We start from the raw sequence: 72,089 nt of genomic DNA, 5'->3' as shown, positions 1-72,089 counted from the left end.
ACTCTTTGTGACCCCATGGACTGCAGCACTCCAGGCCTCCCTGTCCATCACCAACTCCCGGGTCTTGCACAAACTCACGTTTGTTGAGTCAGTGATGCCCTCCAACCATCTCATCCTCTGTTGTCCCCTTCTCCTCCAGCCTTCAATCTTTCCCAGCATCAGGGTCTTTTCCAATGAGTCAGTTCTTCACATCAAGTGGCCAAAGTATTGGAGTTTCAGCTTCAACATCAGTCCTTCCAATGAATATTCAGGACTGATTTCCTTTAGGATGGACTGGTTGGATCTCCTTGCAGTCCAAGGGACTCTCAAGAGTCTTCTTCAACACCACAGTTCAGAAGCATCAATTCTTCAGCGCTCAGCTTTCTTTATAGTCCAACTCTCACATCCATACACGACTACTGGAAAAATTATAGCTTCGACTAGACGGACCTTTGTTGGCAAAGTAAAATCTCTGCTTTTTAATATGCTGTCTAGGTTGGTCATAACTTTTCTTCCAAGGAGTAAGAGTCTTTTAATTTCATTGCTGCAGTCACTGTTTGCAGTGATTTTGGAGCCAAAAAAACTAAAGTCTGTCACTGTTTCCACTGTTTCCCCATCTATTTCCCATGAGGTGATGGGACCAGATGTCATGATCTTAATTTTGTTAATGTTGAATTTTAAGCCAACTTTTACACTCTCCTCTTTCACTTTCATCAAGAGGCTCTTTAGTTCTACTTCGCCTTCTGCCATAAGGGTGGTGTCATCTGCATATTTGATGTTATTTATATTTCTCCCAGCAATCCTGATTCCAGCTTGTGCTTCATCCAGTCCAGCATTTCTCATGATATATAGCCTTACTGAGGTAAAATTGACTCTCAAAAGCTGTACATATTTGTTATATGCAGTTTGATGAGATTGGACCCAGGCATACACCTCTAACACTATCACTGCAGTCAAGAAATGTGCAAGCCAAACTTTCAGTGAAAAAGTAATTTTAAACTACAACAAGTCCATTGTCATAGTCAGGTCTTACCAGGCATTTTCAAAAGAATAGCAAATAAATAAAAATCCAAAATTTTGATATCCAGATTAATCCAACATAAATCTTCCAAACCTGATCAGTGGCAGCCTCACTATACCAAGCTCCCTTGTGGCCCTTGTCTCTGCCCACTGCCATTCACTATTACCACATCACCTTAATTTCAATCCACTTTTCCCTGTGTCCATGCCACTTGGTGCTCAAATGTTCCTTCTTTCATAATTAGTTGCTTACATGATCAGTCGTGTCCAACTCTTTGTGACCCCATGGACTGTAGCCCGCCAGGCTCCTCTGTCCATGGGATTTTCCAGGCAAGATTACTGGGGTGGGTATCTATTTTATCCTCCAGGGGATCTTCCCGACCCAGGGATGAGACCCGTGTCTCCGGCACTGGCAGGTGATTTCTTTACCACTAGCATCACCTGGGAAGCTTAGGAGGAGCCATAAGCAAGCCTGGGTTTCTGAGAAAGCCCTGGAGAGTGATGTCAAGGAAATGTCACAGAGACCTTGCTTTCCTTATCTGCCTGAGAGTTTCTTAGAGTAAAATTGATTATGAATAAGATTATTCTGGAAGACTCCTGTTAGCAGAGACTTTCATCCACTTGATGCATATGTATAGATTATGCTCCACAAACCTTTAGAGTTACTCAAAGGTTGGCAGGTCAGACTGATAGCAGAGCATCTCTGGTCCAGCAGATTTTATGACTGTTCTCTCCTTGAAATGATACTGTACTTAGTAATCAAATATTCTTTCTCTGTCCCCAATGCGATCAATTTCCATATTTCAATTATAAAACACTAGAAAAGTTTCCACAAATTTCCAACTGGACTTGTACTTTTAAAATGCTCTCTCCTGGTCCAACAGTGAACCAGCCTTGTAGCCTTCAGGGCACTCTTTTTAATCAGGATTTTACCCTAGTGCTGTAGGATAAATTAAATAGGATGGCCATTAATTAGGATTGCAGTCATGGACATTCACTTAGATGCCATCGCCGGAATCTAAGTCTCCATGACAGAGCCAGAGCCAAAGAAAACAGCTTGACTCTGCTTTAAAAAAAAAAAAAAAGAAAGAAAGAAAAATAATCTTCATCTTCTATAAATTTATGGTAATGTGTTCTTCTTACAGCTTTCTGCGGGCTGGAGAGGAATGGAATATTTTAGGCTTCCTTGCAGTTTGAGTTAAGGAAAGTCCCTCTGGGTACTTAATCTAACCTCTTTCCTCTGTCTCAACACTCCCACGTGTCAAGAGTCAGAATGGCTTATTTCTGAGATAGTTTTTTAACACTGTATATGCTGCCAGTGGGTTTGGTGAACAGGAAATCTTTTATTTATTTTTTTTTTATTGAAGCTTAGTTGATTTACAGTGTTGTATTAGTTTCTGCTGTACAGCAAAGTTAACTTATACATATATTCACTCTTTTTTAGATTCTTTTCGCATACAGATCATTCCAGAGTATTGAGTAGAGTTTCCTGTGCTATATAGTAGGTTCTTATTAGTTATTTATTTAATATATAGTAGTGTGGATATGTCAATCCCAGTCTCCCAATTTATCCCCCCATCCTTTTCCCCCTCAGTAAACATGTTTGTTTTTTACATCCATGACTATTTCTGTTTTATACAATTTTTTTTAGATTTCAAATATAAGTAATGTCATGATATTTGTCATTCTCAAACAGGAGATCTTTTACATTTTGTAAGCTCTACATTCAATCCACCAACACTCCTGACTTGATATCTTCTAGAATTAAATGAGGGGCTGGACCTAGCTCACTTCTTTTTAAAGTGTCTACATGTCTGTTGAAAATCCCATGCCTTGTGGAGCTGGATGTGACTTGGCACTGTCCCTGGAGCCATGCCCTTTGCTAGAGAATAGAATTCCTTACCTTTGTTGTATAGCAGAGGTTAAATGTGTGGTTAGCATTTGGACATATCGTCCAAGGAAGTTTCTTCGAGAATAAAAGAATGGTGTATACAAAATAGTATGGTCTAGTTATCACCCTCTTGAGACATTCCCGCAGATAAAGTTTTACTGCAAAAATATCTCAAATAATGAAATTAAACAATAAAGTTATCTTCCCGAGAACTTTCTGCTGTTTTTGTAAACAACATTAACTAAATGTAACAAAATGTGTATAAGTAATAGTAACTTGAATATAGAGCAATAGCCATATATAAGTAATTATTTTGCACCCAAGTGTAATAAAATTTGGTATTATTTTTGGTTGCCATGGATGGAAAGAGAACCAAATAAGCAAGACCATGAGATAAAGCTGCAAAACCTGTGTCTCAGTTCAGTTCAGTTCAGTTCAGTCGTTCAGTCGTGTCCGACTCTCTGCGACCCCATGAATTGCAGCACGCCAGGCCTCTCTGTCCATCACCAACTCCCGGAGTCTACCCAAACCCATGTTCATCGAGTCGGTGATGCCATCCAACCATCTCATCCTCTGTCGTCCCCTTCTCCTCCCGCCCCCAATCCTACCCAGCATTAGGGTCTTTTCCAATGAGTCAACCCTTCGCATGAGGTGGCCAAAGTATTGGAGCTTCAGCTTCAACATCAGACCTTCCAATGAACACCCAGGATTGATCTCTTTTAGGATGGATTGATTGGATCTCCTTGCAGTCCAAGGGACTCTCAAGAGTCTTCTCCAACACCACAGTTCAAAAGCATCAATTCTGCGGCGCTCAGCTTTCCTCACCGTCCAACTCTCACATCCATACATGACCACTGGAAAAACCATAGCCTTGACTAGACAGACTTTTGTTGGCAAAGTAATGTCTCTGCTTTTAAACATGCTATCTAGGTTGGCCATAACCTTCCTTCCAAGGAGTAAGTGTCTTTTACTTTCATGGCTGCAGTCACCATCAGCAGTGATTCTGGAGCCCAAAAAAGTAAAGTCTGACACTGTTTCCACTGTTTCCCCATCTATTTCCCATGGAGTGATGGGACCAGATGCCACGATCTTAGTTTTCTGAACGTTGAGCTTTAAGCCAACTTTTTCACTCTCCTCTTTCACCTTCATCAAGAGGCTCTTTGGTTCTTCTTCACTTTCTGCCATAAGGGTGGTGTCATCCGCATATCTGAGGTTATTGATATTTCTCCCAGCAATCTTGATTCCAGCTTGTGTTTCTTCCAGCCCAGCATTTCTCATGATGTACTCTGCATACAAGTTAAATAAGCAGGGTGACAATATACAGCCTTGACGTACTCCTTTTCCTATTTGGAACCAGTCTGTTGTTCCATGTCCAGTTCTAACTGTTGCTTCCTGACCTGCATACAGGTTTCTCAAGAGACAGGTCAGATGGTCTGGTATTCCCATCTCTTTCATAATTTTCCACAGTTTATTGTGATCCACACAGTCAAAGGCTTTGGCATAGTCAATAAAGCAGAGATAGATGTTTTTCTGGAACTCTCTTGCTTTTTCGATGATCCAGCGGATATTGGCAATTTGATCTCTGGTTCCTCTGCCTTTTCTAAAACCAGCTTGAACATCTGGAAGTTCGCGGTCACGGCTGCGACGGCTCGGCGCAGAAGCGAGGCGGCTGCGACGGCTCGGCGCAGAAGCGAGGCGGCTGCGACGGCTCGGCGCAGAAGCGAGGCGGCTGCGATGGCTCGGCGCAGAAGCATGGCCAAGAGGAGCTAGGCCGGGAGCCGGGGGCGGCAACCGAGAGGGGCTAGGCCGGGCCGGGGCCCGGGGGCCGGGGGCGGCGGCCAAGAGGGGCTAGGCCGGGCCGGGCCGGGGCCCGGGGGCCGGGAGCCGGGGGCGGCAACCGAGAGGGGCTAGGCCGGGCCGGGGCCCGGGGGCCGGGGGCGGCGGCCAAGAGGGGCTAGGCCGGGCCGGGCCGGGGCCCGGGGGCCCGGGGCGGCGGCCGAGAGGGGCTAGGCCGGGCCGGGGGCGGGGGCCGGGAGCCGGGGGCGGGGGCCGGGAGCCGGGGGCCGCGGCAGAGAGGGCCTAGGCCGGGCCGGGGCCCGGGGGCCGGGGGCGGCGGCCAAGAGGGTCTAGGCCGGGCCGGGGGCCAGGGGCGGCGGCCGACAGGGCCTAGGCCGGGCCAGGGGCCGGGAGCTGGGGGCGGCGGCCGAGAGGGCCTAGGCCGTGCCGGGGGCCGGGGGCGGCGGCCGACAGGGGCTAGGCCGGGTCGGGGGCCGGGGGCAGCGGCTGACAGGGCCCGGGCCGGGCCGGGGGCCGAGGGCCGGGGGCCGAGGGCGGCAGCCGAGAGAGGCTAGGCCAGGCCGGGGGCTGGGGCCGGCGGCGGCGGTGGCGGCGGCAAGAGGAATTACCCAAGGCCCAAGGTAAGAGAAACCCAAGTAAGACAGTAAGTGTTGCGAGAGGGCATCAGAGGGCAGACACACTAAAATTAAAACTACAGAAAACTAGCTAATCTGATCACACGGACCACAGCCTTGTCTATCTCAATGAAACTAAGCCATGCCGTGTGGGGCCACCCAAGACGGATGGGTCATGGTGGAGAGGTCTGACAAATTGTGGTCCACTGGAGAAGGGCATGGCAAACCACTTCAGTATTCTTGCCTTGAGAACCCCATGAACAGTATGAAAAGGCAAAAGGATAGGACACTGAAAGATGAACTCCCCAGGTCAGTAGGTGCCCAATATGCTAATGGAGATCAGTGGAGAAATAACTCCAGAAAGAATGATGGGATGGAGCCAAAGCAAAAACGATACCCAACTGTGGATGTGACTGGTGATAGACGCAAAGTCCGATGCTGTAAAGAGCAATATTGCATAGGAACCTGGAATGTTAGGTCCATGAATCAAGGCAAACTGGAAGTGGTCAAACAGGAGATGTCAAGAGTGAACGTTGACATTCTAGGAATCAGCGAACTAAGATGGACTGGAATGGGTGAATTTAACTCAGATGACCATTATATCTACTACTGTGGGCAAGAATCCCTTAGAAGAAATGGAGTAGCCATCATGGTCAACAAAAGAGTCCGAAATGCAGTACTTGGATGCAATCTCAAAAACGACAGAATGATCTCTGTTCGTTTCCAAGGCAAACCATTCAATATCACGGTAATCCAAGTCTATGCCCCAACCAGTAACGCCGAAGAAGCTGAAGTTGAACGGTTCTATGAAGACCTACAAGACCTTCTAGAACTAACACCCAAAAAACATGTCCTTTTCATTATAGGGGACTGGAATGCAAAAGTAGGAAGTCAAGAAACACCTGGCGTAACAGGCAAGTTTGGCCTTGGAGTACAGAATGAAGCAGGGCAAAGGCTAATAGAGTTTTGCCACGAGAACGCACTGGTAATAGCAAACACCCTCTTCCAACAACACAAGAGAAGACTCTACACGTGGACATCACCAGATGGTCAACACCGAAATCAGATTGATTATATTCTTTGCAGCCAAAGATGGAGAAGCTCTATACAGTCAGCAAAAACAAGACCAGGAGCAGACTGTGGCTCAGATCATGAACTGCTTATTGCCAAATTCAGACTTAAATTGAAGAAAGTAGGGAAAACCACTAGACCATTCAGGGATGACCTAGATCAAATCCCTTATGTGTATACAGTGGAAGTGACAAATAGATTTAAGGGACTAGACCTGATAGACAGAGTGCCTGATGAACTATGGACAGAGGTTCGTGACATTGTACAGGAGACAGGGATCAAGAAAATCCCCATGGAAAAGAAATGCAAAAAAGCAAAATGGCTGTCTGAGGAGGCCTTACAGATAGCTGGGAACAGAAGAGAAGCGAAAAGCAAAGGAGAAAAGGAAAGATATTCTCATCTGAATGCAGAGTTCCAAAGAATAGCAAGGAGAGAAAAGAAAGCCTTCCTCAGCGATCAGTGCAAACAAATAGAGGAAAACAACAGATTGGGAAAGACTAGAGACCTCTTCAAGAAAATTAGAGATACCAAAGGAACATTTCATGCAAAGATAGGCTCGATAAAGGACAGAAATGATATGGACCTAACAGAAGCAGAAGATATTAAGAAGAGGTGGCAAGAATACACAGAAGAACTGTACAAAAAAGATCTTCACGACCCAGATAATCACGATGGTGTGATCACTCACCTAGAGCCAGACATCCTGGAATGTGAAGTCAAGTGGGCCTTAGAAAGCATCACTACGAACAAAGCTAGTGGAAGTGATGGAATTCCAGTTGAGCTATTTCAAATCCTCAAAGGTGATGCTGTGAAAGTGCTGCACTTGATATGCCAGCAAATTTGGAAAACTCAGCAGTGGCCACAGGACTGGAAAAGGTCAGTTTTCATTCCAATCCCAAAGAAAGGCAATGCCAAAGAATGCTCAAACTACCGCACAATTGCACTCATCTCACATGCTAGTAAAGTAATGCTCAAAATTCTCCAAGCCAGGCTTCAGCAATACATAAACCTGTGTCTATGAGTACCTATAACATGGTATGGTGTGAGGCTTGATGTCAAGGTATATTAAGATGTGCGCTTTGACACTTGGGGAAAACTGGGTTGAGAGGGGTTTGGAATGGCTCAACCACAAGTCCCACTGACCTCTTTACTCACAGTAAAGATCCTCTAACCAATCGTTGCCATGGAAACCAATTACAGTGCGTATTTATCCGTAAGTAGTGGGTTCAGTTCACTGACAGCCCACAGAATTATCCAAAGAAGCCAGTCTTGCCCTCTGGGAACCAGGGACCACCTCACCCTATTGTTACTACAAAGCCTTCATCCCACTATTTCTGCTTGTTCACTCTGTTCCTGAGTGCAACCCCTGTGTGATCCTACAAGCTAGGTAGTACTCTCCTTTCCTGGGCTATGAATTTATGTGACTAATACACTATCATCAAGCTCATCTGTCCAGGGTAATGGACACATGACTGGTGATTCCCATAACTCTAGAGTAAGAATCCCTCCTTCCCCAAGAGGGTGAAAAGGAAGCTACCAAAACAGATGCATCTCCATATACTTTTGTAAATTTTACATTCACAGATTGTTCTTACATCCATATTTTTATCTTTGAACTAAAGATCAAAACGTAGAACTTCTTATTAATTTCTGATGCTCTCTTTTGTTCTTAATGTTGGAATTCACTTCATGAAAGGTTTCTTCCTTGGGTAAAATCTTCATCATCCCTTATTAGGAGCTACATTCTCACTCACGTGTCTCCAGCCAAAGGGACCGTCTTAAAACTGTTTCATGGTGGGTTAAAGGGAAAGAGATTGAGGAGAAATGTTCTGTTCCAAAAACAATTGAGCCCATGTACAATGATTGATAAGTGGATAGTTTGTGGGGAGCATTTTATAGAGTTTTTATCTAAGAGATTTCCTAGAAAATAAAGTTGTCTTTCCATTATATCATAAATATCATAAACTTGCATCCCAAATACTGAGAAATATGAGCTAGTCTAGAGTTACAATGAAAGTAGTCAGGCAGACATGATTGAGCGTTTTGAAGTGTGCAAGAAAATCCCCCTTGTACAAACATTTCTTCCTTTGCCAAGATTCCTATTGTTGTGTCCAATTCTTTTTGAGTGATTTATTCAGAAAAATCATTATAAAAGAAATAAATTATCTGGTGTGATATTTTTACATTTGTTTTTCAAGGCTAAGTGCAGCATTCTCAAGGAATGTGATTGAAAATAGAATGTCAGTCAGAAAAAGAGATTTTTTTTTTTTTAGTATTTCTGCTAATCTGGAGATACTTTCTGCTCACCGGTCATGGTGAGGACAAAATCAATGACTTGTGATGTCACAGGGGAAGGTCACTAAAGGCAGATCGATGTCACTTTTTTGCAAGGACACTTTCTACATAATAGCTCCTGGCATTTTTTAAAAATTATTTGAAGTCAGTTTTGTATTAACCTCATTGAGTAATTGTGGAGATCAAAGGTGCACATGTGCGTGCTTAGTAGTGTCTGACTCTTTTCTGACCCTAAGAAACATAGCCCGCCAGGCTCCTTTGTCCATGGGGTTCTCCAGGCAAGAATACTGGAGTGGGTTGCCATTCCCTTCTCCAGGGGCTCTTCCCAAACCAGAGATTGAACCAACGTCTCCTGCATTGACAGGAGGATTCTTTACCTCTGCACCACCTGGAAAGTGGAGATCAAGTGAAATAATGTATATAAGATACCTAGTACACACCATCCCAATAAGTCCTCAACAAATGCTAGCTGTTTTGTGGGTTTTGAATATTTACTTGCATTATTCTTAGTTGTATAAGAAAATTCAGTAGGTTTTATTTTTCTTTCTATAATTTAATCATTCTCATTATTTTTCTATCTCCCTAGGTGAGGGACAAACCTATATACTCTCTACCTATACCTACCTTTGTCTATGTGTAGTTAGTCTAATCCAGTTCCCATTCAATAATTTGAAGAATTTAAATGTATATCCATGTATATTTAGGTATTTAATTTATATTGGATACATGTCCAAGTCGAAGCCTTTAGCCACCTCAAATGCCTTGTGCTCCCTTCCATTATGGTGTCTGGGTCTATAAGGAAGGAGGATAAGAGCTACATTATCTCATGGTCAAGCTCCTTGCTTTCACCCCTTTTATTTCCACTCATTTCAATCTAAAATAGTACAAAAATGAAAGAAGTGACTTTATACTTCCTATATTTTTCATCCTAAATTTTCAAGACTGTTGGGACCTACATTTGCACTCTGTTATCTAAACTTTCATATCTACCACTTAAAGGAAATCATGATTGCTGAGAAACTTATCTCAGCTCAGAAAGGTACCCTTCTTTTATTTGAAAGACAACTCAGGGTCCATAAATAGCATCTCTGGTCCTGATGGAATGTTTCTCTCATTCCCTGTGAGAGTAAATCTCATAATTTAGCCAGACTGGAGGGTAGAATGAAACCATGATAGATAAAAAGAAAACCAGAAGACAACAGATTAATATTTTCATAGTTTATCCCTGTTGCAAATATTAGTGCTCATTAAAAAATTCTGACAGTCACATAAACTCCCAGAGAAAAAAAAAATCCAGTTTCCATATATAACAGTGTGATGATTCAATTTGAAAAGCCTCACATCACTGCCCTTCAAACCAGCAGTCTAGTGTGTTCTCTAAGCAAAAGCAAAATAAAACTTTTAAAAAATCTAGTTGTGTAAAAGAGTCATAAATTTCTCAGGCCAGATGGTATTAAGTCCTAGTCTGCCAAATACCTACACCACTTACAGTATTACAGTAAATGAAATTAGCACTGGTTGGCACTTTGAATTGTCAAGTGCTAATTTGCTAGACGTCCACAATCTCCGTTATGCTTCCTACATGATAGTAGCTGTTTTTATAGGTACCATTTTAAGAATGTATTCATATTTTTTCTCTGAAACCATAGTCATTTTTCACAGGTATCTTGGTCCCTCTTTGGAGATATACACAAAAAAAGAAGTATGTTACAAAAGGAAATCTTTGGGACCAGGATCTTTCTTAATTCTAGTACCCTGTGATTCTAGAACTTTATTATCATGCTAATTTTGACTCAAGACCAGATTTATCTTTGAATATTCTTCCACATCTATTTCTAAAATGTCATCTGCTATGTAAAAGGCTCTAGGACAGTGTTAACAGTCTTAGAAGTGGGTAAGCATGTCAAAAGCATCACCTATAATTTAATAAATGCTATAGATGCTTTCCTAGAAAATTCATACACATATAAAATCTGAAACAAATATTTAGGGTTCACTACATACATGGAATGTTATCGAATTATGAAAATGAAGATAAAGCACCTTGCTCTTCTTGTGTACATTGTCACAATTTAAAAGAATATCCAGAATCCACCTATTAGAAACTATATTAATATCATATTCTTTAGACTGATAACATGCATCTAGTTATATATATGTATCTATAGAATTACACACACCACACACTGGGCCAGTTATCATTGTTAAAATTGGTCAATGACTGCTTTCAGTTCAAGAATATCTTTTCCACTCTCTTAACAGTAGATAATGTATTTCATGTGTTTACACCCTTGACCCTATTATAGGCATTTTACATAGATGATCTCTAAACCTATATAAAAAAAAAAAACCTACATATTGGATATCGTTTTCCCCTCCAGACACATAGGAAACTCAGACTCAAGATTTTGAATCATGTATCCCAACCAAGGTCACCCTGTTAGAATATGACAAGCAGGTTCACAACCCAGGCTTATTCTAACTCCAGTGTCTGTTCATCTCCTCACACAATACTTCTATTTAAAGAGAATAAATCATCGAATGACCCTTTCTATCGCGGCAGTTCTCAGCAGCAGTCTAGAAAGTGGGTGTAGTGTAGGCAGCAGGCAGCTATGTGATTTTAAACCTACCCACCAATTGGGATGCACCATGGACCCTACAGAGCAGGTCTCTGAAATGTCTAAGGAAGAGAAGCAGGGGTCTGATGTCCAGTGCCACTGCATGGGGAGCAGAGTCATCGAGAGAGTTCTCCCGGAGGGGAGGTGGTCTTCCTAATTCCATTTCTGATAACTTGGAGAAGCATATAGTCTCCCCAGCAATTCTGATTTCCCCAGATTTTCTGTTTTCCTCCTTCCCACACCAGCGACCTGTAGGGAGTGTGTGTGTGTGTGTGTGTGTGTGTGTGTGCACGCGCATGCACGTGTGTGTATTTGGGGCCAAAGAGGAAGATGACGACCCAGAGCTCCAACACACACTACCCACCTCCAACAACACCCCCTTCCTGGTGAAGAGGGAAGGCGGTCTGGTTTCTAGGAGGATGGAAACTTTGCTCTTATTATTACGGAATAGGCAGTCCAATGAATCATCTCCTAGAGCTGCTTTCTGCTCTCTGGGGGATGATTCCTGTTTTCTAGGACAGAAGCCTTCCTTCAGGCAGAAAATCTTATTAGCTCTCCCACTCCTCCTGGTCTTCCTGACAACCTGTATATCTTCCTAAATTGAATAACCATAGTTCCTACTTGCAGGTAGGCATTGCTTTATTTTTTTTTTAACTGTTAGATTTAAATCAGGAATTGAAAAGTCAAACATAGTTTAATCATCACCTAGATCTTTTATGTGTCTATCTCAGACCAAAACAAATATTTATGTGGCTTACACAATATCTATTCCTTGCAGTTATATCTCTTCAATAGAGAAGTTATTCTTATTTTTTAACTAAGAATTATATGCCACTTACTAGGTACCAGATAATGTTTTAGATGTTTTACAAATAATCATAATATTCCTCACTTAATCTAACTGATCTGAGAGTTCTCTCCATTGCTGTTATCTCCACTGTACAGAAGAGAGAACTGAGGAACACAGAGGTTTGCTAATGTGCTCAGGAAGGTGCAGCCAGTAATGGCAGAGCTGGAATTCACTCTGAGCAGTCTGGCTCCATTAATCGGTGAACTAATCATGAAATTGAGCCCATGCATCTCAGGGTAACTGAGAAGCTGTGGTGCGCAGAATAACATCCCCGTGGAGATGCCCACGTGCATGTGTGAAAACGGTGCGTTCATAGGAAACAGGGATCAAAGTTGCACATGGAATTGATGCTGCTAGTCAGCCAGTCTCGAAATGGGCAGATTAAGCTGGCTAGTCGGAGTGGGTCCAATGGATCACAAAGATCTTTCAAGGTGAAAAAGGGTAAGAGGACGTTTGAAGTCAAAGCGGGAGATGAGATGACAGAGGCAGAGGTCGAGATGACAGAGGCAGAGGTCGGAATGACGTGGGCTCATTAGATAGGGATGCGGGCAGCCTCGAGGACCTGGGAAAGACGAAGAAAGGGATTCTCTCCTAGAGACTCCAGAAGTTGTACAGCCCAGCTGTTGCATTTTAGAATTCTGACCTCCAGAAATGTAAGATAGCAAATGTGTCTTGTTTAAAGCCTCTCTATTTATGGTAATTTGTTACAGCAGTAAAGGGAAACTAAAACGATTATGTACAAGTGACAGTCAAGTTAAGAACTCAGCCCTCAAAATGCAGGTTCACATTTACTAGGTATGTGAATCTCAAGCAATTAAGTGAATTTTCTGCATGTGTGTTATCCTTCTGCAAACTGGATACAGGCATATTTATTATATATGATCACTGGGTCTGGGTTCCCCAGAAGGTGAAAAATGGTACCACCTAATATGTAACTTCAGGCTTCCCTGGTGGCTCAGTGGTAAAGAATCTGCCTGCCAATGCAGGAGACATGGGTTCAAACCCTGGGTTGGGAAGATCCCCTGGAGAAGGAAATGGCAACCCACTCCAGAACCCTTACTTGGAAATCCCATGGACAGAGGAGCCTGGAGGGCTACCATCCATGGGACTGCAAAAGAGTCAAACATGACTGAGTGACTAAACAACAATAACAAAAATGTAGCTTTAGTGTTTGGATGAAATTTTCCCCCAGGAATTGTGCAGATTAAAATATCTAGCATATGCACAGAATTGTGTGATGGTTAAAATAGTATATGGAAAGCATCATCTGCAGAAAGCTGAAATATACTCTATACTCAAATATTGGTGATGATGAGGATGATGGTGATAATTATCAATAGAAGGTTGGTGGGGGCAGGGTAGGATTGAATCAGAGACTTGGGATGTGCACTTGTGTGTATCTTGTTAGTGCTTTGGAAGCAGACTTGACTTCAAATATGACTCCACCATCCACAATCTCTGCTTTAGGGCAAGTTTCTTCCAGTGTTAAATCATCTAGAAATTCCAAGTTCATAGGGTTGTTAGAAGGTCCAGCTGAGTTGACATAAGGAGGCTGGAATGTAGCAGGCACTCATAAAATGTCCTTTGCAGGATTAGAATGCATCGCTCCATGATTCAGTTAATTGGAGACACTGCACTCAACATTTCAACAAGTATCCATCCCCTTTTAAGTGACTCAAACATTTTGGAATTTTCCACTTTTGCCCAAATCCAGCATGACTCTTACAAATGTGTTCTATGTTCTATGTTCTCAGTAATACCGAACATCTGGTAGCACTCAAACTCAAAATAATATGTAGTGATTCTGCCAAAAACAGAGTTATCTAAGACTAAATCAATAGCTGGGAAATAATAGCACTAATAAAGTACTGGGATTGGAGGTTGCAATGAAAAGTGACAGTCATTATCGGTCCACTGCGTATCTGTCAAAAACTCACCTCATTAATGCAGTCAGCCAATATTGATTCCAAGGAGAGCGATTCTATGCTAAGATGACAACCACAGAACTGATTCTGCTGGGGCAGAAAAACAAACCTGAAAAGCAACTACCAGTCAGCTACCGAAGCATATTACTGAGTGCCCTCCCGATAAGGCCTACACCCTTGGTGTAAAATTAACCTTGGGTTAGTAACTTAAAATAGAAAAGAAAGGAAATGCGATTACAGGAAAATATGAAAACTAATTTACTTTCAAAGGGTTTATTTCTCTAGTATTTTGCTACTGTTTTATATTTTCATATTTTTACAAATGTCAAAATGTAAAGAATTTTGTTAACTATATTTGTAAATGTCTCAAATTCTTAGTTTCATTCAGTGCTAATGAAGTCAATAAATGACTCATCCACTAATTACAACTGGAGTTGTTGAGGTTCTTCTGCTCAGAATATTCAGTTATAAAATGTTCATTTCAAGTGTGACACCTAATAAAATGTTCATTTCAAGTGTGACCTGAAAAAAAATATCTTTGAAGAGGAAGAGAGTGTCTCTGTAGTCATTATAATTTGAAGACATGAATTAAAAATAAATAATGTTAATATATGACCACTTCCCTGTGCAATTGAGTGATTTTTGAGTTATCGACAATAAACCAAGTCAGTATTGTTTTTGGTGGAATGCCTGTTTGTTAAACTGTAGGTGCATCTCTTTATAGTACCAAGCCATTCTTTTAAACTAAGCTCAAAATAATTTATATTTTAATATGTATACATATGAAACCCAGTGTGTGTGCGTGCTTAGTCACTCATTCACATCCAACTCTTTGTGACCCCAGGGACTGTGTTGCCCATCAGGCTCCTCTGTCCATGGGATTCTCCAGGCAAGAATACTGGAGTGGATTGCCTTTCCCTTCTCCAGAGGATCTTCCCAACCCAGGGATGGAACCCACATCTCCTGCATTGCAGTCAGATTCTTTACCATCTGAGCCACAGGGAAGTCCGTGAAACACAGGGCTCTGTGTTAGCCAGAACAGCAGTCTATATTTTCAGAGGCCTTAATTGCATACAAAGTATGTGTGTACATGTGTAGTAGTAGTAGTCACAGTACAAACATGTATGTATGGGGTGAGGTGGGGGTGGAAACAAAGACCCTTTATTACTACCAATGCATACAACAGAACCATCGAAATCAGCTACTAACCTTGAACTTTTTAAATAGAATTGAAACCAAAGAAATCTTATGAGATCTCAGTCCTGAAACTTATTTGCGTATTTACAAAAATAATTTTGAAGGTTAATAGGAATAATTGGGGAATCAAAATAATTGGTAAATTATTCTCAACAGGAACTTAAAATGTTTCTTTTTTCCATAGATTAAATTGCCTTTAAGGGAAAGATTTCTGGCAGACTCCCCTGCTGGCTCAGCAGTAAAGAATTGGCCTGCCAACGTAGGAGACGTGGATTTGATCCCTGGGTTGGAAAGATCCCCTGGAGGAGGAAATGACAACCCACTCCAGTATTTTTGCCTGGAGAATTCCACAGACAGAGGAGCCTGGTGTCCATGGGGTCATAAAGAGTCAGACAGACTCAGCAAATGGGCACACAAACACACACAGGGAAAGATTTCTATTTATTAACAGGAATTTAAAATCTTCTGTCTGTGGAGATCAAGAGATTCTTTTCAAAAGAGTGCATGTGTGTTTGCTAGCTAAGTAATGCCAGGACACAAACAAGGCCACCCACCTCTGAAAACAGGGAGAGGCTAAAGCAGAGGGAAGAATCAGGGAACCTGGAGAAGCTGATGAGATCAAGAATGAGAAGGATGACAGTGAACCCCAGGGGATTCTGGCAACTGTGGGTTTCAGTTGATTTTTAATTCCCTACTGTCTAGTAAAGGGACCTGCATGATGTTTAAATGTCTTCACTGAGGTGTGATTGACATACCAAAGCTGTACCTATTTGCTGGGTACAACTTGATGAGTTTGGAGATAATTATACATCTGTGGTTTTAAGTGGAGCTGAGAATCGCGTAGCAAGTGGATTGGAGCCAGAAGATGCGTGAAGAAAGTTTACCCAACCCCCTGAGTGCCAAGAAGAAGCTGAATCTATGCCAGTGAGAGCACAGCTGTAACCACGAGGGGAGCACAGGTCCTCAGGCCTGTCCACGGAGGCTCGGGGAGGGAAGGGCCAGCCGGGGTCACCCGGAACCAGCTGTGGTTGGTTTCTTGCCAATTATATGTCAACCTGCAGAACAGAAACAGTATTCGCTCAAACTCCAAGACACCTAGGTTATATTTTTATTAATTTTTCACAAATAAAAATATAAGTAAACATTTTGACATTCAAAATACACTATCCCAGCATTCAAAACACTAAAAAAAAAAGAAAAAATGGAGTATGTGATTAAAGCTGGACCACCCAAACATTAAAATGATAAGCTCTAAAAGACTGATGATAAAATAATGCTGATGTCAGGGGATTCATCAGGATGTGTAGATCAGACAGAGTGTCTGATATGAAGCTGAGTGAATCATCAATGTAGTATTTACAGAATGATTGTTAAACAATGTTCTTATTTAACCTGCTTTTGTGAAGTAATTTCTCCTCATATTATAAAAGCATTTATATTTTGGCTGATGTTTCTTTCCAACATTACATTCCTTTATTTGTCTACCTTTTTTTCTTTTTAATTTTTAAAGAATAAAAAAGTCTTTCATGTTTACTATGCAAATGATCCATGTTCGTTGTAAAAAATTTCAGGAAATGACCTAAAAGCAAAAAAGCAGAAAGAGAAAAAACATTTCACATCTCCCTAGTCAGAATATTTAGCTTACCCCTTCTAAAATATGACTTCATGCTTATATAAAGATAAAAGGAAGGATACATTGCAGGACTGTATAATGGTAGCTAACTAAACTGATGGGCTTAGATAAACTGATGAATTAAATTGATACAGGCAGCCAATACTGTCACCACCCATAAAGTAATAAAGGTCATCTTAATTAAAAGGATTTTGATTCAAATTAAATCATTTCATAAAGCTAATTTAAAAAACAAATTAGGATATAATTAAAAGAGTTGCTGAATTCCATCCATAAGCTTCATCATCTTAAAAGAGTATTAAATCTTATAAGACATCTCTAAATTTTAGAAAACACTCAGAAACATATTTATGAAAGTTTTATCATCTGCTTTTATTTTTTAATTATGCATGAATTTTACTATATTTTAACTATGCACTGTATTAAATGCTGTGAATGGAAATTAGCACTCTGATTTCCCTTCCGATCTCTTGCATTTATTGTTAGGTATTACCTTTCCAGCCTGTGGCCCTTATTATATTGTGTGGCGATGATTTCTACAATTATTTAGTTTTAGTTATTTATGTAAATAATTTCAGTAATTCTCACCAGTTTTGTCCCATATCTTCTGTGCTCTCAAACTAATTTTTTTTTTTTTTTTTATCTCTTGGCTCAGATGGTACAGAATCTGTCTGAAATGCAGAAGACCTGGCTTCGATTCCTGGGTTGGTAAGATCCCCTGGGGGAGGAAATGGCAACCCACTCCAGTATTCTTGCCTGGAGAATCTCACGGACAAAAGAGCCTGGTGGGCGACAGTCCATGGGGTCCCAAAGAGTTGGACGTGAGCGAAGCAGCTAAGGCTTTGTTGTTGACCCTGTTTAGAGAGCTTAGTGGGCTTTTTAGACATTCCTTTTGTTTCGCCTTGAACATGCTTATAGTTTTTGACTCGTATGTGTAAATATAGATTTGGGGCTTAGAATTAAAATTCTCAGATACCACTTCTTTTCCTCAGAAAATTTCCCACAGTGTTATTCCTTTTCTCTGGAATTGTATGTTGCTGTAGAAAAGATCAACCATTCATTCACTCACTAAGTATTTTACTGAGTGTCCTCCAGGGGTTAGGCAGTAGCCTAAAAGTAGGAGTTATCAATGAATACAACAGACAAAATCTTTGCTTTCATAGAGATCCCTTTCTAGTGGAGGAAAACAAAAATATAGAAATAGAAAAGTGCCAGTGTGGATCACAGAGGTTTAGCCTTTGGCTCATGTCCTCTGGGTGGCCATGAGTCCTAAGTCCTCTTTCCTCTCCCAGTCTAAGCCCCTCAAAATGGCAAATGGCTACCCTCTGAGAAGTTTAGTGGTATTTCTGCTACTGTTCTGAAGTCCCAGACGGTGATAAACACTACAATCTCTCCCATCCACATTTATCTTGGGGCCTTCAGATGCTCTCAGCTGGCAACAAATGGCAACTGAGACCAAGGGAGATTTGAAGACCCCAAAAGATAATAAAAGGCGTTGAAGTTTTTGAGAAATAGGATCCCATGCATACATCGCTAGTGGGAGTACAAAATGGTACAGCAACTTTGGAAAATAGAAGTTCCTTAAAATGGTGATCATAAAGTTATCATTATGACTTGGCAATTTCATTTCTGGGTACATCCTCAAAACAAACAAACAAAAAAATATATATGCTGGTACAGCAACCTGTAGGCTTCCCAGGTGGTGTCGTGGTAAAGAATCTACCTGCCAATGCAAGAGATGCCAGATTCTGGATCTGATCCCTGGGTGGGAAAGATCCCCTGGAGTAGGAAATGGCAGCAAAATCCAGTATTCTTGCCTGGAGAATGCCATGGACAGAAAACCCTGGCAGGCTACAGTCCATGGGGTCGCAAAGAGTTGGACATGACAGAGGGAATAACATTTTGGAACCAAAAGCAACAGAAATCATAAACCATGGTGATGGGAAAAGGTATCACTAAGGCTCTGGGAACTGATTTGATTTCTTATAAGTGACTCCTATTTTATAGGTGGGTTTTCCAGAACTCTCTGATTCCCACATTTACATTTCTGGGACTTCCTAATAAGCAGTGATTTATGGAGGTTAGCGACCAAGGCTATGCATAGATTCTGCTACACGGAAGTGCTGTTAGTGGTTTTGTGATGTCACTGTTCTTATGGATTGATGGTGAAGAAAGTCACACTGGGCAGACGCCCAACTGCCAGTGGTCTCACCTGTGGATGACAGGAAACCCCACTGCTATCTTTCTGCAGGCTTCTCAGTGAAGCCTCTCAACCATAAGCAAAAGTCTGAACGTACCTGGCCTTGACAAACACACCCTGGAATAAGGCGCTATCCCCCAAGTCAGGTTCACATTCCCTTCCTCTTTACACTAGGATAAACCAGCCCTACGCGCACCACAGAAGCATTTTTGAGGGATGCTGTGATGGTCTAACTACCAAACTGATTATTACAAATACCAGATGGATAGATCATAGGGTTCTCTCACAAGCACCCAGACTGGCCATCATTAAGCCATTTCAGTCCAAAGTCTGTACCTTTGGTTAGCTGACTTCTGAGCAGTTCCTCTCTTTCGGTTCTGCCTACTGCGCACTACTGGCTAGCAACCAACCACAGTGAGCCCTCCAGAAACTCGGCTGAACTTTTGCACCTCATCTGCATCTTGCTCCTCACCTGCCCGTGGGGCCTACACCCATGGCCCCCACTGGCTCCTCTCCCACTTCCAGTCATGCCCGCTCTTTGGGCATGCGGTCCCTTGTTCCACCTTGTCTTCAGATGGCTGGGTAGTTTTTCCATTTTCCCCTTGATTTAGAGGGGAAACAGGGCCCTTGGAAGAACTGAATGTCATGAGTGTTAGTAACACAAGATGCTAATAGGATGTAATTGGACCACATAAATTATCTGCTTGTGGTAAAATTGTCTTTTTTGTTTAGACTGTGAATAAGACTTGTCCTTTTTATTTACATGTTTTGTTAAAGATATCACCCTTCTTCTTTGAGATCACACAAAACCCAAACCAGAAGTTAGAACCCATTGAAGGACATCAGCTTTAGATTTAGAAGTCCTATGACATGGCACAGTGAGATGTCCCTAGAGGTCTGTTATATTTGAATTTATTTAATTAATTATCTTATGAAAATGCCTTATCAATTGTTGTTTATGATAATCTGGTAGCATCAAAAATATTATCATACAATCCCAAGTAAACAATTTTTCTGAGCTGACAGTAAATATCAATTTCAGCTTCATACACAAATTGATAGATAAAACCACAACTACTATAAACAATTATTTATAATTAGAAGACAAAGTGAATTAAGATTATTTTCCTTTTAAAAGAGTATTCTGGATAAATGCTTTATTGGTAAATAAATAGACAACTCATGTTCTTTCATTCCAGAAAGGTGATTTTTTTCAATCTGATTACTAATTTGAATATCATGTATCTACAGAAAGTAGATTGTAACTTGTACACAAAATAATGCCCAGAGATTGATCTAAATATTCTTCAAGTTATGCAAAATCATATCAGTCTTTTAGAGTACTGTCAAGTTTATGCTGATTTACAAGTACTACAGAGGAGTTTATTTAATTTTATAAAAGGCCCTCATATGAGTTATATTCTGTTCTTAAAGAACAATGCATATTTTCTTTCATAATAAATGCAAAACTAACTCTTGGCTTAAAAAAACAAAACCTCATAACAGAATTTAAATTAGACTGTGACTGTGTTCTTTGTATATTCATTCTGAGTATTATTCTTTAACTTAATTCCTAAATATGAAATCATGTGGCCTATTTTAAAAATATTTAGTATTACATTATAGGCTAATGACTTAGTAATAGAGACTGACAGAATTCATAAGAGGAATATCTAGTTACATTGGGTTGATTGCCAAAGAAACAACTCCACAAGTAAAATCACTCTACTGGTAAATGCTATGTAAATTTTCCACAACAAAAGGCTAATTTCACTCATACATCAATGTGTGTGAAGAAAAGACCTTTTCAATAGTCTTCTCAATAAACTTAAAAAAGTTAGCGACATGTATTTTGTGATTTTGATATTGACAGGGGCTCTAAAGTATAAAGTCCATAGTTAAAGCAATTAGCTCACTCAATTAAATAAAAAAGAATGAAACAAAGGTAAATTGTTCTTTGAAGGAATCTGATCGTACGTTACTTTCTATTACATCAAGATGGACAATCCTTTGTATAGACTTTGTCTTCATGTGCAACTACTTCAATACTTTAGCTATTGAAGGTGACATTAAATGGAGTGGTTTCAATATATATCGAAAAAAATCTACCCTTGGGTTTTAAAAGGATGTACTTTATATCACCTAAAATCTCTTAAGAATGCTTAGAGGCATGGTATTCACATAATCTGTGAGGTAAGTGTGATCAACAAAATATTTATTTGTGCTACATTTAAATGATTAAAAGATTCTACATTTCTAATTAATTTATAAGAATCATTGTGTGTGTGTGTGTATTAGTCACTCAGTCATGTCTAGCTCTTTGTGACCCTATGGGCTCTTTGTGACCATCAGGTTCTTCTGTCCATGAAATTTTCCAGGCAGGACTACTGGAGTGTGTTGCCATTTCCTTCTTTAGGGATTCTTCCTGACCCAGGTATCAAACACATGATTCCTGCATTGCAGGAGGGTTCTTTACCACTGAGCTACCTGGGAAGCCCTTAAGGCCTAACAACGTGACAATATGTATCTATAATTATGAATTGCCATGAAAAATGAACAGAGCTCACCGCCCAGTGAGTCAGCACTTCTTTGATAATAACTGTCCTAGTTCTTGGACTTTCCTGAGTCCAGTTTAGGAAGGATGTGAGTTAGATCAGGGAATTCTCACTTTGGAAGATCTCTGGACTTATCCATGGGTACCAGGACTCCCAAGAATAAGGAGAAGCCTGTGTGATGGAGACTAATGTGGTCCTTAACCATTTCAGAGGGGCTTCACCTCTCTTCTGAGTGAGGGGTCCCCAAGGCTTTATCCCAGAAACAGCCAGAGCAAGGGTGAAGAACTTCCAGGCAATGGAAACCATTAATATCCTAAGCCCACCTCAGTTGGTATTAAAGACCTCAGGATGAAGTGAGAATAAAATTGAATTTCAGACTGAAAGAGGGGAGAAAATTTTACTTTCTCACATCAACCATTAGCTTGGTTCACTGTGTAATTTTAATCCTTCCAGTCAGAAACCGTGTAATGGAATTCAAGAAATGTTCATTCAACAGTTAATATAAATAAGCCTACACCCTCCCCCACTCTGTGCACAGGAATCTGAATCATCAGCATTTTCTGAGCTCTTACAGTGAAAAGTCTTGGGCTCAAGAATGATAGAAAAGTAACTTTTCTGAATTTACAGAATCAAGAAAGGCTTTCTGTCAGAACTAGAAAAACCAAGGGTTAAAGACATTAAGATTCTGGAAAACCACGAACAGCCTGAACCCACCTCCGCACAGTGACAAATTAGTAGGACAATGAGCTTTCCTTTTCAATCTTCTTTAATGAAAAGTTTAATTACTGTATTTGCTGCCTTTAACATTTGCCTGCAAAAAATGAAAATGTAATGATGTGCTATTTTTGAAAAACACCTTTGTGGGTGATGCTGAGAACACCTGCTGCAAACTTGAGGGGGAGGTTTCTCAGACAAAACAAGATGAAACAAACAGAAAGTAAAATTGGCTTATCCAAATACCTAGGGACTGAAATGAACGATCACACCATTTTATTTTCTTTTTAAATTTAAGAGAAGATTCTGGATTTTGTTTATAGCATTCTTCTATATTCTATGGGCTTCCCATGTAGCTCATCTGGTAAAGAATCCGCCTCCAATACAGGAGACCCCAGTTCGATTCCTGGGTGTGGAATATCCACTGGAGAAGGGAATGGCTACCCACTCCAGTATTCTGGCCTGGAGAAGTCCATGGACTATACCGTCCATGGAATGTATGTATACATTCTTGTGTATTCTGTAGGTTTGGACAAAATGTAATGTCATGTTTCCAGCATTATAGTATAATACAGAGTAACTTTGTGTGTGTGTGTGTGTGCGCGCACATGCTCCATCATGTCTGACTCTTTGCGACTCCATGGACTGTAGCCCACCAGGCTCCTCTGTCCATGGGATTTTCCAGGCAAGAATACTGCAATGTGTTGCCAATTCCTTCTCCAAGGGATCTTCCAACCCAGGGAACAAACCTGAATCCTATGTCTCCTGCATTGGCAGGCAGTTTCTATTTCACTTCCATAAAAATCCTCTGTGCACCATCTATTCATCCCTTAGCACCCTACCTAACCCCTGGCAACCACTGTATTTTTACTGTCTCAGTAATTTTGCCTTTTCTAGAATTCCATCTAACTGAAATAATCAAGTATGTAGTCTTTTCAGACTGGCTTCTTTCACTTAATGATATGTATTAAATGTTCCTCTCTGTCTATTCATGGCTTGATAGTCTGTTTCTTTTTAGCACTGAAAATTATTTCATTCTCTGGATGTACTACAGTTTTCTTTGTCCATTCACATCTGTGTTGGTTCAAAGTTCTGGAAATTATAAATGAAGCTGCTGTTAACACCTGTGTGTAGGTATTTGTAAAGACGTAATTTATCAAATTCTTTGGATAAATACCAAGGAGTTCAATAGCCAGATTGTATAAGAGTATGTGTAGTTTTGTAAGAAACCACCAACTGTCCTCCAAAGTGGCTGCACCATCTTTGAATTCACGTCAGCCATCAAATCAGAGTCCCTACTGCTCCACATTCTCACCAGCATTTGTTGTGGCCAGTGTTCTGGATTTTGGCCATTCTCATAGGTGTGTAGAGGTGCCTCATGTTTTTAATTTGCATTTCCCTGGTGACATAGAATGTGGAGCATCTTTTCATGTGTTTATTTGCCATCTGTTTATCTTCTCTGGTAAAGTGGCTGCTAACGTCTTTGTCCCATTTTTAATAGAGTTGTTTGTCTTCCTGTCATTGACCTTTAAGAGTCATTTGTGTGTTTTGGAAGTTAGTCCTTATCTGATGTATCTATTGAAAATATTTTCTCTAAATATGTGGTTTGTTTATCATTGTATTCACAATGCCTTTGGCGGTGCAGAATTTTTTTTGTTTTGTTATTGAAATCCAACTTACCAGTTATTTCTTTGTTGGATCATGTATCTGAAAAGTCATCAGCAAACTTGATACTATGTTATTTTCAGAGTTGGCACTTAGTTTTACTTATCAATTCTATTTTTAAATTTAATTTATGGATTTTAGCTGTCATTATCAATTATCTCCTTTTTAAGTGTAACACTTCTCATTTTTTTCTAGTTCTTAAATTAAACTTTTTATTTATTCTTAAATACTTTTATGTAATAAAATGATTTTCTAGATAGTAAATATAGTTGAAATCACATTTCACAGACATTACAAAATGTGTTCTTTTTTTGGTAATTTCCAACTTTTTATAAGATTCTTTTTTCCCTTTAATTCAAAAATGGTTTTAAAATTTAGTTATTGCCATTATTGTTAAATTTTAGCTTTATTTCATTGTGGTTACAGAATGTGGCTTTAAAGATCTCTTCTTTGGAAGTTTCCTTGTGGCTAAGTACATTTTGTTAGGTAAATTAATTTTATGCTCATATTATTTGGCTTGATAATTCAACTTACAGGAATGTGATTTTTTTTCTGAGAAAATAAAATATGTGTTCCCAAAAAGTTTATCACCACTTTACTCACAAAAGAGAAAATTCGCCATCAATCAAACTATCATAGTAGCCATAAAAATAGCAATATGGAGGCAACTATTAACAAATGCATTTGAAAGTCAGGGATCTGGGAATTCTCAAGGATCAAGGAAATGCTGGTGGAAAAGTATAGAGAGCAACATATTCTTTACAGAATGATTTGCATGTGTGCATTCTCAGTTAGGTCCAACTCTTTGTGACTCCATGGATTGTAGCCCAGGAGGCTCCTCTGTCCATGAGATTCTCCAGGCAAGAATACTAGAGTGGGTTGCCATTTCCTTCTCCAGAGGATCTTCTTGACCCAAGGATCAAACCCACGTCTGTGTCTCCTGCATTGCAAAGTGGATTCTTTACCACTGTACCAGCTGGGAAGTCAAGAAAATGATTTACACGTGCACAAAAAAGACTGATTTGAATACATTAAAAAGCTAATGATAATTGTTTTATAAAACACGGGACACCTGGCAGCCCCAGCCTCTGTGACCCTGAACCCCCAGGTGACAGACAAGCATTTGGCGATCACACAGGCAGAGCTTTCCAACTCTGGAAGCCTGCAGAGCGCTCACACAGCTCACCCACTTTCTTCCTTGAGAGGAAGACAGTTAAAAGGTGAGGCCATCACTAGGAGGAGTTTCTTCCCTGGACAAAGGCGGAAGTCCTCTTCTACTTCCTCCCCTGGCCCTGGAGGCACTTCCCATAATCCCACAGGGAAGCCGGCCCTTCCCATCATCCCCCGGGGAGGGGGTTCACGTCCTCTCCCCTTCCCCCACCCCACCCTTGCGCGGATAAGGCCTCCCTTGGGAGAAGGGAGGGGCGTGACGGTGAAGCCTCAGGTGAGTGGAGAAGGCTGGGACCACAGTTCCTCTGAGCTTCGTTCCTGGAGACAGAAGTTATCTTCTTGCTTTTCTTAAATATAAATGAGAGACCCCACCTCTACCTCCCCCACCCCCAACGAAAAGTAGTGAGGGAAACCCACTGGAAGGTTCAGCACTGAGGAGAGTGCCTTGTGCTTGTAGGGTTGGACCGCCCTGGGGGAGGAAATCATCCTGGAGGCCTCCTGAGGGTCTGCTTACCATCTTCCACACCTTTCTGACTCGTCTCCTAGGAGGGTCCAACTGCCTGGCAGTTGCCATGGCAACTGGCTCTTCCCTCCTTGAGGGTGCTGTGCTGTGCTAAGTCGTTCAGTCATGTCCAACTCTTTGCGACCCCATGGACTACAGTCTGCCAGGCTCCTCTGTTCATGGGATTCTCCAGGCAAGAATACTGGAGTGTGTTCCCATTTCCTTCTGCTGGGAATCTTTAAGAAAATTAGAGATACCGAGGGAACATTTCATGCAAAGATGAGCACAATAAAGGACAGAAATAGTATGGACCTAACAGAAGCAGAAGCTATTAAGAAGAGGTGGCAAGAATACACAGAAGAAATATACAAAAAAGATTTTCATGACCCAGATAGCCCCGCTGGTGTGATCACTCACCTAGAGCCAGACATCCTGGAATGTGAAGTCAAGTGGGCCTTAGGAAGCATCACTACGAACAAAGCTAGTGGAGGTGATGGAATTCCAGTTGAGCTATTTCAAATCCTAAAAGATGATGCTGTGAAAGTGTTGCACTCAATATTCTGACAAATTTGGAAAACTCAGCAGTGGCCAAAGGACTGGAAATGGTCCGTTTTCATTCCAATCCCAAAGAAAGGCAATGCCAAAGAATGTTCAAACTACAGCACAGTTGCATTCATCTCACACACTAGCAAAGTAATGCTCAAAATTCTCCATGACAGGCTTCAACAGTACGTGAACTGTGAACTACCAGATGTTCAAGCTGGGTTGCGAAAAGACAGAGGAACCAGAAATCAGATGACACCACCCAGGAAGTGAAGAAGAACTAAAGAGCCGCTTGATGAAAGTGAAAGAGGAGAGTGAAAAAGTTGGCTTAAAACTCAACATCCAGAAAACTAAGATCATGACATCTGGTCCCATCACTTCATGGCAAATAGATGGGGAAACAATGGAAAGAGTGAGAGGCTTTATTTTGGGGGGCTCCAAAATCACTGCATATGGTGATTGCAGCCATGAAATTAAAAGACACTTGCTCCTTGGAAGAAAAGTTATGACCAACCTAGACAGCATATTAAAAAGCAGAGACATTACTTTGCCAACAAAGGCCCGTCTAGTCAAAGCTATGGGTTTTCAGGTAGTCACGTATGGATGTGAGAGTTGGACTATAAAGAAAGCTGAGCACAAAGAATTGATGTTTTTGAACTGTGGTGCTGGACTTCAAGGAGATCCAACCAGTCAATCCTAAAGGAAATCAATCCTGAATATTCATTGGAAGGACTGATGCTGAAGCTGAAACTCCAATACTTTGGCCACCTGATACAAAGAGTGGACTCATTGGAAAAGCTCCTGATGCTGGGAAAGATTGAAGGCAGGAGGAGAATGGGATGACAGAGGGTGAGATGGTTGGATGGCATCTCCGACGTGATGGACATGAGTTTGAGTAAGCTCTGGGAGTTGGTGATGGACAGGGGGGCCTGGGTGCTACAGTCCATGGTGTCGCAAAGTGTCAGACACAACTGAGTGACTGAACAGAACAGACAAAACAGAAAACATGGACATTGTATGTCTTCCCTACTGTTTTGGTTGTGGGTAAATACCTTGAGCCAACAGACATTTCACAAATTCTGTACTGTTAGACCCATACACTGAGCCACAAAAATTCAGATACCAAAATTATTCATTCAGTCATTGTCTATCAGCAGAGTTTTCTCACCCCCAGCATTGGCATGTCTCATTCAACCCCTACATTTTGAAGACTTGAAGGGAATTCCTCATCGACACTGTTTGTAATCAGATCTAATCAGGGAAAGGCTACTCAGAATACTAGTTAATGTCATTTATAAGACAAATATTGTCTTCAATATCAATCTTAGGTGCCTTAAACCCAAATGAAACAAACAGATAGTTGAGGATTGAAGAGAAGATTAGTAGTGGGGAAGCTGCTCTGAATGTCCTTCTGAAAGCGTTTTAGCTCATTGCTATGAACTGTGGTTTCTTAATGTATCTTTGTTGGGAAATGATCAGACACAGACAGCAGATACCAGAATTTTATTCAAAGATTATTGTGGGTTTTTTAGGCACAAAAACAAAAAAGGAGTTAAGATACGATTTCCACATTTTCCAGAACATTAGGTCCACATCCTTAAGGATGAAACTGAGGACATTTCAGGTAGCTTTGATGTTAAAAGAAAATGTCTTACAGGAGATTGTGTTAAAGTTAAAATTAATCTAAATGGAAGAACGTCCTGAAAAATATATTTGCAATGTCTCTAATATATCAGAGACTATCATTCCAAGTTTGAAACATGTTAATAATGTATTTTTCAGGGATTTTTCTATTATACAGATTTATTGGGATTTTTCTCACTATATAAATGTGCCCATTGCCTATAAGTAATAGATATGACCCTATAGCATTGAATTCTGTCAGTCAAAAAATTGTGATTATCAACAGTTTCCCATCGTTAACATCGTAAATGTGAGAGAAGCTCTATCCTATGTAAGATGGATCGTAAGCCAGTGTCTGAGGAAAGGAGCCTCCTATATTATTCAGTGTGAAATTATTCTACTCTTTATATTTTACTCTTTCTACCCAAGTTCACCAAAGTCTTTACATTTGTTCCGTAAATCTGAAAGGAAACAAAATGTTGTGGTTTTCTGTTTCTGCATTATGAATCTTCCGAAACTTATTTAATTGAAGATTGAGCTTCTTGTTAGCAAGTTTTTATTGATGTTTAGACATCTTAGTTTGACTGTTATTGAAAGTTAGTGGCCAAGCCATTTGGGGATGACTCCCTTCATGGAGGCATTTATCTCGTATCTAGTTATTCTCCAGGAGTGATTCTCAGCCTTGGCTCTACATCAAAATCCACCCAGCTTTTAACGGTCCCAAAGCCCAAGGCTGGCTCTGGTTCAGAAGCTTTGGGGAGAGAGATCCAGGCAGTGGTATTTTTGAAAGCTCTCCGAATCCAAACTGCAGCCAAGACAAAGAACCACTGCTCTCCACCAGTTCTTCCAAATCTGTATTGGCTAAACTTCTTACACCTGAAATGCAATCTGCTTTATCCCTTGGCACCAGAACACAAGACTGACATTTTAGAAGATATTTATGTAAATCACAAGCTAATATGCCATCAATTTGTCATGAGACTGCACAGAAATTACTCCAAACCAAACCTGATAGACCTCTTACTCTGCTAATACTTACTAAAATGCAGTGACATTAAAAAAAAAGGTCAAACAAAATGTATTTTTACTATATTTTCTTCTGTAAGCTGGGCTTCCCAGGTGGCACTAGTGGTAAAGAACCCACCTGCCAATGCAGGAGACACAAGAGACTTGGGTTTGATCCCTGGATCAGTAAGATCCCCTGGAGGAGGGCATGGCAACCCACTTCAGTATTCTTGCCTGGAGAATCCCATGGACAGAGGACCCTGGTGGGCTACAGTCCATGGAGTCACAGCAACTTGGCACACATACACTTCTGTAAGGACGGGATGATTTCTATACTACAGTGTAGAAAGTAAAAACACTAACAGTTCCTAATATTTTCAAACATTAAAATACTGTGAACCGAGGCATGGTTCTATAGACAGGACACTAAGTGTGTGAACTTTACAGAACCTTTGGTTTCCAAAGCACCAGAGTAACCAAATAAAATTTGTCTTTAAAGAAATAAATCTATGGAAATATCTATAAAAAAATGTGGTGCACCTTATTCACTTTGGTAATGTACATATCACTTATTTTTGCAAATGCAAAGTAACATATAATTCTATCCCACTTTAAATTTATAATAAGTCAAATTTATAAACACAAAATTATAAATTTGAAGCTTTTGAACTGTGATGCTGGAGAAGACTCTTGAGAGTCCCTTGGACTGCAAGGAGATCAAACCAATCATCCTGAAGGAGATCAACCCTGAATATTTATTGGAAGGACTGGAGCTGAAGCTGAAGGTCCAATACTTTGGACACCTGATGCGAAGAGCCGACTCATTGGAAAAGACCGCGATGCTGGCTAAGATAGAGGACAAGGGGAGAAGGGGATGACAGAGGATGAGATGGTTGGATAGCATCAGTGACTCAATGGACGTGAGTCTGAGAAAGCTTCATGAGACAGTGAAGGACAGGGAAGCCTGGCGTGCTGCAGTTCATGGGGTCACAAAGAGCCAGACACGACTTAGTTACTGAACAATAATAAATTTAGGAATTAGGGCAGACTGATACTGATGTTTTTCTTTTGGTAAACAAATATGGGAGGTAGAAAACTTAGGGGCTGGGCACCCCCTGTGGAGGTCAAGGCCTGTGAAAGTCCAGACTCATCCACTTGCTGACTGTGGAAAATTGGGCAAGTTGTTCAGTATCTCAGGCCTTGTTCTCCAAGAAATGGGAATAATAATAAGCTGCACCTGCCTCATACCCATTCTTCAAGCAGAACAGTGCATGTGAAATGCTTGAAACAGCACATCGCAATTACATAGCTTCCAAGTGATATTATTTAATTTGCTTGCCATCCAATCTGATGTTCTTTTGGGGAAGGATGCTTTTTATAGCTAATATCTACTTATGTCAACTCCCTTTGGTTAAAAGGCCACCAATTAATTTTGCAAATGTAGCTGATGGCATTTGCTAAAAAAAGACAAATTTTGTCACAAGATTTTTAAAAATTTAAAATTAATGAACCTTAAATAGATCATTACTCCAAAGAAGAATCAGCGTATCCTAATGGTTTTGCTTGTATAATTTACTCGGACAGCCTCAGCCAGAGTTCTGAAAGCACCATAATCCTTAGCTTTTGTCAATAGCAAAATTTTCAATGGTAAGACTAGATTAATAAGAACTTGTATTTCCTCATGTTGTAAGGATTAAATAAGATACTTCATGTAAAGCACTGAGAATACCATCTGCATACATACAATTGAAAATTAATGTTTTAGCATTGTGCTGTGTGTACTGTGCTTAGTTGCTCAGTGGTGTCCGACTCTGCAACCTCATGGACTGCAGCTGCCAGGCTACTCTGTCCATGGAATTTCCTAGGCAAGAATCCTGGAGCTGTTTTCTACTCCAGGGGATCTTCTCAACCCAGGGATTGAACCCAGGTCTCCTGCATTGCAGGGAGATTCTTTACCATCTGAGCCACCAGGGAAGCCCCAAAAGGCCATTACCAGAAGCCTTCACATGACACCTCATTGAAGGAATGAGGACTCATCTCTATTTCTAACCTGCCACCAGAAAAGAAAAGTGCTTCAAGATAATTGCACTAGAACAATGATGAACGAACTCTGAAGGCATCAATTGACACACCTGCCCCCAAGTTGCGTGAGACCAGTGGTCACCTTAAACACTTGGGCTCTGTTCCCAGAGAGATGGGCAGATGTACTCAGGATCTGAAATAGAGTTCCCTTACATTCCCAAGACAAGTTAGTACTTCTGAGTAGTAATGCAGTACTGAGTATACTGTATGTGCTTAATAAGTGGCTACCTGTATTCCTACAAATTCTATGAAAATACTGTCTGCTAGCTTAGGACAACAAAAAATAAGTGAAACTACTTAAAAGAATGAAGAATCTTGTTCAACATCATTTAAGACTGAAGCAGAACAAAAGATTAGCTGAAAACCAGATTCTAAACATCTCATAGTTCACATTTTTAAGGCATCTAATTTAAGAGACATTTAGCTTCTAAATGACTTATGTTGAACTACACATAAAATTATATTCATGCAATATACTTTTTCATGAATACTAATCCCTAGACATTGTTTGCACATTTTAAAAAGAACAAAACAGTCAAGGTTTAAAGGGAGTGAGATGGCTTTATTCTTGTTGATCTAGTCTCTGCCAAGCATTAGATAATCTAATGGAAGTGTCTTTGAGAAATAAACTTTGTAGTAAGCTTTCCTTACTGTGTTCTATCAGCAAAACCTTAGAATGATCCACCTGCTAACTGAACCGCCATGCTTCGTGGAGAGCAATAAATAATAAAATTCTTATCCCTATAAATAAACAGCATGGTCACCCCATTACCTTTCATCCACAGACTCACCAAAATGATCAACAGAACTGCCTACATTTGCATTTATCAAGAACATCCCATCCTGTTAAACTAGTCAAAATATAAAAATCAACCTCAAAAAAACCAAGATTCTTTATACACATGATTCATGAATAATCAGTTCGGTTCAGTTGCTCAGTGATGTCCAACTCTTTGCAACCCCATGGACTGCAGTTCGCCAGGATCCCCTGCGCATTACCAACTCCTAGAGGTTGCTGAAACTCATGTCCATTGATTCGGTGATGCCATCCAACTGTCTCATCCTCTGTCATCCCCTTCTCCTCCTGCCTTCAATCTTTCCCAGCATCAGGGACTTTTCCAATGAGTCAGTTCTTCACATCAGGTGGCCAAAGTATTGCAGCTTCAGCTTCAGCATCAGTCATTCCAATGAATATTCAGGACTGATTTCACTTAGGATGGACTGGTTGGATCTCCTTGCAGTCCAAGGGACTCTCAAGAGTCCTCTCCAACACCACAGTTCAAAAGCATCAGTTCTTTGCTACTCAGCTTTCTTTATAGTCCAACTCTCACATCCATACATGACTACTGGAAAAACCATAGCTTTGTCGACAAAATAATGTCTCTACTTCTTAATGTGCTGTCTAAGCTAGTGGAGGTGATGGAATTCCAGTTGAGCTATTCCAAATTCTGAAAGATGATGCTGTGAAAGTGCTGCACTCAATATGCCAGCAAATATGGAAAACTCAGCAGTGACCACAGGACTGGAAAAGGTCAGTTTTCATTCCAATCCCAAAGAAAGGCAATGCCAAAGAATGCTCAAACTACTGCACAATTGCACTCATCTCACATGCTAGTAAAGTAATGCTCCAAATTCTCCATGCCAGGCTTCAGCAATACATGAACTGTGAACTTCCAGATGTTCATGCCAAAGAATGCTCAAACTACTGCACAGTTGCACTCATCTCACATGCTAGTAAAGTAATGCTCAAAATTCTCCAAGCCAGGCTTCAGCAATATGTGAACTGTGAACTTCCAGATGTTCAAGCTGGCTTTAGAAAAGGCAGAGGAACCAGAGATCAAATTGCCAACATCGCTGGATCATCAAAAAAGCAAGAGAGTTCCAGAAAAACATCTATTTCTGCTTTATTGACTATGCCAAAGCCTTTGACTGTGTGGATCACAATAAACTGTGGAAAATCCTGAAAGAGATGGGAATCCCAGACCACCTGACCTGCCTCTTGAGAAACCTGTATGCAGGTCAGGAAGCAACAGTTAGAACTGGACATGAAACAACAGACTGGTTCCAAATAGGAAAAGGAGTACATCAAAGCTGTATATTGTCACCCTGCTTATTTAACTTGTATGCAGAGTACATCATGAGAAATGCTGGGCTGGAAGAAGCACAAGCTGGAATCAAGATTGCCGAGAGAAATATCAATAACCTCAGATATGCAGATGACACCACCCTTATGGCAGAAAGTGAAGAGGAACTAAAAGGCCTCTTGATGAAAGTGAAAGAGGAGAGTGAAAAAGTTGGCTTAAAGCTCAACATTCAGAAAACTACGATCATGGCATCTGGTCCCATCACTTCATGGGAAATAGATGGAGAAACAGTGGAAACAGTGTTATTTTGGGGGGCTCCAAAATCACTGCAGATGGTAATTGCAGCCATGAAATTAAAAGACGCTTATTTTATGACCAACCTAGATAGCATATTAAAAAGCAGAGACATTACTTTGCCCACAAAAGTCCATCTAGTCAAGGCTATGGTTTTTCCAGTAGTCATGTATGGAAGTGAGAGTTGGACTGTGAAGAAAGGTGAGCACTGAAGAATTGATGCTTTTGAACTGTGGTGTGGGAGAAGACTCTTGAGAGTCCCTTGGACTGCAAGGAGATCCAACCAGTCCATCCTAAAGGAAATCAGTCTTGGGTGTTCATTGGAAGGACTGATGTTGAAGCTGAACTCCAATACTTTGGCCACCTGATGCAAAGAGTTGACTCACTGGTAAAGACCCTGATGCTGGGAAGGATTGGGGGCAGGAGGAGAAGGGGACGACAGAGGATGAGATGGCTGGATGGCATCACTGACTTGATGGACATGAGTTTTGGTAAACTCTGGGCGTTGGTGATGGACAGGGAGGCCTGGCGTGCTACTATTCATGGGGTAGCAAAGAGTTGGACACGACTCAGTGACTGAACTGAACTGAACTAAGTTTGTCATGAATAATACACACACATACTTGGAGTATGTGCTGGTTCTATACAAGGAATAAGGTTTCATTCCTAAGAAAGAATTCTATTGATTTTAAAGGGTAAACTATTTGTTCTGTATGTTTGTTGACATATTTGGAGGCACAAAACTTTTTTCCTAAATTTTTAGAAAAGGAGGTTCTGAGATGCTTAAATATATCAATAGAATCATGTCATGTGTATCTGTAAGACACAGAACTTTCTATCAGTGAGTTTTCATTTTTGTAGTAAACTTTTTAAATATTTTCAAAATGTGTGCTTTGGAATCTATGGAGTTATATAAGCATTGCTCTTCTTACTTGACGTATGCCAGCATTTAATCCTAAAGCAAACTTGTGACATGGGTGTTATTAATATCCTGATTTTATTCATAAAAAGAATGAAGCTGGGAGAGTTTAATACCCTGCATAGGAAAGTCTGTATGGGTTTGATCTCAGAATGCCCAGCCAGAGCACAGGCTTATCATTATACCCAATTGTCCTTGAGCAAGATGAATTTGCTAAATTTCCCTGATGAAATTGTTCCAAAAGCACAGTGCTTTTAATAGCTACACTAATATACACTTTTCCATTTGGATACATTATAAAATGAAAAAGTCCATGGCTTTGATTTATTATTGAAATATATTGATAGCCCATTTCTAAAAGCTGTTGGAAAAAAAAGTACCAAAACTGTAATTAGTAAGAGAAAAAGATGCTTTTGGGGATGTGAAGTTAATTATCCACATAAAGCTTTTTTTCCATTTGATAGGTAATTAGGATATACTTAGTACAGGTACAACATCGATTTTCTTTGTTACGTATAATTAATATTCTCATGGTGTATTCTTTCTTAAATCAAAAATTCTTACATTGAATAAGAAAACTTTATTTTAGACCACAAAGTGCTTCAAGAAGCAAGTACATAGAAAGAAAAGGGTACAGGTATTTGTCTGTGAGTCATTAGGTCTGTGGAGAAAAACAAGAATTTGCCTTTTAACAAGACCCAAATGACGTCAGTACTGCTGGTCTGGGAATCAGACCTTGGGAACCATGTAATCCCATGGCAACAGATGAACACAGGAATCTCAGTGACCTCATGGAAAACCAGGCTTACTTCTCATTCATGTAAACTCAGTTCGTCAGGAGGGACTCGTCGTGTTAGAACTCTGCCCTCAGAATTGTGGCTTCTAAGGTCACTGTGGTCAGAGTGTCAGGGTCCAGAGAGGGAGATGGTTTTAAGGACAAGGCTAGGGGGCTTGGACATTTCCACCCATATATTATTGACCAGAATGTAGACATGGCCTAGGCTAACCGCTAGGGACTTTGGGACACGTGGTCCTGCTCTGCACTGGGAAGTAAGTGCATGGGGTGCAATGGACACCACAGTGTCTACCTGAGGATTAATCATCCATCAGATCGGCCTCAGAGGCTGAAATGACCATCCCTCAGTGGTAACTGTCATTGTCAGGCCGCCCTTACGTTCAGAGGAGTTCATGCAAGAGCTGTAGTATCATTACCTGTGTATGTGCTCCGTTGCTAAGTTGTGTCCAGTTCTTGTGACACCATGGATTGTAGTCCCCCAGTTTCTTCTGTCCTTTTCGATTTCCCAGGTAAGAATACTGGAGTGGGTTTCCATGTCCTTCTCCAGGGGTTCTTCCTGATCCAGGGATCAACGCTGGGTCTTTCGCATTGGCAGGCGGATTCTTTACCTCCTGAGCCACTGGGGAAGCAATCTATATAACAGGTGTTCAGTAAACGTCTGTTGGTTCAATAGTCTATATATTAGCCAATCATTAAGACCAAAAAGTGTCAATATTTTTAATTCTGTGCCATAGATACCATCTGTAAACTTATAACAGCTAATGCTTTTTTCATATTTACAACCCACTGCTGAGCAATTTTCATGTATAATCTCATTTAATTTTTATGAAATCTGTGTAGAATAAGTTCAAATCTTGTAACTAAGATTTGTGAAGCCTAGAATGAAATCCCTCTTGTCCATAAAAGGTTCAGGAACATCCTGGCAGGAAATGTCAAACAAAAGAGCTATTGTTCCTCAGCAGAGTTAATCAATAAACTAATTAACATACATTTTGTGTAATTAACTTACATTGTGTGTAAGATTCTCAGATTACTAATGAGTTAGTATGTCCTGCATGTCCAGTAGGTGTTTCTCTTTATATAACTTCTCCACTAGAAGTTCATGCAGCCTTGAACATCTCGTAGAGATCACTGCTTACTCTCTCATACATTAATTCAGTTCAGTTGCTCAGTCGTGTCTGACTTTGCGACCCCATGGACTGAGCACACCAGGACTCCCTGTCCATCACCAACTCTAGGAGCTTGCTGAAACTCATGTCCATCGAGTCGGTGATGCCATCCAACCATCTCATCCTCTGTTGTCCCCTTCTCCTCCTGCCTTCAGTCTTTCCTAGCATCAGGGTCTTTTTCAATAAGTCAGTTCTTCACATCAGGTGGCCAAAGTATTGGAGCTTCAGCTTCAGCATTAGTCCTTCCAATGAATACTCAGGACTTATTTCTTTTAGTCCTCTCATGCATAGTGGAAAATATATCATATGAAATAATTTACGAAGAAGGAAGTATTTAAAAACCCTGAATAACTGGTATGTCCTTTAATTTTTCATAAGTGGAGTACATAGTGACTAATATTTCAGAGAGCACTAGTTATTGCCAGCAGGAACAAAGAAATCTCTATTTATTGGTGCCCAGTAGGAACATTAATAAAGCATAGACTTGCATAGCAAATTTCTGGTAACATTGCTTCCCTTCCTCTTGGTTTTATATACTGACATCTGATACTCCTTCCATTTCTACATACATGCATCCAACACACACACACACACATACACACATCTGTGGACCAAAATATATATAGAATTAGAAAATAAAAAAATTTATAGTTTCAAGATAAGCAACTTGAAGGATAATTACTTCCTTTCTCATGTATATTAGTAGTAATCATGCAGTTACTAAGAATTTATGCATTTATCTTGGTTTAAATTCTGGTGCTGGAGGAGACTCTTGAGAATCTGTTTGACAGCATGAGATCAAACCAGTCAATCCTAAAGGAAATCAACCCTGCTTATTCATTGGAAGGACTGATGCTGAAGCTGAAGCTCCAATACTTTGGCCACCTGATGTGAAGAGCCAACTCACTGGAAAAGATCCAGATGCTGGGAAAGATCAAAGGCAATAGGAGAAGGGGGCTGCAGAGGATGAGATACTTACATAGCAGCACAGACCCAACGTACATGAATTTGAGCAAAGTCCAGGAAATAGTGGACAGAGAGCCTGGCGGGCTGCAGTCCCTGGGCTCCCAGAGTCAGACACGACTTAGTGACTGACCAACAACTTGGTTTAAAAACTAGAACATTCATTGTCAAAACATGAGAACTTTATTGACTATATTTAATTAACAGAAAAAAAAAAACCATTTTTGTTATTTTTCTGCATGTATTCAGCCTCAAAATGTACTTACCTATTTTCCTGATAATGCAGTTAGGTGCTCCTGAGAACTCAATAGTGACTACATCCACATGCAACAGAACTGTATTCGTTTATTAGTTTAGTTCCATATCTCATTTTATTTGCAAGAAGTTCAGTTCAGTTCAGTGGCTTAGTCACGTCTGACTCTTTGTGACTCCATGAACCACAGCATGCCAGGCTTCCCTGTCCATCTCCAACTCCCTGAGTGCACCCAAACCCATGTCCATCGAGTCGATGATGCCATCCAGCCATCTCATCTTCTGTCATCCCCTTCTCCTCCTGCCCTCAATCTTTCCCAGCATCAGGGTCTTTTCCAATGAGTCAACTCTTCGCATCAGGTGGCCAAAGTATTGGAGTTTCAGCTTCAACATTAGTCCTTCCAATGAACACCCAGGACTCATCTCCTTTAGGATGGACTGGTTGGATCTCCTTGCAGTCCAAGGGACTCTCAAGAGTCTTCTCCAACACCACAGTTCAAAAGCATCAATTCTTCAGTGCTCAGCTTTCTTTAAAGTCCAACTCTCACATCCATACATGACCACTGGAAAAACAATAGCCTTGACCAAATGGACCTTTATTGGCAAAGTAATGTCTCTGCTTTTTAATATGCTATCTAGGTTGGTCATAATTTTCCTTCCAAGGAATAAACATCTTTTAATTTCATGGCTGCAATCACCATCTGCAGTGATTTTGGAGCCCAGAAAACTAATGTCAGCCACTGTTTCCCCATCTATCTGCCATGAAGTGATGGGACCGGATGCCATGATCTTAGTTTTCTGCATGTTGAGCTTTAAGCCAACTTTTTCACTCTCCTCTTTCACTTTCATCAAGAGGCTCTTTAGTTCTTCACTTTCTGCCATAAGGGTGGTGTCATCTGCATATCTGAGGTTATTGATATTTCTCTCGGCAATCTTGATTCCAGCTTGTGCTTCTTCCAGCCCAGCGTTTCTCATGATGTACTCTGCAGATAAGTTAAATAAGCAGGGTGACAATATACAGCCTTGACGTACTCTTTTTCCTATTTGGAACCAGTCTGTTGTTCCATGTCCAGTTCTAACTGTTGCTTCCTGACCTGCATACAGGTTTCTCAAGAGGCAGGTCAGGTGGTCTGGTATTCCCATCTCTTTCAGGATTTTCCACAGTTTATTGTGATCCACACAGTCAAAGGCTTTAGCAGAGTCAATAAAGCAGAAATAGATGTTCTGCAACGCTCTTGCTTTTTCGATGATCCATCAGATGTTGGCAATTTGATCTCTGGTTCCTCTGCCTTGTCTAAAACCAGCTTGAACATCTGGAAGTTCACGGTTCACATATTGCTGAAGCCTGGCATGGAGAATTTGGAGCATTACTTTACTAGCATGTGAGATGAGTGCAATTGTGCAGTAGTTTGAGCATTCTTTGGCATTGCCTTTCTTTGGGATTGGAAAGAAAACTGACTTTTTCCAGTCCTGTGGTCACTGCTGAGTTTTCTATATTTGCTGGCATATTGAGTACAGCACTTTCACAGCATCATCTTTCAGAATTTGGAATAGCTCAACTGGAATTCCATCACCTCCACTAGCTTTGTTCATAGTGATGCTTCCTAACGCCCACTTGACTTCACATTCCAGGATGTCTGGCTCTAGGTGAGTGATCACACCATCGTGGTTGTCTGGGGCATGAAGAACTTTTTTGTACAGTTCTTCTGTGTATTCTTGCCACCTCTTCTTAACATCTTCTGCTTCTGTTAGGTCCCTACCATTTCTGTCCTTTATTGAGCCCATCTTTGCATGAAATGTTCCCTTGGTATCTCTAATTTGCTTGAAAAAATCTCTAGTCTTTCCCATTCTATTGTTTTCCTCTATTTCTTTGCATTGATCACTGAGGAAGGCATTCTTGTCTCTCCTTGCTATTCTTTGGAACTCTGCATTCAAATGGGTATGTATTTCCTTTTGCTTTTCGCTTCTCTTCTTTTCACAGCTATTTGTAAGGCCTCCTCAGACAGCTATTTTGCTTTTTTGCATTTCTTTTTCTTGGGGATGGTCTTGATTCCTGTCTCCTGTACAATGTTACGAACCTCCACCCATAGTTCATCAGGTATTCTGTCTATTAGATCTAGTCCTTTAAATCTATTTCTCACTTCTACTGTATAATCATAAGGGATTTGATTTAGGTCATACCCGAATGGTCTAGTGGTGAATTTGCAAGAAAGTTTGGCTGAATTGTAGGTATGAAACAAATGTTTCGTTGTTCTCAAATTCCAGCTGCACGCTCTATAAACTTGTCTGCTGGTTTACCTTTGTGTCTGGCACTCTGTGATTGCAGACATGCTTGTTCTTCCTATCCATCATGATTCCAAGGAAAGGAAGTAATGGTGGCAGTGGTCCTGAGATCAATGCTGTGAAACGAAAAGGGGCTATTGTTTTCCCATTTCTTTAGGGTAAGCAGAGTATTTTAAGAAATTTCCTTATTTCACAGCACCTCACAAGGTGAATGTAACTGCAGGATCAGAAATCAGACATCTAACTTCAGTTCACTCACGATTCAGAGTCATACACTTGTGTACACGAACTGCTTCCAGAGCACCTAACTTCTGTAATCTTTTAAGTTGAAAGGAGCTGGCTATCAAGGCACACCAGACACCAGACACACTTAGAAACCAAAAAGATGGGGAAGGAAAGTCACGAACAAAGAGGGAGCTTCAATCATTGGCAGAGTCTCTAGAAGCTAAATAAATTGTGGGCATGGGATCTTCAGCTCAACCAGCATATAGATGTGATCTGTAACAGGTTCTCATCTTAAATATTAATACTGTATACCAAATGCACTCCTTGAGAAAGGAATGGAAATCCACTCCAATATTCTTGCCTGGAGAATCCCATGGGCAGAGGAGCCTGGTCGGCTACAGTCTATGGGGTTGCAAAGAGTCAGACATGACTGAGCAACTGACACTTTCAATTTCACTTTCACATATATAAAATTGTATTTATTAATTAATTTATTTATTTTTGGCTGTGCTGGATCTTCACTGCTGCTCAGGCTTCCTTCCAGTTGCAGAGAGAGGGGGTTACTCTTTGTGGCAGTGTGGAGACTTCTCACTGTGGTGGCCACTCTTGTTTCGGAGCATGGGCTCCAGGGCTCATGAGCTCAGTACCTGTGGCTTCCGGGCCCTAGAGCACAGGCTCAGGAGTTCTAGCCCATGGGTTTAGTTGCTCCACAGCATGTGGGATCTTCTTGGACCAGGGATTGAACATATGTCTCCTACATTGGCAGGCAGACTCTTTACCTCTGAGCTATCAGTGAAGCCCCACAAATGCACTCTTAACTACTTGGAGACATACTGCACTTCAGACTTTGAAACAAACCTACCTACTTGAAATTAGTGTGTGTGGATTCCCAAACATCAAGTACAATTTAAATTCCAATATCATAAAGTATTGCTTTGAACAATTTTATTCATAGACATGAAGAGTGTATATACTGATAACAATGTCTCTGGATTTCTAGTCTATGTCTTACAATTACTTGATGACTTTGTGCATGGTATTAAAGGACTCTAACTTTTACCTGAAAAAGATGTTTTGTGTTGAACAATGTTCCCTCAAAATTCATACTGGCATATCTCACAATGTGACTTTAGTTGGGGGGGGGCAGTGTTAGTTGCTCAGTCATGCTTAATTTTTTGTGACCCCCATGGACTGTGGGCCACCAGGCTCCTCTGTCCATGGAATTCTCCAGGCAAGAATACTGGAGTGGGCTGCCATTCCTTTCTCCAGGGGATCTTCCAGACCCAGGAATTGAACCCAGCTCTCCCACATTGCAGGCATACTCTTTACTGTCTCAGCCACCGGGGAAGCCCTTTAGTTGAAGAAAGAGCCTTTAAAGACGTAATTAAGGTTAAGTAATGTAACATGGATCAACCCTAATCCAGTATGACTGGTGTCCTTATGAAGAGAGAGAAGAAGGGTAGGGGGTGGGAGAGGGAGATTTTAATGAACTTGGCTCATTCGACTTTGAGGACTGGCAAGCTGCAAGACTGGAAATTCAGGTAAGTGTTGATCTTACAGTCCTGAGACCAATATATGAAGGGCAGACCAGCATGCTGGAAATTCAGACAGGGTTTCTAGGTTGTAGTATTGAGGGAGATTTTCCTTCCTCTTTAGGAAACCTGTTTTTACTCTTCAGGCCTTAAACTGATTGAACAAGTCCCACCCAGGTAGGAGGTGATCAGCTTCACTTAAAATCAACCAGTTGTAATTGTTACAATCAGTTAATGTTAAATGTTCTCTTATATAAACAATAATTAATTACAAGGACCATGGGCAGAATACCACTCTCTTATTCCAAAGACAACTGACTGATCCTCTAAGGTGTTTAGATGTCAACATAAAACCATTTGACTTGATTTGAAAATCAGAGCCACTTGTTAGGCTGATATGCTTGAGAAAATCATTGAGGCTTCTCAAAGACATATTGTAATGTTGTGCTGTGCTAAGTCGCTTCAGTCACGTCTGACTCTGTGACCCCATGGACTGTAGCCCACCAGACTCCTCTGTTCATGGGATTCTCCAGGCAAGAATACTGGAATGGGTTGCTGTTTTCTCCTCCAGGGGATCTTCCTGACCCGGGGATTGAACCCAGGTCTTCTACGTCTCCTGCATTGGCAGATGGGTTCTTTACCACTAGGGCCACCTGGGAAGCCTCTATTGAGTACCTTTTCCATTATAAAAAGGAATTAGTCAAATCCCTCTGCCGAAGAAGCAAAAGAGCTAGTAATTAACCTAGATAAGCTCTAAATAGCCTCTAAATATACGAAAAAGACATAATCAAAACCAAAAGGAGCATTCTACTTTGCAAATCTTCAAGAAGAGATAACCTCTCTGGCATGTCCTGGAGAGTAATTAAACAATGTATCACTACATTTAATTTCCAAAGGAAAATTAATTCCTTTTCAAAAACTAAAAAGGACTACACATTGAATAAGAGCAAATTCTGAATCAAGAATATACATTAATTATAACTACATAAATTATTTTATCACCTTATCCAGGCAATCTTTGAAATATGAGTATAATTTACCATGATCATTCACATCACCATCATCTAAAATACAAATATTTAAAGCCCTCAAGATAGATGCAATACAATTCTCAGCAAAGGTCAGTGGGTAGCAATGGCTATAGTGTTTTTCATAGAAAAGAATGTAATCTATTCCAAATCCAAAAATGGGCATTATATAATCATAATTATGGTAATGTTTGTAGACAGATAAAAACTTTCTTCTCGGGAATGTTATAGATATATTGCTGTTGTTTAGGTGCTAACTCGTGTCTGACTCTTTGTGAGCCTGTGGACTGTAGCCCACCAGGCTCCTCTGTCCATGGGATTTCCCAGGCAAGGATACTGGAGTGGGTTTCTGCCGGAGTCCAGCTCCAGCAGGTCCAGGGGTTCCCTCAGGATGGACGGTGTCGGCGATGCGAATGAGAAGACACAGCGAGTCTCGGTGTTTCCAAGTGTCTCCCAAGTGTCTTCCAACTTTATTATTTTTAAGACAGCTTTTATATTTTTTTGTGGTACATAGAAACAAATGTAAAGTATAGAGTCATACCAATTCAGCTTAGTGGGCATACCAATTTAGCTTAATGGGCATATGAATTCAGCTTAATGGACCTATCAATTCAGCTTAATAGGCCAGCAGTTTTGACCTTCATCGAAACGGTTTGCCTGTTTTTAGTTACCAAAAGCCTCATTTTGTTTACATCATCTTCTGGCCTGGGGGCCTGCTAACATCTTGTGACTCTCCATTGATAAGGGTTGATCACTCAGAACACTTTTGTATCAGGCACAGCAGGAAAGAATTCGTCAATAGAAAGTTTCAAGGTAAAACCTGTTTTCGGTAATTTACTTTACGCCTTGAGCTTAACAGAAAAGAATGTGGTCCCATAAAGTCATAGAAGAGCAAGCTGAAGGTCAGCTCTAAGTAAGAATCATCAGTTAAATCAACAATTGTCTTATTATTTGTATTAAAGCCAAACTTTTATAAATTTTTAACTATTATGCTTTCATTATATAGGCTAAATACGTTAAGAGTAAAAACATAGTGAGTGAATATAGACTAAGTAACAGTTTCATAAAGCAATATTTCTCATATTTCCTAACAAGCCTTTTTTCCTGTGAAGGGTTTTGTGCCCATAAGGGCTTTCTGTGTGGAGGCTCTCAATGTTATTTTATTATTAAGGAACAGTCATGTATATTAGCTCTAAAGGCACAGGCTTATTTATTAAACAAATTAATATGTTAGCAAAAGGAATTTAGATCAGCATACTCTATATCCCAGATAATTTTATTTAGGGTGCTACCGTTCAGGGACCTGGTTGATTTGAGGTTTCAGAATGATCTATTTTAGAAGGAAATCGGGAAAGGCCTTTTGCCTAAGTCACAGAAAATAGGAAGAGGTTTATTATAGTAAACATCAGAAAGATATCTTTAAGGTGAGCGCTGAGGCAGCCTTCCGAGAATCCCTGAGGCCTGAGAAGCCGTGCTCAATCATTCCTCTTTCCCATGACTCTGTCATGGGTGGGATCTCGTGGGCTGGCTCCCGGCAGGTTTCCATTTCCTTCTTCAGGGGATCTTCATGACCCAAGGATTGAACCCACATCTCCTGTATTGGCAGCCGAATTCTTTAGCAATGAACCACTAGGGGAACCCCAACACTACTTGGATTACGCTAAAATCCAGAGAACCTGAAACATTATTACAGAAAATTTATTCAAACTTGTGACCATTCAAATACCCACATTACCCCCAAGGAGTATATTAGAATAATAAACAGGAAACACTATTAAAAGACACAGGAGATAAATACAGTGTTTCCATGGGTGTTTTTAAAATAACCTTTACTAAGACTTTTATTAGGAATATCCAACACTAAACTGTTAATATGGACATCTGTTTGAGCATTTAGATAGTAACTAGGCACATAAAATTTTAATCGGCAGTTTCTTTAGTATTTAAGACTATATTGCTATCAACATATTTTTCATAAAGAAAGTCATGCACTACTGTCAGTTATATTTATTACACGGAGGAATATTTTAATATAATAATGCAGATGTCTTCATTCTATAAGTCCCAGTGGTACTTAAAGCTAGAATTTTATTACGTGTGCTAAGGGCCAAACAAAGCTATAAACCTGCTAAATTCTAACTCAGCTACTGCTGTTGAGTTGTGCATCTTTGAGTTGTAAATTATAAAGTAATCAAGTATGTATAAGAATGGTAGTCATGGAAGCAGTATCATGGATTCATTATATTTCAGAAGAAATCAGGAAAAGAATTTATAAACATCCACACTCTGCTCTGCGTTTATGAAATTCTCTTCCCAATATATAGCTCTGTTCTAATAACTGAAGAAATGGTCTGTCAATCAGCACAGCCTACATTCTGTTTTTCACAACATCTCCTTTATTCACAACTTATTTTCAAAACAATCATATTGGCCACTCTGCTAACCTTCATCTTGTACTTAGAATGACCAAACACTCCATGTGATGTTATATGAAGATATTAAAACCATTAGAAGGCATCTCTCTGATGACATTTTGCAATGTGCAGAGCATTTAGAAACATCAACTGCAAAGTAAAGGCTGGGAAATTCTTTTGCTTCAAGTTAGAAACAGCAGAAGAGTCCAAACAACCACACTGTAATATGGAATTTTGTATACATGACCACAGAGAGATGGTGATAAATGAAGACTAGAAAGGCTGGTTTCCTCCTTTGGTGTCACTAGCCCTTGAAAGTGAAAGTGTTAGTCACTCATTGTGTCCGACTCTTTGCGATTCCATGGACTGTGGCCCACCAAGCTCCTCTGTCCATGGAATTCTCCATGCAAGAACACTGGAGTGGATTGCCATTCCCTTCTCCGTGTGATCTTCCTGACCCAGGGACTAGACCCAGGTATTCTGCACTGCAGGTGGGTTCTTTACCATCTGAGCCACGAGGCAAGCCCATATACAATCATTATTACTCTTCCATAAGAAAATAATTACTTTAAACACTGACTATATCATAAACATTGAAACAGTGACTGATTTTTTTTCAGTGTTCTTGACAATTGCATTATGAAGTATACAATTTGTGGAGCATCTTTATTTAACAAAACACATCACTTGTCATGCTCATTATTAAAATGAATAGGAGTAGAAGAATGTGGCATACATCTCAATGTTATAGACAGTCTCCTATAATCCTTTATTTAATTTTGTTGTGTTTTTATACAGTTGGAGGAAATCTATGATTTCAGCTTTGTAAAATGTTATACAAGAAATTTGAAGTTGGTCAAGACTTAGTGGATTCTACTTGTATCACACCTTGGATTGGAGACTAAAGGTGAATTATCTACCCTTCCTGGGCTTCAGTTTCTTTATTTATAAAATAGTGATGATAATAGTGAGTTAATTGGATTCCTGGGGAAAAACATCAGCTACTATATATAAAGAGCTATCACACCATAAGTGGAAAACAAGAAGTAGCCAATGATTGGCATTATTGTGTTACTATTGCTTAATTATGTTGAGGTTGAAGCTACAATATTTGGCCACCTGATGCAAAGAGCCTACTCATTGGAAAAGACCCTGATGCTGGGAAAGATTGAGGGCAAGAGGATAAGGGGGAGACAGAGGATGGGATTGTTGGATGGCATCACCGACTCAGTGGACATGAATTTGAGCAAAATCCAGGAGATAGTGAAGGACAGGGAAGCCTGGCATGCTGCAGTTCATGAGGTCAAAAAAAGTAAGACACGACTTAGCAAACAGCAACAACAATGCTTATTTTAATCAGATTATTTTTCTTGTTATGGAAAAATACTGGAAAAGACTTACATTTTAACAAAGTTGTGTGTAGGGATTATATAGGTGGCTGTATGTATGTCTTTTAAGTGCTTAAATTGAATTTATGGATTTTCTCTAAAGAGGTACAACTTATAATCAGGTAATAAAATATTTTAAAAATAGTTGGGGATCCATATTTTGTGATTTATATACTTGCCTCTTTAAAATAGACCATCATTGAAATTTACATTATAAATGGCTTCTAGGAAAGAATAATTTTCCTTCATTTTAATTGGCAACATCACTCTGTAAATGCACTTTTTCTAATTAAAGCCTTGGTATAACAAGGGAATGCACTAAGCATGGATAGTTATTCTGTGTAGAGTAGGGACAAGAGTCTTCTGGAATGCAAGGCTCAAACCAGCCAATCTTAAAGGAAATCAATTCTGAATATTCACTGGAAGGGCTGATGCTGAAGCTGAAGCTCCAATACTTGGCCCAGCTGATGCAAAGAACCGATTCATCAGAAAAGACCCTGATACTGGGAAAGATGGAAGGCAGGAGGAGAAGGGGACAACAGAGGACAGGATGGTTGGATGGAATCACTGACTCAATGGACATGAGTTTGAGCAAACTCTGGGAGATGGTGAAGAACAGGGAAGCCTGGCGCGCTGCAGTCCATGAGGTCACAGTCATGGGACACGACTGGGCGACTGAACAGCAACAACAACAACAAGAGCAGAGTTTGTTCTTACTATATGTCAGGCAGGAAGTGATTTTCATGGTTATTCCAACCACCAGCACCTTTCAAGGTAAGGGTTATCACCATCTACTACACAGAGACACTATGCAGTTTACCTGAAGTCACAGACCTATGCAGGGGCAAAGAAGCCAGGATTTGAACTCAAGTCACATTCAATAATTACAAAGTCTGTGTTCTTGACCCCTGCGGTACACAGGCTTTCTGAATAATGGATGTCCTGAATCATCAATGATTATGACTATTTCAGGACACAAAATCAGTGTCCTTGTTCCTCTCTCTCCAGCCTCAAGAAGAATTCTTACACCAGGAAAGTGGAATATCCTGCAGGAGGGTTCCCTTTGCTCCACATTCTCTCCAGCACTTACTGCTTGTAGATTTTTTGAAGGTGACCATTCTGACAGGTATGATATCTCATTGTAGTTTTGGACAGCATTTCTCTAACAATTAGTGATGTTGAACATCTTTTCATATGCCTCTTGGCCATCTGTATGTCTTCTTTGGAGAAATATTCTATTTAGGTCTTCGACGCATTTTTTGATTGGGCTGAGTGTGTGTGTGTTTGTGTATATATATATATACACATATACATATATGTGTATATATATATATATATGTATGTATATATTGAGTTATATGCTACTGCTAAGTCGCTTCAGTTGTGTCCGACCCTGTGTGACCCCATAGACAGGAGCATGAGCTGCTTATATATTTTGGAGATTGATCCCTTGTCAGTTGCTTCCTTTGCAAATATTCTCTCCCATTCTGAGGGTTGTCTTTTTGTCTTGTTTATGGTTTCCTTTGCTGTGCAAAAGTTTTTAAATTTAATTAGGTCTCATTTGCTTATTTTTGTTTTAATTTCCATTACTCTAGGAGGTGGGTCAAAAAAGATCTTTCTTTGATTTATGTCAGAGTGTTCTTCCTAAAGCAGACAGTTAGTGGGAACCTACTCAGTAGTGCAGGGAGCTCAGATTGGTGCTCTGTGATGACTCAGAGGAGCAGGACAGGGGTAGGGATGGAAGGCGATATCCAAGAAGGAGGGGATGTATATATACATAGAGCTGATTCACTTCGTTGTACAGCAGAAACTAACCCAGCATTGTAAAGCAAGTATACTCCAATTAAAAAATATCCTGCAGGACTTATCCTATGAGTAATTTCATTTATGTCAGTTCCCAAAACAGTGCCTTATATTTCAATTAAATGAGTAATAAAATTAATCTAGAGAACTTTGTCATTCACCCCAGTTTGTGTGTGTGTGTATGTGTTTGTGAATGTATGTGTGTGTTAAGCAAGCTAATGGTTAAACCTGTTCAGTTCAGTTCAGTCCCTCAGCCATGTCTAACTCTTTGCAACCCCATGGACTGCAGTTAAACCTGTAGAGAGCAATTATCGACGGCTCTGGAACCTGTATCAGAACACTGAGGAACATTAGGAAGCTCTAAGAGTATGAAGAAAAGTTACAGCAAATGTTGTATATGCTTAGTTAGAAAATACGTTAATCGCTACATCTTTAAAATGTTTTGTGCAAGTATTCCAAAATATGTTTGAACCTTAATGTCAAAACAATTACCAACTCAAAATTAGAGATTTCTTCAAGTTAAAAACTTTGTTTACCATTTACTTTTTTTTTGACACAGTGCTTAATCCTCCAAGTAATACAAAGATGAGTAAAGGTTGTTCCCAATATAAAGGAGTTACATGGATGAAAGGTGGTGTCACCTTCTGCTCCAGGTAAATAGAATGGTATTCATTTTGCAGGGAAGATATTGAGTTTGTTCTGTGATAAACCAGGACGAGAGGAGAGGAACCAGCTCTGATGAGGGAGCACCTTGAAGGGTCGTGTGAGGATGAGCACCATGTCAAAAGGCAGAGTCTATAAAGTGTGAGTATGTAACTGAAAAAAAGAACAATAAATTAATGAATTGAAGACTAAGGTTCCATCAAAAGAGGTAAGAGAAGAACTCGTGGAGAAACTGAAGTTAGGAACGGGTGGAGAGGAGAGTTATAGACAGATTAAGATCCAGAGAAGAGCGAATATGGGAAAGGATGAAGATGCAGGGAAGTTTTCAATTAGGAGATGGTAATTGATTCTTTGAATTTGCTTGAGCTAAGCAGAAAGACAGAAGTTAGGTCAACCATCGAGTGAAAATGGAATGAGATTATGCATTCAAGGTTTTGAGGTTTAGATCCGCAACTTGGGAAATAATACCTAGAAACTGTACAACAGCCCAATTGAGGTTCCTCAGAGATTAATTGGTGTGAATCCTCCATGATTTCATCACCTCACCCACATAAAGTCATAGAGCACTGGAACTCAGTAAGAAGACTTCTGCCTAAATTCTGGATGCATTGCTTATCAGCTCTGTGAATTTCTTCAAGGTACTTAAAATTCTCAGAGATTTATCTGTTGAGGAAAATAAATGTGTGTGATTCCTATGAGCTATTGTAAAGATGAAACCACCTGTGTGTGTGTATTTCATGCCTGTGCAAAAGAATTCTACAAATTGTAGCATCTCATTCAAATGTCAGTGGTGATGGTGGTTTCATTCAGTGATGAATAATATAGGAGCAGAGTATGAAGAGTACAGTTACTCAGGGCCAATAATTAGCAAGACAGAAATTGTAGAAGAGTCCATGCAAGAAATAAAGGTGTGGATGTATGGAGAGGCAGAAGAAGCTAGAAAATGAGAATTGGCACTGAGGATCAATTCACTGAGAAACTTCAGATCATGAGGAGAACAAAAGGCAAAGGGAATGGAAGATGTAAAAAGGAACTGAAAATTGGCATTAGATGGGGAATTTCAGCGTTTCAAGAATGCTCTCAAACGGAGCAGAGTTAGGTCACCATGAAGTAAGTGATTGAGGTAACAGTGGATAAAGATGGAGGTGTGAACAAGAGAAAGTCAGAAATCTTGTACCCTGGGCTGACAATCAACATAGGTGTTTTCCCTCAGTTTGTCCATGAAATAACAAGTGTTTGTATGATGCTTCAGCTTATGAAGCCATAATTTTGTAAATTGTTGATTTACTATTCATCTCTATTTGATCATTACACCCTGTGCAGTAAATATTATATTAACGCTCTTCACTAATAAAGGAAGTGTAGTGAGGTTGGATGGAGAAGGAAATGGCAACCCACGCCAGTATTCTTGCCTAGAGAATCCCATGGACAGAGGAGCCTGGTGGGCTGCTGTCCATAGGGTTGCACAGAGTTGGACACAACTGAAGCGACTTAGCATGTATGCGTGCATTGGAGAAGGAAATGGCAACCCACTCCAGTGTTCTTGCCTGGAGAATCCCAGGGACGGGGAGCCTGGTGGGCTGCCATCTATGGGGTCGCACAGAGTCGGACACGACTGAAGCAACTTAGCAGCAGCAGCAGCAGCAGCAGCAGTGAGGTTGGAATAACTGCCCACATGCCGAATATTGGTGTGTGCTGGAGCAAGTGCTTGAGCTTAGAAACCTGAGCTTCACATGCTACTCCACCATTTCCACACATCCCTACATCTTATTTAACATCACTTTACAGTCTACATGAAAATCTGTTTTCCTCTGCAGCAGAAAAAAACATTAAGAAAGCATGAGGAAATTTATACAACAGGGGAAAAAAAGATTAAACATTTTGGCATATCATCTGTGAATTTCTGCGGCCTGAAAGGAAAGATATATTTAAAATTAGAGTGTATCACCCACATGAGACAAAGCAGGTCATAACAATTCTTCCAGATGCCAGTGTTCATGCCGGTGTAGCTCTTTGTTTCCTAAGAATGTGATGAATGAACAACGCGCACTGCTGGATAACGGTGTAGTTCTAGGACCTAATTGAAAAGCTCCTCAATGTCATCTAAAGTTAGCATTCCAACATTCAATGGAGTTAGGTTCAGGGTGGCATATTTGATGAAATATTTTAACAAAAGATCATTATCAGTGTTTTAGTGGTAAGGCGATCCTGTAATTCCTTCGTTGACTTTACCAACCAGCCTCTCTCCTCCTCTCTCTCACATTCTCTCTCTCTCCCTCAGCTTTCAAATGAGAACATAATAAGTCACTTCAGTCAAGTCTGACTGTTTGCAACCCTATGGATTGCAGCCCGCCAGGCTCCTCTGTCCATGGGATTCTCCAGGCAAGAACACTGGAGTAGGTTACCATGCCCTCCTCCAGGGGATCTTCCTGACCCAGGGATCAAACTCATGTCTCTTATGTCTCCTGCTTCCACAGGCAGGTTCTTTACCACTAGCACCACCTGGGGAGCCCCTCAAATAAGAACATACCTTTAATACACGATACCGTATTATTGAAAAACACTTCTGTGAGGTGTATTTCTTCTTGTCTTAGATTACATCATATCCTAAATTAGGTCTTATGAAAGCTTTCAAATCTCTTGTCATATTAAAAGACAAACTTTTTTCAATGAAAAATATTCCAAACTTGTTTCAAACACTAGGATAATAAACACTCTTCTATAAAGTTACATTGAGTCACTAATCATATCATTGAAGTGCATAGATAGATGCAGAGAAAGTCAATTGTCAGGAGTGAACTAGGATCTAAAATAAAGCTACTGAATAAAATTGCCCAAAATTATGACTGGCTGAAGAGAAAAACAGAGAAAGAAAAAAATACCTCCCCAAATTTGAACTTAATGCATTTAAAATCAAAGTTTTGATTTTTTTTTTAATGTTCATAGTACAATCTCTCCTAGAGGTCTAAACCATGCCACCCTACCATAATCTACTTTCTCTTCTCTATGTGGTATATCCTGTAATGATGATATCAACCAGTATTTTTCCAATTCGTTTTAAAATTAAACAGTTTATTTCACAGAGTAGGCATTTTGATATATATATATATATATATATATATATATATATATATATACACACACACACATACATACATACATACATACATATATATATATCCCCTTTCCTAAAATTCCTGAGTGGCTAATTGCATGCTCTTCCTTCTAAGATGATACCAATGAATGAAGTTTGAAAATTCCTCTAAGTCCTCAGTTGTTCAGCTCAGAATATCCATAGGTAATTGCCAGTTATGGCAGCTTATCTTGTTTTGACATATGTCCTATTTAAATGATATATGAATACACTTAGGATCTAATTCTCTAAGTCCTGCATGTGTATGTGTGTGTGTGCAGTCATGTCATGTCTGGAAATCGCTGGGGCAGAAAATATGCTCAGGATACAAGTAAAAAGAAATCATATAGAAAAATGTAAAAAAGATAAACAAAAAACAGTTTTTTGCTCTGTTTTCTCTGGTTTTGAATTTGTTTTTTTGTAGAGTTTTATACGGCCTTTTCTTTCTCCTTGAATTTCTTAAAAGAGCCACGATTGCTTTAAGGAATTCCTTGGCTAATAAGTGGGCTTCTCTGTTGGCTCAGCTGATAAAGAATCCACCTGAAATGTGGGAGACCTGGGTTCAATCCCTGGGTTGGGAAGATCCCTGGAGAAGGGAACGGCTACCTACTCCAGTATTCTTGTCTGGAGAATTCCATGGACAGAGGGAATTGAAGGGCTACAGTCCATGGGGTTGCAAAGAATGGACATGACTGAGCAATTTTCACTTCACTTCACTTGGCTAATAAATACTCGTGGATTATATGAAGATAAATACTAATCGAGATCTTGGAAGGTCCTCCTTCAGCTCACCGCTGACCCGTCCTTTGCCCCTCTCCTGAGTAAGCCATGTGCCCTCCTGCTGGGTCCTGAGCCAGGACAGAGTTGCAGAGTGAAGCTGGGAAGGGCTGAAAAATAGCAAATGACCTGAGATGATGTGTTTACTCCAGTGACTCCTTCACCCATTTGATGATAGTTTGAAGGGTCTTTTTTTGTTGTTGTTGTTGGAGGTTTAATTTATTACTGTTTGACATCCAGTGACACTGACATACCCTCGCCGGGCCTGTGGACCCCTGGCCCCGGCGAGTCTGACCTGTCCAATAAAATACAGTACAAGGAGTGGACGGCTACACACATGCATCCACAGCTTTAAACTACAGTGATTCCAAACTGCGGCCGAAACAGTACTGCCAGGGAAAGAAAAAAGAAAAACAGGTGTCATGTGTTCCCCAATTCATAATTCTTTTTTTTTTTCTCCTTTTTTCTCGTTTTAAACAGTTAATGCTGTTACAAACGCTACTGATGCCAGGACAGGGCCAGACACAGACAGTCCTACATCTTCTCTGCCGTATAAATTTGGAAGATTTTTGTTTATACAGTTTTTATCCCAAGTCTGAAACTACATCTGCTGCTACCCGTTACTGCTAAGGGCTAACACCGTCTTGGCTCTGGAACGAGGGGCTCGGGGTCGAGACTCTGGAATGTCGGGACTCAGTCTTCCTCGCTGCCACTTCCTGAGCGGTCCTCCTCCCGCTCCTCCTCACTGTCGTCGTCGCTCGCCACTGGCTTGGCCCTGGACCCGCGGCTCGGCCGCTGCCAGCCCCCCTTGAGCCGATCCTGGGCCTTCTCCTTCCGGCCGAGCTTGATCTTCACTTTGACTGAAGGGTCTTTTTAAAAATTAATTTTAATGAATTTTATTGTTGGTTGTGCTGGGTCTTCATTGCTGCCTTCTGGCTTTCTCTAGCTGCAGGGAGCAGGGGCTACTCTCTAGTTCTCTAGTTGTGGTTCATGGACTTCTCCCTGTGATGGCTTCCCTTGTTGCTGAGTACAGGTTCCAAATGCACGAGCTTCAGTAGTTGCACCACGTAGGCTTGGTAGTTGTCATTCGTGGGTTCAGCAGTTGGGGCTCACGGGATTACTTGGTGGCCCTGTGTATGCGGAATCTTCCCGGGCCGGGGATCGAACCCATGTCCTCTGCACTGGCAGGTGGATTCCTACCCACTGTACCACCAGGGAAGTCCTGACTGATCTTTTTGTTTTGTATTGCTTTCTGCTCTCTCTTCCTTCTTTCTTTTTCTTTGCAGGTCTTCTCAGCATGAAGCTCAGATTTTTACTAGGTAAGCTCACTGCCCTTTCCTAAGGGGAAGAAAATCAAATAATACTGTAACATCTAAACCATTTCCATGCCACTATTTCCAGGTTTCGCCTTGCTTTTCTTTTTTCTCTCCTAAAATAATGATGGTTTTACTTAGGGGAAAGGACAGAAAACAATTTTATAAAGTTCTGATGAACTTCTTCAGACCACATTGACCTCTTTCTCAGTCCTACCCACACTTACTGGTCATCCTTCTCAGATTGGGCACTGGCTTGCCTTTTCATCTGACTCTCGTCTGTGCTCTTGTTCTATTTTAAAAAGGTAAAGGCTCTGTCTTCATTACCTGTGCCGATGCCTTTAGCAATTAGCAGAGCTGTATATACTTCCATTAAAGGGGTTCCAGTACATCACGTGCTTTCTTTTTAAACAGCGTTGGGATGAGGACAGTTTCCATGTGATTCCTGCTGATCTTTCTCTCACCCATTGGCTGCAATAAATGCACAGAGACAGGGACAACTAAAGCCTCCAATTGCTCCCATCTGCTCTTTATCCATCAAAATTCTAAACAATGCATTAGCAGAAATGTTGAGATAAACGGAGGAATTTTAGCCTAATTGTCCTGTCTGTCCAGGATTCTGCCTGGACAGAACTTGGGACAATTTTTATTTTTTCCCCATTACTTCCCACTCCTTTCTCAAATCCACTAAAAAAATACATGTCCACATTTTTTCTATTATAGCCCTAAGACGTCAGTAATTGATTATTTCTCTTTTTCTCATCTCCTCTGTAGATTTGATGATGACCAGCTTATGTTTTGTTTTTTTTTTTTAAACCATGCCTGGGTATGATGTATTTTTGAAGACCTTCATTTTGGAAAGCCATAGTGTTTATTATCCAGTTAAAGGATAGAAGGAGGATTACAAAGATGAGAGGGTCTTTGGCTTTTGGCAGAGTTATCCATTCATTGTCAGAAGTTAGTCTGTTAACATTGAAACTAGGGCCCAGGCCCCCAGTGTAAGAGCAAAGCAAAGCCTTCTTGGTGGGTAACATTCTAGCCTGGAGAAGAGGATGAAAGTTCTTCTCCGAGACCCAGATCGGTGGTGTAGAAACCTACGGTGGATTGCTATTTTGACCAGAGCGTTCTACCAGGCTTGGGGGCATCTTGACAAAGACAGATGCATTAGTGGTCTCTGAAGAGAAAGCTTGCACCATAAGCTCCGCCTCTTCTTGACCAATGCTTTGTCTGTACGCTTAACGGACGGGGGAAATTCCGAATGTGGGTGGCAGAGGTTTATGCTGTGAAAGTCATGGATTTTGGTGACCAGCTGTCTTCATGGAATGCCTTTGTTGAACTAGGCAAGAGCAGAAGGTTTCTGAATCAGCTTGGTACCCCATAAATTCAGCTGCGTTTCCTCCTCCCCCTCTACCTCCCTCCCGCTTTCCCTCCCATTCGCAAGGCATGCCAGCAGGAGACCCAGTTTGTCTAGGTCTTCCTCTTGCGTTGATATGCGGAGGTCTTCCCATTGAGTTTTGTTGAGTCGAAGCAGGGAACTGGTCAGAGAGAGAGGGGAAACCGTGCTGCCCTCTGGTCGGCACTTGACCTTGCCGATTTCCACGTCTTTTTCTCGTGGCAGTGTGCATCACTGCATGAACGTCTTGAGACCAGGGTTCTTGTCCCTGGTCTCCCCTGCCTCCTTGGTCTCAGTGCAGGCACCCGTGCCCACCTCCAGGCCACCAAACAGATCTCTGCTGGGTGGGGGCACCCGTTCCACCGGGCAGGAGACTGCTCTGTCCAGCCTCCTTCTGCTCCATCCCACCCTCTCCAGCTAAGAAAGCATTTCAGCCCTTTAAAGCCTTTTCCCTCCTGGATAAGCCCAGAGGATTGATACCTAGGGTGGAGCCAGAACAGCCATTGAATTAACATCAGAACAACCCTGCATGTCAGCCTTGCACTGAGGCCCCATCCCAGGGGCCTCTGCTCCTTAGTGAGAAGAAGTGCTGGCATCTAGTCGAGGTCACGTGCGGAATCTCACCCAAGGTGTCTGAAGACCAACGCGCTGTCTGTCGCCTGGAAACACTGCTCTGGCTTGCCAGCCAACAGGGCTTCCCTGGACCCCCTTAGGCAGCGAGGGAACCCCTTCCGCTCCAGCAGGGGAGCCAGGCAGGTGGGAGATTTGGGACATCCGGACAGCATGGTGCAGGCTCACCTGCTCTTGTCCTACCCCCAGCATCTTGGCCAGATGAAGGTACTTACAGATCCCCGTGTTCAGCTACTTGGTCTTTTTATCATCTGCTCTGGAGAAGGAAATGGCAACCCAGTCCAGTATGCTTGCCTGGAAAATCCCATGGACGGAGGAACCTGGTAGGCTACAGTCCATGGTGTCGCAAAGAGTTGGACATGACTGAGTGACTTCACTTCACATCTAATATCAAGATTCAATGATGTGATACATATAAAATATTATGTATAATAATTGGCTAAGTTTTTGGCTAAAGTTAAATGTGCTTTAGTGCCATCACATATTCTAAATATAATAGGTCTTTTCAAGTGAAACTTTACTGAATCTTCATACATAAAAAAGGGAAATTCAAGCTGACTACAGTTTAATTCTGTTTCCTGTGGCAAAAAGATTTGGTTAAACAAATTACTAAATTACTGGTTTAGTGAAAATCAGTGAAAGCTAGTAGTTTACACTTTAATATTGAAAGGCAATAAATAAATAAATACAATACAATAAATACAATAAAATGGCATGGCCACAGTCTTTTGATTCATAAATTATTGTGATCAACACACTCTACATTTAGAAACTATGTGATAGAAAATTTTAAGTGATCATCCATTAAAATACACATATTACATATTATCTGAATCAGATAGTATTTTGGATGGACACCCTTCATATTTTTGTAGTGCCTCAGGATAAACATCATGGCTCAATTTACAATCTATTATTTTAGATAAAAATTGATGCCTTGATTTATAATTGTGTCAAATGTCATAAAAACTGATGGTGTCATGGTCAAACAGTTAAAAAAATTAACTTTTACATAAAGAAAAGTCATCAGTTCACATATTTTTTTAACAGCTAGCAAACATATTTTTAAATAATACTAATGTCAAATCATACACTAAGTAAGTAACTACAAAATAAAATACTACCTTTTTCTTTCTTTGTTCAGTCAGGGTAAATCTATAGCTTTTTAAAGAAAGGACAAAATAACAGTATATGCTGTAGAGATTAAATAGAATATGTTCCCTTGTGCTTTCTATATTGAGAATAAATTTGCAGTTCATGCAATAACAATTGAAATATATACTCGTACATATATAACTGAAGGTGCTTACATGTGCGTGGTTCCAATGAGTTTTTTAATTTGCCCCACAGGAATACAAATTGCTAACAATTGGTCACTGAAGCCAATAATTTACAAGATTCACGCTTTGATGTCATATATCATCCAATGTGTCGTTTATTAATTCCAAACTCCTCAAATACAGAAAATCGTACTTCAATTTATTCCAAGATATCCTATCATTAGAAATAACAGACATGGAGCCACTGACACAGAATCCAGCATATCATTCACACATAATAAATTGCTACATTTGTTGCTAGAGTATTGTTTGCTCCTGTTTTTTGCAAATCTGGAAAAAAGTAAAGTCATGTGCAAAAAAAGAGAAGATTTCTTTATGGAAAAACAGAGCCCAGGGCCCTGATCTATCATTTAATTAGGTGAGTCATTAACACCTCATGATGCTGAGGCTTACCTACCTAAGTGTTAAATGCATTTTAGAAAATCAGGACAGATTTCTTATAAAGCAAGATAAGGAATATGGAGAAGAAAGTATTTCAGAATTATTACTTGCTAAAATTACCCTCAGTTGCTGAGCAGGTTGTAGTAAATAATGTGGGCATTTGGGCACTGTACATCTAAAACAATGAGAGTCATCTAATGAATATAGATGTTGTATGTTTGGTCTCATAATTGCCTGCAAACCTGCACATTTGCCATTTAACATGGATCTTTTTTTGCTTTTATAATGTGGACTGTCCTCCTGACTCCTGATCTCATTTAACTAATCTAGAAATGAATGCTTAAAAATCTGGAGGTTTTTTTGCATCCCCTGTTAATTGACATTATCAAAAGGGTAAGTATTATTTGCAAGGAATTTGCTTTTTAACAAAGTGGCTAACATTAATTCAAAAAGAGATTGCAATTCCCAAATATAATAGATGTCTCTGGAGTTCACTGAGATGCACTGTATGTGTCCGTTTTATCCACAGAGGTGGCTATCAGATAAATGGCTTAAATGCTTCTAGTAAACACTGTGAATTGTTCTGATGGCGAGCAACATGACAGGGTAAGAACCACCGCCAGCCTGGGCATCACCCGTGGATCTGCCATTGTAGCCAGAGGTGGTCTGCAGGCCATCTTGTTGCAGGGAGAAGTCAATTCTGACTGCACGTTTGAGCTGTTTCTCTGACGTGTTTTCTGTCGCTGTTGTTATTGTAATCATACATAATGGCCTGCCTCAGAGAATCCTGCTCCTCTGCCTAACTGTTAAGCTAAAGTGCCTTTGTTTAGAACCCTGTCCACCTGTGGATTGCAGGAAGGAAGAAATTAACACATCCTCCTGCCTGAGGCTTGCCACTATAGGAGATACCTGCAAGATTAATGGCCTTTTTCCTTTGCTTCCTCAACATCCCCACCCCACCCCCAATCTCTGATCTATAAAAGAACCTGGCATCCAGACTCTGGGGAGATGGTTATTTTGAGACATTAGTCTGTCATCTTATCAGTCAGCGGACTCTCTGAGTAAAGCTGTATTCCTTGCCTCAACCGCTTCATGTCTCACATTCATGGGCCTGTTGTGTGGTGAGCAGAGAAACTCAGTAATATCTTACACATGAGCTTCCTTCTTACCCACATCAGTTGTTTGTTTCTTTTTTTTCTTTTTAAGAGAGGTGGGTGGAGCTTATTTTCAAGTGGACTTCCAGAGATCTGATGATGAAAAGATTTGTTGTCCCAGTTTACCAGTTACTCCAAGAAATTTTTCAGATTTAATTTAAGACAAATCCTGACAATTGATCATAACTGGGACTCTTGATAGCAGTTGGACAGAACCCAGGAAGCATAGAGAGTTACTCCTGCCCCCATCTTTAGGACTTGAGCCACAGTGGGGAAGGAGAGGCCTTTGGAGGCTGACAAAGGAGAGGACATGACAAAGAGATACAGTAACACACAAGTTTATTAGGTGGTATGTAATCAGGTTTCAGGGCTCCCAGGAGGCTCAGCGGTAAAGAATCTGCTTCCCAATGCAAGAGACCCAGCTTTAATCCCTGATCAGGAAGATCCTCTGAAGAAGGAAATGGTAACCCACTCCAGTATTCTTGCCTAGGAAATCCCATGGACAGAGAATCCTGGCAGGTTACAGTCCATGGGGTTGCAAATGAGTTAGATGTGACTTAGTGACTAAATAGCAACATCAACAATCAGGTTGCAAGAGAGGGGAAGTCCCTCTTAGCACAAACATGTGCAGAGGCTTATAGCCAGAGGGACACCATCCAGAGCTGGAGGAGGGAGCCAGCTTCTGGGGAGCCGGGGCTCAGAGACTGGGCTTCAGTCAAGGTGTCCTTGCAGCACAGCAGGGAGTTTCTGCTTGGAAAGCTCTGAAGGACTGTAGCTGCTGGGGCCCTAAAACCACGAGATTGTCTTATCAACACCAGCAGAAGCTGGGACATTCATAGGACATACAAATAGGCTCAGAGTGGTCAAAAAACTGCTCATTTAGGCTTGTTTGAAAACAATTTAACATGTAAAGATGTGAATTTGAAGTTTGAAGCTTTTGAGCTAACAGGTCTCAGCCTGCTGTGAAGTTAACCAAAAACCTAGTTGCTGATATGCTAGACTGTATCAGGTTCATGAATATAATGAGCCACTTTCTCAAAACAAGAAGAATGGCAGTCGTTGGCGCCACACCTTGAATTTGAAGGCTTTTCCAGAATGACAAAATAGTGATAAAAATGAAGATCCAGTTGGCATGGTATAAATACAAGTCAGTGTCAGAGAAGCACTAACAGTCATTACTTTAGAAATGCATGACCTTTTTCTTGACCAAGCACTTGAAATGTCTTTCCCATCTGGTTATTCTTATTTAACCTGGTTACCGCTGTCTATAAAGTCACACCTGCTGTGTCACACACACTAAATAGTTTACTTAGTTTCCAGTTTATTTCCCCTTTGTCATTGTTGTTCAGTCTCCAAGTCATGTTCTACTCTTTTTGACTCCATGCACTGCAGCATAACAGGCTTCCCTGTCCTTCAATCTCTCCCAGAGTTTACTCAAACTCATGTTCGTTGAGTCAGTGATGCCCTCCAACCATCTCATCCTCTGCTGCCCCCTACTCCTCCTGCCTTTAATGTTTCCCAGCATCAGGGTCTTTTCCAATGAGTCAGCTCTTCGCATCAGGTGGCCAAAGTTCCCATTTATCCTTGCCCTACGTAGCATCTCCAGGGCTACTATTGCTTTGCTTTTGGAATAAACGATCTGAGTCTGGTTGGAAAATATATTAAGTCATCAGGATAAGCACTTTAGTGCTGGGATTTAATTTGGCATGTTATACTTGGCCAAAAAAGTATTATTAAATTTATAAATTAATTTTAATTTCAGATATATTTAACTTCCAACAGTAATACATAATTGATGTATGCAGTGAAAAGGAAAACTTTTGCAACATAGGCATCTGACCACAAGAGGCAATTAGAGAAAGAAGCTCTCAGCCCTTATTGACATTTTCTGAGGCTAGCTCCTAACAGGGAACGATGCCGTAATGCTAACCCTAACCTTATGGATCCCAAGCCAGTCTGTGTGAACTCAAACCCTGGCCAGGATGACCAGCAATGGAACCAGCAGCAAGGTGACTAAGCTCCGTGATCTGGTTTTTCTCTGAAACAGCCTCCAGAAAGTGATGGTACCTGGCTTAAAACACGGCGCAATATGGCTTGAACATTTAGAATGGCACCTGGTGCATGGTTAGCTTTCATTCAATGCTAGTCATTGTCATTAGTGATATTAATTTCCTTCTGAGTGACAGAATTTCAATATAAAAGCCAACAAAGCAAAAAAAAAAAAAAAAAATCCCACAAACTTCCCAGTTAACACTTTGTTTTTACTTTAACACCTTTGTGGTAGAGTCTGAAGCAGCTTTAGAATCTGAAAAACACAGATGAAAACTACAACATGATGATTACAGTTAAGATATAAAAAATGTTTCAGTGTTGAAAATGAACTATATTCTCCACATGTGTCCGTCCATATGTTGTTGGGGAATTCCTGGAAATACATGGCATGATACTTTATCATTTCCTAGTTCCAAGATCAGGGGTCACAATCAGCACAATATATCTGTGAATCAAGCACCAAGCTAGATTTGAGAAGGAATATTAAATCGTCATTGCAACAGACTCAGTTTTCTGTTTTGGATCTAAAGGACTGTTCTGTTACATGCAAAATAACAACACCCACTAACCAAACATATTAATTTGAAATGAACCAGTCTTGACAGATGACATTTGTTCATTTGGAATGCTTCATGGAGAAAAACAAATAAAGCGCCCCATCCTTAACTCCCCCTGAGTTACATTATAAATGAATTTGTCACCTATTAGAATGCTTCTTTTTACAAACTGGAGCTTAAATACATTTGAAGTGCAGATTTCATTAAAAATAATAAATTTTACAGTGGTATAAATCACACTGCATTCCTGATTCCCCAAATCCTGTCCCAGATACCATTATTTTGCTTGTCATCCAAATACAAAACCTCTCACCATGAGTCACCAAGTCCTTCCTCCATTCTCTGTAGACATCCTTCTTTTTGGACAAAGATAACCAAAGTTAGCAAAGTAAACCAGGCATCATTAACCCTGGCATGATTTTTTTACATAAGTGCAGCAAGTATGGTAACTGACCTCACAGGATTTTGAAGTTTGCTTTGCTGGTACTTTGCATAAGGAATCGCAGATGAGACTTTTCAAAGCCTCTCTTGGCTAAAACACCTCCTCAACACCTCACCATCTGGCTTCTCTTGCGGGATTTATAGATGTAGGTGAATTCCTCTCTTCTTGAGGTCTCCAAGGTAGCCTGAGTTTCCTGGGCCTGCCAAAAGGTGGCCTTCCTTACTCATTTGTAAGGCTGCTGCTGCTGCTGGTGCTAAGTCGCTTCAGTTATGTCCGACTCTGTGCGACCCCATAGGCGGCAGCCCTCCAGGCTCCCTTGTCCCTGGGATTCTCCAGGCAAGAACACTGGAGTGGGTTGCCTAGCAACCCTATAATCCAGGTGATGGTGGTTTAGCTGCTCAGTCGTGTCCGACTCTTTGTGACCCTACGGACTGTAGCCCACTGGGCTCTGTGCATGGGATTCTCCAGGCAAGAATTCTGTAGCGGGTTGCCATTTCCTCCTCCAGGGGATCTTCTTCATCCAGGGATCAAACCTGTGTCTCCTGCATTAGCAGGTGGATTCTTTACTGCTGAGCCACCAGGGAGGCTCCCATTAGAATACAGCAAGTGCATTTAATCCAACCAAATGGATGGTAAACCATTTCTAAAAATCTCCCTTAGGTTTGCTTAATTACGTTTAACTTTGCTAATTATGCTTTCCAGGCAAGAGATCTAATCTCCGAAGGAACTCCCTGACTTCAGGTTCTAAGAGATTTCTTCCGCCAGAGGTTAAGCTTAAACCCCATAAACAACTTTAGGGCCAATAGCCCAATACAAGTATGGCTTATTTTCTTCTTGTGCTTGATTTCTCAGTTTTTACTCTATAATTCCTAAGAGACGGTGTCCTGTGCCCTTTATAAAATACACAATCTTGTTGGGAAAATGAGCTGTTTGTATTTATATGTCTGAGTGTTTTGTATTTATCTTTACAAAGTGTTCTCACAAGAAAAAGGAAAAAAAATGTTTCCGTTATCATTTTCTGCCTGGAAATGATGACTAAACATAATGAGAGTCCAAACTTAGGTATTTCTCATATAAGAATCAGTCCATTTATAGCATCTGTTGCAATATTTCCTTATGATTAAAATATAGCAGTTTTTTATGTCTGCAGAGTGCAAATCTAAATTGTCTTTTAAAAAACCCAATGCATTTTACTGAAATAACTGTGATGCAAACATTTATGATTCATCATGGTGTACATAGAGTTCTTATTTAACAAATTGATTTTCACACTTTAGCTCTCGTCCTGAAATGCAGAATAAATTCAAAGTTTAGAGAATAGGTTATGAAATCAAAAAGTTCAAGATTGAAATCGTGCCTCTGCGATTAATTTGCTATGAGACCTTGACCACGTCATTTAATTGCTTTAAATGGTATTCTCATCATCCCTAAAATGGTAATAAGAGTGTCTACTTTGTAGGGTTACCGTAATGATGAAATGAAAAGATAATTGTAGAGTACTCAGCACAGTGCCTCACACGTGCAAAGAGTTAGCACTAAGGATTATTACTAACAGCAGTGGCGGCATCATTCTGCCAATACAGTTTCTGCAGTTTTTCCCTTAAATCTGAAAGAAGGACTCCATTTTTCATTTGCATATAATCTTCATATTATATATGTAACTAATAGACCCTTGAAACATGATCAGGAAAGAAACTTGGACAGCCATCAGCCCATCCTCTTGTATCACTCAATTTTGTTATGGTTGTGTTCCAAAGACATTTGAGACATGAACAATGGACCTCAGAAGTAATTTCTTGACCTCAAAACACCGAGGAATCTTTTTGAAGTTTTTAGACTACACCATTATGTCGATGGGCATTTAGCACAAATAAAGCCACATTTTTATCTTTCCATAACTTGATGTTAGGGAATTCCCAGAGGCCTCTCTCTGGAGCTTTTTTGCATACTAATTATTCAGTGTTTCAGATCACAGCAGCAGCACCATCTATTGGGGAGTTTTTCCTGAAACAAATGTTTCTGCAATTTTGCAGGATAATATAACAAAATACATTTAGGTTCCTTTCAAATTTCCATTAAGATAAAAAGTTTATTTTAGTAAATAATTTCTTCTCATAAACCTGCTTACGTATAGGTAAGAATCTAAAGTATAAACTACATGACATTCACTGTTTGGTACAGTACGTTTTGAGACTTTTTTAAAAGGAAAAATGAAGTATTGAAAGCAATAGGCCTTAGGGGAAAATAAGTCTTCTCTAATCATCACAGTCTGATGCCTGCATGCCTTTGCCTGCTAATGACTGGGGAAGATGTGGCCATTTCCTTTAAAAATCCAGTTCCTCGTCATTTTTTGTGCCAAGGTAATTTAGATGCAATGGATGAAAAGCAAATTAGGCCATGATCCACTGATCATAACTTTCTGTTGGATTTATAGCACCAGATGGCTTAATTATTCTCAACAGTTCTCAATCTCTGTCTGTCAGGGAGACCAGATGTAATTTCTACCTTCTGGTGAAATAGATTCGGAGGATTGAATACAAGAAATAAAGTATGAAATATAGACCAAGTGATTGAGGTAAGAAGTTAATAGAAATGACTCTATGAACCCAGACAGAGATACCCGAGTGCATCACCTTCCTCTTATATGGAAGTGAGTTTTCATGGATGGCATAGCTATAGGCACTGGAAAGGCATTTTGATAGCAGGGAAGTTTGGACTATAAATATTTCAATCTTCACGCCACAGGAACACACTTATGTGTCTGTTTGTAGAAATAAAACGCACAGAAATTTATGTTTTCACCAGTGCCATTTGGTCTTACATTTATCTTTTGTTTCTTCTTGTTAGATCTTTATTCGTTAAGTTAGTATCTTGTAAACATGTCAAAGCACTAGGTCCCCCGTCCAGTCTGCTCAAGAAGGACTTCACATCATGCCTTGCTCGTATCCTGCTTTAGCTCTGTCTTCTGAGGATTTGAGACATCCTAGCATGCCAGTTCCCCAACAAATTTTCTATGTGAGGAAAGCAGAAATATAACTGTACAAAAAGGGCTATGAGAATTTAATCTTCATGTGTTAAGACAATGGAAATTTTTTGCATCTGGTCTGTGCCACTTTAATACCTCCAAGGTTAGTTCATGAGGGCTAGACTGCCATCGGTCGGCCAAATATCCAACTGCGTTCACCAAGGGAGGCAAGATAGTGGCTGGGAGAGCAACTGATGCTCAGTATTCAGTGTCCACGCCAAACTCACATTCTCTGCTTCATGTGTGAAAAATGTAAATTACGTTATTAACTTTAGTAAATACGCATTCCCATTTCCAAGGTCCCTCCCACACCCACCCCAGCCCGCCCCCTCACCATCAGTTTAACTGGATCTCCTCCAGGCTAGTTGTGAACACCATCTCCAGCAAAGGCTAGCAGCTCTTGGCATACCCTGACTGTGTCTTTATTTTTCTGTCATTATCTCTAAGCACACTGGCCTCTAGGCAGCAATCTGAAAATATTTTGGAATGAAAAAGAAATATCTACACCCTGTTCCCAAAAGAATCAATCATTTTTTAAAAAGTAATATAATTGCTTTTTCCACTGACAGTTTACAATTCCAGAATAAAACTATGCTATGACATCTTGTCATGCTTGGCAACATGAAAAAAGACAGCATCACATTGTCATGACTAAATTTGTTGTTCAATGATAAACTTCTCTCTGGAAGTATACTTTTATGATCTAGTAGTTATATGACTAGATCATATAGGACTATAGTGCCCAACTCTTTGTGACCCCATGGACTATACAGTCCATGGAATTGTCCGGGCCAGAATACTGGAGTGGGTAGCCATTCCTTTCTCCAGGGGATCTTCCTGACCCAAGGATCGAACCCAGGTCTCCCGCATTGCACGTAGATTCTTTACCAGCTGAGCTACCAGGGAAGCCCCAGTTATATAACTGTGAAAAAAAAAAGTTAGTGATTCAGAGATAAATATTAATTCTAATGCTAATTTTAAAACTGGTAGGAATCTTCAAGATCCATGTAAAAATATGACAAATGAGGACTTTTAGTAATAAGAGAATTTGCCCAAATTTTTCAGTTGATTTAGTTGTACTTTAGACATTATTCTTGAGTCAGTTCTATAATAACAATGCACTAGAATCACAATAAATGCTCTTTATAATACAAACCCAAGGAAATATGAGAATGCTCTGTATCCCACTGAACTTGAAATGGTAAGAGATTGATACACATGTGCTTCGTCACTCCATCGTGTTCGACTATTTGTGACCCCATGAACCATAGCCCGCCAGACTCCTCTGTCCATGGGATTCTCCAGGCAAGAATACTGGAGTTGGTAGCCATTCCCTTCTCCAAGGCATCTTCCCCACCCAGATATCGAACCAGGATCTCCTGAATTGACAGGGGGATTCTTTACTGTCTGAGCCACCTGGGAGGCTCAAGTGATTGATATAATTATTTTCAAATGAATGAGGTAATACTTAGACAAAATACTCGAATCCCGCATTCAAATATGCCAACATTCAACAACAAGGAATTTTTTTCCACCACCTAAAATGGATTTAAAAATAGAAATCGGCATTCCTGAAGAATGTGAAGGAACAATAAAAAGGCAGTGCTAGTCAGGTTGCAAGACTAGAGTGGCTCATTAATAAGTAGCTTCCATCCTGTTAGGATTGAGCCAGTGCAAAGCGGCATTCTGTCCCTGGGGAGTCCTGCTGTAGGCATTAAGAAGAGGGAATGAAGATTTCTTTTCCAAATTAAGTTGTCAAGGAGCTCATTTACCCTACACAAAGAGTGTATGTGGGCGAGCTGATGAAGATGATGATTTATGATGCTATAGACACTGAAGTGATTCTGGTGATGGAAACCCACAGCAAAATCCACTTAGGAAGATAAAACAGAGCCCCTATTATCTGTAGGAGGTAAAACCACGTGGCTTCTGCCCTTACAAATTTCAAGTTACCCTACTGGGTTTGGGAATAGAAGGAAAGCTCATTTACTTAGAATTCATGTTCTGGTATAATGTTATTATACAGACACTCATACCATTTTTTTCAAAAGATCATATTCATTGGGTTTAAAGGAATTTTGAGAAGACTATTTTTTTCTTTTTTTCAGGGGGTAGGTGAAGGCTGAATCTTACCACCAACATCAGGGACAGCTGTGTAACATATAGGCTGTTAAAATATCTAAATTGAGTGAATTGTAGCCCTCCATTGCAAAAGCAATAAACATACTTTTTGGTGAAATCAATCTGTGAAAATTATGTTTTAAAAATCTAGGCAAATACATAAACAGATTTGGCAGGTGACATGTGACCATCATCTGTTAGCGTCTTCAGAGTGTTATCAATCAAAAAAAAAAAAAGAATCAAAAATTGAAAAACCATAAAACCAAAGTGGAAATTGTATTTTAACTCACTTCAGTATATTTGGTGTGCTTGCTCCATAAATGTCAAGAAAATTAACTTTAAGAATCTCATGAGAATTTATAGGCTCTGATCTTAAATTTTAGTGTGTGTAATATCCCATTTTAGTAGCAAAGTGCTAGCTTTAGAAATAAAGTCCCAATGACAAGTAAACTCCTCCATAAGCAAGGCAAAAGGGCAAAAACTCATCATAGTTCTATGGTTAATCTAGTTTCACATTTTTTACAAGTGTTTTCACAGAGTGCACAGTAAAGCCTTTAGAGTGATTCAGTGTAACTTGCTTCTAGGAGTTCCATAATTTATTCACACCACCTAAAATATAATGTAATAGAGCCTTTCATTCCAGTGCATCTATGCAGTAGATTATTATATGCTTCCTACCCTGTAGAAATATAAACATTAACTATTTATTTACAGCAACATTATCTTATTGCATTATTTATTTCCTTATAAAAGACTGCAAAATTACGGGGTCACAAATTGACAGAACATTCTTAGCTCTTTGGGTACATGAGGCATGCTGGAACAACCCATGTTTCTGTTTGGCTTGTATAAAGTGATTCATCAAATTTTCACTCACATATGCCTAGATTCCAGTAAAATGTAGCCAATGTATGTAGTTTATTTATACTAAATATCAGCTATATATTTCATGTACTTACAGGCAAACCATCTACATATAATAGTTACTATATGTGTGAACTGATAACGATTTCCTTGATAAGGTGGTTTTCAAGGAAATATTACAAACAAAATTAAGGATTCAGTCAAAGATTTGGTTTGCTTTGTATATGTTTTCTAACTCTTCGGATGCATGAAATAACTAGATTTAGCTTAAAATATTTTTTCCCAAACAAGTAAATCTATGTAATCTCTACAGGATCCCATGAGGTTTCATGCCAATAGTCAATGTTTGTATCACTTTTACTCTGGGCACCTACAGTAAGCACAATCTAAAAATGGAAACAATTTCTTTATAGATGAATACATATTACAAAAATATAAGAATGCAACTAAGGCTAAGGAAGTACAGATATTAAACAGTTTCTCAGGACCTAAAGTTGAATCTTCAGGATTCTATTTCAAACTAGAATATATTTTATGTTAAAATATAGTATTGTCTTAAAAAACATTCACGGTTTAGTAGCATTAACATTTATCAACTAGAGCAACTTATTATTATAATGCTATAATACTGGAACTTCATTTTTTACTTGTGTTAAAATGTTAATTGTATATTTGTATAAAATATTGACTACATATTTGAAGAGAAAGTTGGCTTGAGCCACAAAAGATAAATAACGTAACTAAGAACTGAAATTAATATAAAAATGTATAGATTTTAATATGCTCCTACTGTCATCCTTTTTAAAAATCAAATTAGACTTCAATATAGTGCTGTAATTTTAAAAGGCTCTTGAGAATATGGAAACTTTTCACATTCAAGTGTCCTCCTGTTGGCTGTTCGTTTCATATATTTTTTTCATAAGTTGCATGTTGGAAAATCTGACTTACAAGAAACAGCCTCCCTCCGATATAATACACTTTCCATCATGGTCCCCTATGGTTCTGACATTTCTGTCTGATCCTCACATAACCCTGGGGGAAGGGGACAGGGTGCAGGGGTAATGGCTTCACTCTACAGATCAGAAAACCGGCTCAGAGATGGGGTGGCTCAAATCAGGCTGCAAATATTATAGACATCCCTTTTTTTTCCAGTTAAAGATACATTTCAAATTTTGATCTGACTTACATGTTTTTGTAGACTATACACAGGAACTTCATGTCTCTCAATATTCCTCAGCCAAATGGAAACTTGGCAGGAGCAGCAGATGATCAACAACCTCAGAAACTCTAATGTCCTGGCTTCTTCCTAATGTAGCTTTTGGCATCCATCTCAAAAAAAAAAAAAAAAACTAAAGCTTTCCTTCCTAGTATAAAATCAACTCCTGAAATATATTTATTTTTAGATAGATCAATTTAATAACTTATTTATTAGGCAGTAAACCCAAATGACAACCTGTAATAAATTTATAACTATGAAGAAATGTCTATTACAAATTAGTGAGCAATAAAAATAACAGCTACTTGCATATATTTCAGTCTCTGACGTGGTACACTGTCTCCTACTGAGGACTGTCTGCTCTTTGTTTTAAATTGAACAGAAGGTTAGGAAATGAGGGAAAGAGAACTAAATAACTAAGGGCGAGAAAACAGAGGAAAATTTTCACTACCATCGTGCTGTGTATGTTACCAGCATTAGTAAACAATGCTCTGGTCAGAATTATGTCTTCTATTCAAAGAGCCAAAATACCCCAAATGCTTTTTGGTTGATGTTTTTTGTTGTTTTTTCCCCTTACAAAATGTAACAGCATTTTGATTCAAATTAAATCCTGCATGCTGTTATGCTCTTTCTTCAGCTATGGCTAGCCCAACTGTATGTTTTCATGTATAAAGTCCCATTGCATTTGTTATTTGAAAATGAGTCCCACCCTCATCCACATCTTACAAACAACTGATGCAATCTTCAAACGAGTTTCTTGTATACCTATGCTCTCTGATTGAAATATTGGATTGGACCTTGTACTACACTGAAGATTAAATGTGATAGAAGCTGATTGATATCTATAACATCTTTTTAATGCTGTCTTTTTCATGTAATGCTGTTAGATATTGAAAGTGTTAGTCACTCAGTTGTGTCCAACTCTTTGCAACTCCATGGACTGTAGCCTGCCAGGCTCCTCCATCCATGAAATTCTCCAGGCAATACTACTGGAGTGGGTTGCCATTCCCTTCTCCAGGGGATCTTCCCGACCCAGGGATTGATCCTGGTCTCTCACATTGCAGGTGGATTCTTTACCATCTGAGCCCCCAGGGAAGCCCCTGTCACTTAATGCCTCCCCCTAAACCTTTCTGTGTGAAAAATAGATATTTAAGGATGCACTATCCATGTGGACTCCAGCAAGATACACGTTAGTGTGTGTTTTTCTGTGCATTTTCTAAAGAGTAAACCGTATGGGTTTGATTCCCCATGCCCTTGGGCCTTGGCCTTCCTTACACACATTTTGAGAGTTGGGAGGTGAGCTGGAGGGAGAGAGCAAGCCAGACATCAAACCCATTTATTCTGAATCTTAAATTATGACTTTTTATCATCAATATTTTGGTTACATTGTTACACAAAGGACAAATTAACATCCGGTTTGAGGTCTCTTCTTTGATTGCTTTGGGATCAGTGCCATTTCCTTGGCGGAGGAATCCTGCACCTGTCAACTCTCAGCTGTGTTTAAATAATATTGTTGTACCAGGTGCCAAACAAGGAGGATTTGGGAAACTGCTTCTAGGGAGCCTCTGCCAATAACCTTTAACCACTGCGATATTCAGGCGGCTTCCCCGCCAGGTGCTCCCAGGGGAGTGTCCACACCCTCTGCCTTGGCAGATCGGAAGAGGATCCTGAGGGGGAAGAACTGGTTGGTCCCCTCGACTAGGAGGCGTCTGACTGTGGTGTGCTCACCCAGACGTGGATCCAAAGGAGCAAAAACAAGCTGCCAGGAAGACCCAGGTGCGCTTGGCAAAGAGACCATGTGATTGGGAACTTGGTCATCACAGCTCGCATCCTCATCTGCCATGATTCAGGCCACCCAGCAACATCCGTCTCTTAAAAGTATTCCAAACGTAAATTAAAAAAAAAAAAAAAAATCCAGGTTGTTACTTCCAAAAGTGCCTCTGAGAGAGTCTCTTTCCAAGAATAAGCAGAAATGTCCGTCTGTCATTTTCACTTTGCTCTGCCTTCTGTTTGGTTTGGTCTCATCCAAAATACAGTTATTTTTTGTTTTGTGTTGTTTGGTCTCCTCTGGAAATCCAACACACATTTTTCTCTCCCCACCCCAGCACAAAAGAGAAAAGCGGGGGTGAGGAGGAGGAGCTGTGTGTGTGAAGAAAAGTAAAGCTTCTTGGGGCGGGGCGGGGCGGGGCGGGGGTTGGGGGGTGGGGGGCAGAAAAACCCCCATACACACACATACACAAACAATACAAAACAAAAGCTGCAGTCCAATCGTGCAAAATTTGCTTCTTCGGATAAAGCACTTCTTGATACAATGTCCCCTTCCCCCTCCCGAGGACTCCCATCCACCCGGGGTGGCGGAAATACAGCATGAAAGTGAAGCCATTCTTTTTCTTAAGGCTGAACAGACACACAGAGAACACGTTTCTAGGGCTGTCGGGTGGGTGGTGAGCGGCGGGGCTCTTGCTTTGAGCCCAGCCGACAGCCTGCGATCCATCCCGGGGTCCGCGGCACCCCTCCCACGGGGCCAACAATACCACGTACAAACAACGGAGGAAAAGTCAATGGTCCCGACAATGAAATCCCGTATTGACTTTACAATCACAGGTACAAATTGCTCAGATCGATCATTTCATTTCTCCTTAAGACCGTGTCGTCTAAAACTCATTAGGGGCCGGGTTGCCGAGGAATGGTCAATATTCGAAGAAAATACTGCAGGTTCAGAAGGAAACAGCTCTTCTGTCACCACAGTCCGATGGAGGAGGATGGAAACAAGTTGTCCTGTTCCAGCAAGTTCGGGGGGTTGGGAAGGGTGGGTTCCTGGGTCCAAACAGCCGTGTCCCCACCGTCCAGGGGAGGCTCTGCGTTTATAGCGGGAAAACCAAGAAGCCCGAGAACGTGGAGTACTTCCAGCCCCCCATAAGATTGCCCC

General features: G+C 40.4%; 1 protein-coding gene and 2 long non-coding RNA genes across 4 annotated transcripts in view; 1 reads left to right on the top strand and 2 right to left on the bottom strand.

Annotated features, from left to right (window-relative positions):
* The first annotated feature begins 25,350 nt into the window (after positions 1-25,350).
* LOC145534643 (uncharacterized) lies at positions 25,351-53,571 on the top strand. Its single transcript, XR_014074826.1, has 5 exons — positions 25,351-25,468; positions 45,707-45,815; positions 47,305-47,422; positions 48,780-48,903; positions 53,153-53,571. It is a non-coding gene; the product is annotated as an uncharacterized LOC145534643 (long non-coding RNA).
* Positions 53,572-61,123: 7,552 nt separating this feature from the next.
* On the bottom strand, positions 61,124-62,280 carry LOC145534644 (uncharacterized). The gene is made up of 2 exons (XR_014074827.1): positions 61,947-62,280; positions 61,124-61,380 (listed from the first exon to the last, which is right to left on the bottom strand). It is a non-coding gene; the product is annotated as an uncharacterized LOC145534644 (long non-coding RNA).
* A 9,138-nt stretch (positions 62,281-71,418) lies between these two features.
* CBLN2 (cerebellin 2 precursor) overlaps positions 71,419-72,089 on the bottom strand; it is a 5,683-nt gene continuing 5,012 nt past the window's right edge. For both annotated transcript variants that reach the window (XM_081562656.1, XM_081562657.1), the window contains exon 4: positions 71,419-72,089. This exon is cut by the window's right edge and continues 133 nt beyond it. In XM_081562656.1, coding sequence (XP_081418782.1) covers positions 72,025-72,089 — 65 coding nt within the window. In that variant the 3' untranslated portion in view covers positions 71,419-72,024.

The sequence above is a fragment of the Giraffa tippelskirchi genome, chromosome 14, assembly GCF_054371585.1.
Source record: "Giraffa tippelskirchi isolate mGirTip1 chromosome 14, T2T-mGirTip1v1.2.pri, whole genome shotgun sequence".
Taxonomy (NCBI): Eukaryota; Metazoa; Chordata; class Mammalia; order Artiodactyla; family Giraffidae; genus Giraffa; species Giraffa tippelskirchi.
The sequence above is the reverse complement of the archived record's forward strand: the minus strand, read 5'-3'. Positions and strand labels throughout refer to the sequence as shown.